This window comes from Siphateles boraxobius, unplaced genomic scaffold (assembly GCF_051911475.1).
Source record: "Siphateles boraxobius isolate OS27281-9 unplaced genomic scaffold, OSU_SipBor_1 130, whole genome shotgun sequence".
NCBI lineage: Eukaryota > Metazoa > Chordata > Actinopteri > Cypriniformes > Leuciscidae > Siphateles > Siphateles boraxobius.
Genome location: NW_027508734.1, coordinates 27,433,236 through 27,505,324, shown reverse-complemented (window position 1 = coordinate 27,505,324; position 72,089 = coordinate 27,433,236). Strand labels below are relative to the sequence as shown.

General features: G+C 41.4%; 1 protein-coding gene across 3 annotated transcripts; it reads left to right on the top strand.

The window, feature by feature from the left end:
* The first annotated feature begins 43,825 nt into the window (after window positions 1-43,825).
* On the top strand, window positions 43,826-69,076 carry nkd1 (NKD inhibitor of WNT signaling pathway 1). Of its 3 annotated transcripts, XM_077228967.1 has the most exons (11): window positions 43,826-43,989; window positions 44,098-44,130; window positions 44,338-44,477; window positions 59,432-59,489; window positions 62,662-62,765; window positions 63,153-63,248; window positions 63,657-63,804; window positions 64,844-64,925; window positions 65,103-65,230; window positions 65,418-65,616; window positions 65,732-69,076. In XM_077228967.1, the coding sequence occupies exons 1-11, from the start codon at window positions 43,965-43,967 to the stop codon at window positions 65,775-65,777; spliced, it is 1,059 nt and encodes a 352-aa protein (XP_077085082.1). In that variant the 5' UTR covers window positions 43,826-43,964; the 3' UTR covers window positions 65,778-69,076. The 3 variants fall into 3 exon arrangements, with proteins under 3 accessions (XP_077085082.1, XP_077085080.1, XP_077085081.1); XM_077228965.1 differs by having other exon boundaries at window positions 65,418-69,076; XM_077228966.1 differs by having other exon boundaries at window positions 43,831-43,989; window positions 65,421-69,076.
* The last annotated feature ends 3,013 nt before the right edge of the window (window positions 69,077-72,089 follow it).

Here is a 72,089-nt window from a genome sequence, read left to right as displayed (position 1 = left end):
CATCTTGAAAAAGACGCAAACGCACCCGTGTTGCTCTTTCAGAAAATAGGACCGTCACCAGTGCCGGAGCACACAGGGGAATGACCGCGGCAACACTGAACAGAGAACTGAAACAGTGAAGCACTCACTTTTCCGCCCTCTAACCAGCCATCAACACACACAAACATTTAGAAATTTGTTGCTGTTAAAACAGCAGTTGAGAGCTCAAAGCTCGCGATCACCGCTGCACTCGCGCTGTAGAACACCAGCACTGGGAGAGTCTTCCTGAAGAACACCGACACACTCGCTCGTTGTAGACAACAGCACTCTCAGAGAGATCAAACGATCGGCTCCGAAGCGAAAGGCAACTAGTGCGTGCATCCACTTCCGTATTTATACCCGCGCCGCGGGGGCGGAGTGTGTGATGCGAATCACGCACGCCAATTACATTGGCTCGTTCAATAGTACTCGAAGAAGACAGGCTCTCTAGCGATATCCCCATTCAGTCGACGTCGACTACGTCTGACGTTATCGACTGAAAGGGAAACAATGTTCTACCTGTCTGTCAACAAATGTTTTTCCATACCTTCGCCATGCACCCTGCTCGCGCAGACATCATACATCATCAGCACGTTCCGTAAGACTATACATAGTTGTAGACAGTCATCGAGCACCACAAACAAACTGCAGCAACATTTTTTTAGTTTCCTGTCAAGAACGGTCACTTCGTGTTTTGAGCTAATACGCAGTGGGGGAAACTCCTTTCCTCAAGAAATATTGAAGCCTATATTTTAAAACACAGTGCAGCTACACAGCGAACACAGCAGAGCGTATAGCTCGCCCATTGGCAGTGCTGCTTCAACTGCACATTCTATGGCGAAGCGCCTCTGACGCACGAATCAATCAGGTTACTTGGCGCCAGAGCACGTCAGAGCCATCCAGAATGGGCGTGGCTTATGGCTATACGAAGCACCTATTTTTCACTATATACAGATTTTTATCTCCTTCAGCGAGCTTTACGTCTTTGCCTACTCTGAAGCCTTCACCGTGAAAACAAGCCATATACAGCTAGGGCGAGCCGTGCATACAGCGGACAGCGCCTTCTCACTCACCCAAGAAGCCGCCTCTCTTCTGTTGCCGTTCTCCTGTGGCCATCCGGCGAACACGCTATATCCTTTTTTTTAATTGCTACTGTGTGATCGCCGCTGCGACACTCAGTTCTAAAAGAGCAATTTTTTGCGATAGTTGTTCCAAATGCCTCGCTCTTCATGCATCTGCATGAGGCGGAAGCCACATGCCTAGGAGCCGCCAACGCTGAAGCTGCACTCTCTTCCGCAGGCTGCTCTCACTGCAAGAGCCTGCCTATCTCGACTCTGTGAACAGGGTCAGCTCTCTTTCATTATGGCGACACTGCTCCTCCTGATCTTCCTTTCCCCACACTACTTCAGCCATGGAAAAAGAAGCAACGCAGTCAACAGCAGCCCGAGCACTGGGAAATAAACAAGCCCACGTCAGCCACATCCCCGCGTGCCTCGTTTTCTCCATCACAGTCTCCTTCGCCAGTCCTGTTCACTCAGACAGACCAGCGCCCCTCCCTTCGAGTGGCAGGGTCTCACCTCCTTCGGCAAATCGGACGAGGAGCATGATGACAGCCTCTCCATTGCTGCGTCTGAAGAAGAATGGTCGGGCTCGGCTGGCCTCGCCCTCTCACAGTGAGGTGCTAGTGCCACTGCTACCAGGACTAACTCAGACGGCGAGATGTTGCGCATCCTCACTCGGGCTCGAGTGAAGAATCTACCTCCTCTTGAAGATATGAGAATCTACCTCCTCTTGAAGAAGCAGTCACCGCTCATCTCTGCCCGCCCACTGCTGCTGGTTGGAGATCTAGAGCGGTACACCCCTCGAAGCCCTGCCGAAACACTTCAGCCCTCGCTGGACACGCTTTCACACCTTCCGGTCAGGCTGCATCAGCTCTACACACCATGGCGGTGTTACAGGTCTTTCAGGCCAAACTTCTCCGAACCATGGACGAGTCTGGCCCGAACCCTGATGCATATCGTGACCTGTGCAGTGCCACAGACTTAGCACTGCGCGCTACGAAGGCTACCGCTCAAGCTATTGGCAGAGGCATGGCTAACCTCATTGTGCTTGAGGACCATCTTTGACTGAACCTCACAGACTTAAAAGAGTCGGACAGGATAGCTTTCCTTGATTCACCTATCTCCAGCACTAGTCTCTTCAGTGCGGCTGTGAAAGGGTTTTTGGAATGATTCACCGAAGCACAGAAGTCTTCTCAAGCTGGGAGACACTTCTTGCCTAAGCTTTCCAGCTCTGCCTCGAGCCGCCCTAAGAGCACGCCGCCTCCTTAGCCAGCGCCTCGGGTCTCTCTCGGATACCCATCGTCACTCATGATCAGCTTAACACTACCCGCTGCCCCGGCGCCAGGGCCCCCGACTCAGCATTGTGTTGGACCCTGTGCCTCCGAAGACCTCCTAGCAACAGGAGGAAAGAGAGGGGGTCTGAGTCTCACTCTGGCCGGACCGCCCTCAAAAAGAGCTCCCTATTTAGCTCAGACGGCTGGAGATTTTCCTATTGAAGTCAATGGGCCCATTGCGCTTCAATGGGCCCAATCTGAACTTCTGCATCAGTTTGCGCCGCGTTAACCAGTCAGGAGCCTGCTTGCTGGTGTCACGTGGTGAAGTAAATATTTTATCACATAAAAACTTGATTTTAATACATGAAACATTCATTTTGTATTGAATGCCAGTTAAGTGTGCCAAGGTCAGACTGGAAATGACTTTAGCAGAGTCACGCGACAAATGTGTAAGGGAGGCAGCCCCTGTGGTAAAAACTGGTAGAAAGTGGTCAGCAAAGAAATCTGTAGTAGAGGCAAAGGCTGACCTTCAAATTGGGGATATCGTGGGACAGGTACAGCATGGAAGTGGGGGTTTTGGGCTCAGTTTAGCTCCTCCTAAATGGCACAAGGCAGTCCCAGCTCAAAGCAGGAGGAGAGGATGAGATGTATAAAGGCCATTTCCCAGGCCAAGCAGGGAGAGTGGACGAGATGGGAGAGTGTGGAACAACGCAAAATGGGCTGGCAAGACCTTTGGTCAATGGAAGAGAGTAGGATCTGTTTCCTTATTAGGTCAATATATGATGTTCTCCCATCACAGCAGAACCTAAACCTCTGGGTAGGAGAGGATCCCTCTTGTCCTTTGTGTTCATCACCTGCCACATTAAGGCACATTTTGACAGGATGTAAGGTGGCTCTTAGCCAAGGTCGGTTTACTTGGCGCCATGACCAAGTATTGCGATGTTTGGCTTTAGCATTGGAAGGCAAGCGTAGTATGACCAATAAGTTGCCGCCTGTTCTAGCAAAACATTACACGCAGAAGACAATATTCCTCCGCCCAGGCGAGCAACCACCAAGAAAAGGTGCTAACACCAATTCTCGCCCAGGACAACTGGAAGCTACTAGGGACTGGAAGATGCTGGCTGATCTTGATCAACGGCTTATTTTTCCACCTGAGATTGCCACCACTAACCTACGACCAGATATTGTTTTGTGGTCTGGATCAGCACGCATTGTTCAACTGATAGAGTTAACAGTGCCATGGGAGGATGCGGTAGATGAGGCATATGAGAGGAACAAATCTGCGGTGTGCTCATCTGGCCACTGAAGCAGAACAGCGAGGATGGAGAGTCCAGGTCTATCCAGTGCCCACTTGAAGACCCTAGAGATGTCCCCTACTCAGCTCAATCCAGACGGTTGTCATGGGGGGACCGCACTGTGGTTGCAGCCGTTGTGTGTGCTGACGTGTGTTAACACTAGACACAAGGAGATTTACATCACCATATGGAAAGAAGCGTAAATGGATGGAGAAGATGAACATTTATGTCTTAGTTGGTGCTTATCTTGGTGAAAGCCGAGTACAAATCAGCATGAAGTTTTTTAACATCTACTCTCGTGTAATGGAAATCATTCCATATCTAATCTAGATAATATGAATCATTATTATTATTCTAATATAAAGACAACCAACATACTTTAGTGCAAGAACATAGTTCGTGTCTGGACACTGTTGTGTGAGAGAAAAAAAGAAATCACAGGACAGTTCAATCACTTTTGTAGTAGGCTGGCTCCATTAATCATCAAAACAAAAATAGATTACAGATTAGGTGGGTGAGGGCGAGGGTGATCCTCGCTTCGATGCGGGACAACAGGTCATAAAATTGGGCGCGGGACAGGCGGAAGTACCCCTGAAAGCGGTCGTCATCAAGGCAATTGGTGAAATTTGCCAAACTGGGTTCGGCTCCGAAGGGTCTGGTGGACCCAAATACGGCGACGATGATCCCTACGCCGCTGTTCTGCTCTCCAGAGCAAATACAGAGCGGTGAGTCTCTCGATGAATGCTCGATCAACATCAGACATCTTGCAAAAAGATGACCGCCAACGGATTTCGCCTCCAAGTTCTAAGGGGCTAAGTTCTGCTTCAGATTCACACCAGACGCGAATAGAGTGCGTCAAATCCGCGCCTGCCGCGTCTAGTTATACGCTTAAACACTTTGAATCCATTTGCACGTCAAGAGCGAAATTGACGCGCGTAAAAAACAAAAGTTTGAAGCAAATTTCCGTCAATTTCGCTGTTGACGCGCGAATGGATACAAAGTGTTTAAGCGTATAACTAGATGTGGCAGGTACATTGATGCTCTATTCGCGTCTGGTGTGAACGCACAGTTAGGGATCCTGCGCCGTGGTAGCGCGTCCAAGTAGCCTGGATGCTAGCTGAACTTAGCCCCGCCCACAACATTTGAGGATGGGAAGTTCGGTCTGGTCTTGATCTGTTGTGAAGGCTGTTCAGACCAATCAAATTGTCAGGGCGGGCTTTATAAGATGATGGATGATCAACTGTAACGTAGCCTAATTATCCATGTCACCAAAAAGTGCTTGGGTTGAATTCGTTTACTACAAAGAATTGCTGCCGCTGGAGAAATTCAGATGTGTAGATTCAGCCATCGCGTCTGTTATAGAAGATGTTGACAGCGCATTAATTTTAAAAGGGGAACAGAGAACCGCGATCAAGGCATTTGACCATCCAATTGAGTGCAGAGGCATTTTCTTCGGTTTTAGACTGCTGACTCTATAGAACAGTGGCACGGAAAACTAACTTTATCGCGCTCCGAGAGCCCTCTAGTGGTCGGGAGCATTTCCGTTGTGTTGCGGCTTTATTTCGTTGTGTTGTACATTGTCCGTTTTGTTGTGGCTCATTTCCGTTGTGTTGTACATTTTCCGTTGTGTTGTGGATTCATTTTGTTGTGTTTTGGCTTAATTTCTTTGTGTTGTGGATTCATTTCATTGTGTTGTGGGTTAATTTTGTGGTGTTGTGCACTACTGGGCAACCGTAATGATGGCATCAGAATGATTATAAAGTGCTTTATGAGGAATGGCAGATACCCCTGTATGGTTCTGGTTCTGTTCCAGTCTGTAGGCCTGGCCAGCACTCTGGGGAAATCTAGATATGATATATTATAGCAAGGCACTTCAGAGAAAGTCACAGACGCCTGCTTGCTGTAGCTAAGCCTTTGAAGCTACTTGAAGTAGAAGAGCGCCATTGTCCTCAAAGCCCTGTAGGCATGTTGCAGGAGAGGGAGAAAGACAGAGAGCTTGAAAGAGAGAATTCAAGAAAGAGAGAGAGAGGAAGACTTTTGGAAGACACTGTAAATGTCATCCCATGTTGACGCAACACAAAATTCAATGGCCACTCATGTCTCACTCTGTCCCTTTTGTCCTCTCTAAAGTGCATACAGATATAGTGTTTAGAGCTGTATGCGTGTGTGAGGGGGAGTTTGTGTGTATATGTCCAGCGGTGCACCTTGTCCGTAGACTGCTCTACCATGGCAGACAGATTAAAGCCCTTTATCAGAGGCTGGGAAGCTGCAGTAAAAGTGCCCTGTAATGACACTGGATTATTCATAACTGTTTTAAGCAGCTTTACAGGAGAACAAAATACAACTGTAGGGAAGGAGAGATTTGAAAGAGAAACTCTTTCAAATCTCTCTCTCTTCAAAGCTTCTCCTAGTTTTTGCACTCCGAGAGAGACCTGATTCTTGAACAATAGTAAAAATTAAACATATAATATTATATTATATTGTTGTCACAGGTGGCTCTGTGCACAGAGCGCACAACGCAGGAGAATTCGATGCAGTCTTTTATCCAAGGGAAAACTCAGATATTACAACCATTAAACATTGATGACACCAAACAATGAACTCCGGAAAGACAGGGAGTGCGTCTAAATACTCAATTTGATGCTTCCTCATTTCCTCGCTTCTCCCTCCTCCAGCCTGTGACCCGGAAAGTGATCAAAGTTAGCCATCTTGAAGGACATCTCAATTCTCTAATTGCACCGAGAGGAATCGAGGAGCGAGGAAGCTTCCAGAGGAGCTATGAGCGAGGATGCACAGGTAAATTCGCACGTGTAAATTCTCCTCCTCCTAAACGTCTGTCACAATTTCTTTGCTTTTCCTTTGCAGTTTAAATAAACCATACATCTCACATATTTCAACATGAGCATCTTGCTTTATTATTATTTATTATGAATTTCTTAAATAACCAAACTTCAACAACATAAAGGCAGATCCTTTGAGCGCAGCTGATGACGCTGTGAAGTGATGCTAGAGTGATCAAGAATATTCCAATGTACAAAAAATATTTCCTTCGATTCCTCTGTCCTAATTTTCTTTCCTTGCATCCTTCCCTCGCATCTTAGAGGGGGTGTAGCAGAGACACTAGGAAAGGAAACGAGGATGCACAAATAAGAGGCCATTTACACAATACAGTTTTCAACTACAAATACGAAAAACTTTTTATGCGTTTTGGCCGTTCATTTACACAACAATGGCGTTTTGGGGGCTAAATGCAAACTAAAATGCAAACTTTTGAAAATGTGGTTCAAAGTGCAAGTTTTTGAAAACGATACCGTAATCGTCTCTGCAAAGTACCAAAACGCTAATCTATGAAAATGGTGACGGCATGCGTATCACGTGTTTAGTCAATAGGCATGAGCGTTTGGCACGAGTGCTATGTAAAAGAATGCATAGGTGTGCAGGCGAGTAATATTTCTTTACAAAGTGACACCACTAACACCGTTTTTAGTTTCCGCAGATCCATGTGAATGGAAACATTTTCATAATGAGAGTTCCCCCCCCCCCCCCCCCACTTTCATTTATTTTACTTCTATGAAAGGTTAGAATTTTGTGAATTGTTTGAATGAAAAATAAAAAGGATAAACAATGCAGATTTATTTTCACAGCCGCATTTGCTCATATTTTCCAAAGGGTGCCAATATTAGTGGAGAGCACTGTATGTTATTAAAATAATTATTCACCATAAAATGCTTAAATGAAATTCAGATAAGAGATATTATGGGGATATATAAGAGATAACACCAAGATGTTTTAATTTTAAGTTTAATTTATTGTAGAAATATACTGTCTATAACATTAAAACATTAAAATGTAGGAATATCAAAAACATTTAAAGAGTGAGTGGACTACTAAAGTATTATGATTAGTAGTGTGAGGTAGTATAAACTAATCTGATTGGATCTCTCTTCAGGATTTTGTATAGTGTTGTCCTATGACTTTGGCAATTTTGCGTGATTTGTTTGTTACTTTTTTTCTAAATCCTGTAAAACCAAGCTGTTTTTTTTACTAGCTGGAAACTGAATCTGAAACGGAAAGTTTCAAATAAACTTTTAATTGTTTTTAAACATACAGTGTTTTTGTGTTTATTTTTGCCATATGCTACTGGGGATACTGATTTAAAATTTTGAATGGCATTTAAAAAAAGGAAATGGCCGTCTTGTCCCTCCAGCTAAAATGCCAATTACACCCGATTTTGCCTAATAATACAGGTTTGGAACAACATGAGGGTGAGTAAACGATGACGACAAACTTTTCATTTTTGGGTGAAGTAATCCTTTAATTCATCCTTATATGTCCCATGTGTGTATGTGTTTGCATAGGTATCAGATGTCTGACCACACGCATTTTGGCACTGTGAGAGACCTGTTCAAACCTCTTTAAGGAATTAAGCTATTAAGCAGAACATTCCATCTGGCTCATAAACATTCACAGTTTGATGGAAAGAGAGAAAGAAAGTTACCTTCTTTATTAATTAGTTATGTGTTGTCTGATTGCTTTGTTCCAAAACAAGAATGCAACTGTGAAACTTGATCTTAGTTGAATCAGCTCATCAGTGTTTAGAGCTTCATGGCATTTTTACTTAATTGTGATAAAATATTGTTATATCACCGTGTTTTAATTATTTTCCTTTTTATATTACTGAATCGTTCATTAATTGGAGGTCTTTATTCTGCAATTTACATAAATCTGCTCTTGGCGAGAATAAACTAGTGTTAAACTTAAAATTTAGTTTATTAATATATCATAATTACAAAAAGATATAAAATTAAAAACCTGGGGTCAGATTAATGTCATATTTGATTCAACTTTTTAAATTTGCTAAAAAAAATTCTGTGGTCACTGGTGCCGTTTTCCAGCTTAGCGCCATTGCTAAACTAAAATCATTTAAGGATTTAGAAACTATCGGATTTAGGTCGGATGGTCATCTAAAGAGACACTATCACTTTATATGATTAACTTATTATTTTAGGCTTATGAACATTAATAGACATCGAAGCTGGTTGATGCTCAAACATCAATGCATCAAACATTTTTACCATATTTGATGTGCACTGTGTATGCTTCTGCTTTTATTTGTTTAAATGTGAATAATTACCTAAAATAAATCTGTTCATCATATAAAGTGATCATGTCTCTTCAGAATTACCACACAATTCATATAGATTACGTTTACAATGTTTTAATGAACTTTTTGAATCGTCAAAGTTTTGGTTACATGGATCAGGATTCATTAAAAATCAGGATTCATAAAAAATATCTTAATTTTAATTCCTTCAGGAGAACTTTTAGCAAGAAAGAGCGCTTGTGGAAATCCACTAACTTGGAAGTGCACAGACTGCATTTAAAGGAGCTGATTATATCACTAAACGAAAGGACGAAGCAGGCCAGATCTGTGTATTTTCTGATCTTGTAAATCAGAATAAGAGAACCCCCAATGTCTTTGATACTATTCAGAATATTTTTTTCACCCTCAACTCCACTGGTGCCTGTTTACACCATTGATGACAGCATCCGATTTTTAAAATACTTTAGAGCAAGTGTAAAACCATCTGATGAGAGCGCTACTGTTGTTGCTCAAATTGCTCTTGGGCTAGTTTTTCTGCTGTCTCATTAGATGATGTCATGGTCTTAAAAAAGATGAAGCCATCCTCATGCCAGTTGGATATATTACCAACTTCTTTGTTTTTTAAAGTAATTGATCTTGTTGCTCTTCTTGTCGTCAAAATGATTAGCATGTCACTTTCCACTGGGACTGTCCCAAACTTTTATAAACAGGCAGTGATAAGTCCCATTTTAAAAAAGCCCAATTTGGACCCAGCGGAGCCTTGTTACTATAGGCCAATATCAATACTGCCCTTTCTCTCAAAAGTCATGGAGAAGGTAGTAGCTGAGCAGCTGAATTTCAATTATAATTCGTAATTTTCATTGCCATTTAAGTGAAATTACTGAACTTAAATATACAAGCTTGATAAAAATGATCATTCTAGAAGAAAATTTCAGATGGCACTTAGAGGCTTTTGCATCTGAACTCTTCATATATAAATGGTATACTGTCAGAAGAAGTATCAATACAAATTTTGTATTGATTTCAAAATATTAGTATTAACTTTTAGAGCTTTAAATGGTCAGGCCCCACAATACATTGCTGATTTGTTATGCACATCCTCCCCAGGCCGTGCCCTTCGATCCTCAGGCCAGAATCTTTTAATGGTCCCAAAGACTCATTATAAAACCCGGGGAGATCTATCCTTTCAGGTTGTAGCCCCCAGACTGTGGAACACCATGCCCCTGTCCCTCCGTGTGGCCGACTCTGTCGATTCTTTTAAAAGGCAACTCAAGACACTGTTATTTAAACAAGCTTTTAGTTGACTGGGTTTTATTGTGTGTTTTTTAAACGTTTAAAATTTGTATTATTTTGGTTGCACTTTGTAGAGCACTTTGTGATTTTATCTGTGAAAAGCGCTCTATAAATAAACTTACTTACTTAATTTGTGTTTTGAAGATTAACCATGTAATCTTATGGTTTTGGAAGGACATGAGGGTGAGTGAACCAAGCGTTTAAATTTAACATGATACTTAAATAATGTCACTTCTCGTTTAAATTTCCGTAAACATAATTTCCTTAGCTATTTAATTTCACATTCTTCAAATGTGAGATTTGACAAACTGGAATTTGATGCAAACCAAATACAATCTTATCAAATCCATCCAAAGCAATATGAAATATTCACCTATAACTGTGCTAAATGTTTTGGCTTAGTGTAAAAGCTTGGCATGGGCTAATTAACTTAGCTGTCATTTGCACAGCTGGGCCTGTAAACGGTATGACTGCTGACTGCTTTAGCCATTAGCCACCTGCAAGCTCCGGCTGAGTCCCTGTACTGCTGCTTTCCTTTCTACATACCCAATGATTTCAACTTGCTGCTTGATGTTTGTTTTTCTCTTATTTTATTTGATTTTGTTTGATGGTTGTTCTGTTGGTGATAAAAGATCAGCAAGAGCTGACCAATTAGCTGTCTCATACTCACCGGGTGCTTGAGAACATCTTAAAGCACTCCAGCTGTTTTTAAAGGGTACTTTGAAGAGGGAAAAAATAAATAAATGTGAAAAGGGGTGTGCTGAACAAAGAGAAGAGACAAGTTTGTTGAATGCTTTTTCATTAAGTTTTTAAAAGAAAGCAGATTCACAGTTCTCTTTGTCCTCCCTTTTGACACCAGTCAAACAACAAGGCATGAGTGCACACAGTGAACTCATCATAAGCCAAAGTAATTAACATTGTACAAATCCCCCCACTCTGACAGTTGAAATGGGCCACTCTCACAGCACATCTATGAACAAACTCTGCCAGGCTTTCTCTCAGCTGGCTGCATGGTCAGACAGAGCAGAATGTAATGTGATGCTCGCTACCGGACAATCTGCTCTTTCATCTCTCAGAGGCTATGAGTCTTACGTCAGTCTAGAAACTCACGCAGCTTAAAAACTGTGAAGGCAGTATTTTTCATTTGAGTTACCCCTTAATTTTTTTTCCTCGCAGTGTTTGATCAAAATCTTCTTAACTTTATATTAACTGCTATGGCCTGTTAGAGGTGTCCGAACCTTTTCAATCACTGCTCATCTGATTCCAGCAAGTCTGGAAATTAAACTCTCTGACTCAGTCGCTCGTAGAGCTCGTATAAGAACACACATTTACAAAATTCCAAAACTTAAATATCATCAGTAGCCTGTATTTGTATATAATTGTGTATGTGTGAGAACGAGGGAATGTGTTTGATAGTGTTGTATGTTTGGACAACTGTTAACTTTCTTTGCAATATTGCTAATGACCCACCAAAATAATGTTTTCTTTCTTCCTCTTATGTAGGTATCTGTTTGTTGTTGTCCTGATGAAATTATCATTGAAGTGCAATGGTGAGGTAACTGCTAACACAGGAGCTTAAAATGCGTGCTATTCCTTTCAGTCCTCTGATAGAGGTCACAGGCTAAGGATGCCATTACTCACATTAGAAGTATTTCAGGCTGATAAAGATTCTGTGTCTTTGTTTTGTATATGGTGTTTGTGGCGAGGGACGGCCGAGGGACGTGACAGATGTGAGACCGGTGTGCTATACAGGTGTTGCTCATTAGCAATCGCACCACCGGCCTCGCGCCGTTCTCTCACGTCCCTCGGCCGTCCCTCGCCACAGTGTTAAAATGAGACAATCTGTCTATGAAGCACAATGCCTCTGTGTGTGTTTCTCTTTCTGTGTGATTAGAGATGTCTAAAATTCTAACTTTTTAACATCCTGTGCAACATGATGCAAAAAGTTGCAGTGAAATGCTTTAAAAATGCTCAATAGTTAAAGGCTAAGAAGATGGTAGCATCTGTGTATGATAGCATTGTACTATTGATGAAACACTTCCTGTTTTCTTTGGCGCTTTAGGCATAATTAGACTGCATATGACCGTTTGGCCAGAAGCTAGAATTTTACTTTGTAACGTGTTAAATATGAATATTTTTCTTACACAAACTGATCGCTTCTCTTCAAAGGCATTTATTAACCCCCCGGAGCCGTGAGGAGCACTTTTATGATGAATCGATGCACTTTTATGAACTTCAAAACAGAAACGGCCATTCACTGCCATTATAAAGCTTAGAAGAGCCAGGACATTTTTTAATATAACTCCGATTGTATTCGCCTGAAAGAAGAATGTCATATAGGCCTACACCTAGGATGAATTGAGGGTGAGTAAATCATGGGCTAATTTGAATTTTTGGGTGAACTATAAAGCCTTTAGCATTGATTGCAGTGTGCATTGTGTGTGTGTGTGTGTGTATGTGTGTGTGTGTGTGTGTGTGTGTGTGTGTGTGTGTGTGTGTGTGTGTGTGTGTGTGTGTGTGTGTGTGTGTGTGTGTGTGTGTGTGTATAAAAATAAGCTTTACATTTAGTAAGGCTTTGGTACATATATCTAGGGGACAGCGATACTCACATGCATATGCCTTGCATCCACTAGAGCTGTGTTCATTGGTCAGATTCAGATCAGGTAACTCTTGGTTGAAGACTCTGTGTGTTCATGTTCTGCAATGCTTGCTGTGACTGCTCTTGACTGAGTGGTGTTAAATGGTTTTTTGTGTCTGATAGCGTGTGTGTGTTTGTGATACTCTGTCATTGAGCTGTGGGCTCAGATGATTCTGCCTCTCTGGGATCGCTCACCACTCTGCTGCCTTTTCATCTCTTAAGCCACTTGGCCTGCGGACAGACAAGGAGAGAGAAAGAGCGTTGGACAACGGGAGGAAGAATGAATGAGCTGAGAGGGATTCCAGGAAATGGAGGGATCGCTGGCTGCACTTCCCCTGTGATCGGGCCCTTTCTTATTTGTCCTCCCACCCTTGGTATTATTCGGCATGAATTCTTTGGAACGCTTTGGTACTGCTTAATTTACATGTATGCCAACAGGCTTTTAATGTATTTAAATCTTGGAAGATGTTCAAAGGAAACCCATAATTCCTCTGAAATAGGCCTTTTGAAGGTTTTATCTCGCTCTTTCTCTCTAGCTAATCTCACAGCCCCTCAGCATGCCACAGCAATTTTGCTAATGCCAATTAAGCTTTGCATTAGCATAAAAACAGCCTTTAAAGTTTCACCCTTTTCATATAAAATAAAGAATAATATTGAATGCTTGACCATTTACAACTTAAAACAAATGTCTTTGGAGCTTTTCACTTAAAGGCTACTTCAGGGAAATAAAGCGCTCTTTTTCTGCTGTTTCTGTTGGGGTTCTGGTGAACGGGAAAGAGGGAAAAGGTGGGAAGAAATCCCTTAATGACGACTCAACAGATTTCCTTCTAATGAGCAGAAGCTGTTTTGAGACATCTCAAATACTTCTTTCTCTTCAAATGAAGGTTATGCTATAAATGTTGAACATGCCGGCGCACTGAATCTCGGCTCTGCAGAAATGTTGTAATTGCCATGCAGTTTTGTTAGGAATCAATTAATTAGCATTAGGGCTGCACTCCAAAGCACCAAGCTGCACACGGCAGAGTTTCATTAGCCAGTGCAAATGCCACCCAGAGGAGACACGCAAATTCTTTTCAGATTTATTGCATGTTTGTGTGGATGTTTAATGCGTTTCTTTTCTCTTTGCCCCATTCTCTGCATGGGAGATTGGGAACATTCCTGTCTCTCCCTGTCTCCTTTGCTCTCCACTTCTTTCTTTTTCTCTCTGTAGTACAGAAAACTGTGGGAACCACAGGACCACTCCCAAGAATACTCAACCCGAGTAAATCCTGCCCACAACTGCTTAAGTGTCAGTATGCTTGCACATATAAGGGCAGAAAACGCAAGTTATCACTTTATGAAAGCACATACATTGATTATTCTGCAAAAAACATTTGAGCTCTATTTGAGCTGTAAAGTTGTTGTTCTCGTTGTTTTTATGATTATTTTACGATTTTAGATGCTGGATGTCCAGTACCGTTCAAAAGTTTGGTGTCCTTCACACATTTGAAAATGTTTTTGTAAGAAAGAAACGTCCCTTTTGTTTTGCATTTATTTATTTAAAATTACATTAATAACAGTAATATTGTGAAATATTATTGCAATTAAAACTGTTTTCTATTAAAAAAACAGCATTTATTTTGACAAAATTTTGTTAAAAAAAATGAAACTAATTCTGACACTTTTGATTAATGCACCATGCTTACTAACCCCAAAAATTTGCCCAGTAGCATTTGCTATTGACTGAGCTCAACTTGAATTGAACACGAAATATTTCTGTAATCTCCAGGACTGATTCAAAGTGGATGTCGCAATTTACTCCCCACAACATGGAGAACAACCTGTCTGGTCTTGACCAAAATAGGAATGAATAAAAGTGATACATTTGAGCATAAACACAGAAATATATACTTTAGTCTGTAGTTTCGAAAACCGATATGCGCTTCGCAAATAAATAATTCCGACAAGAACAATGGGTTTTTGATATGTTTAAAAACTGGGTTTCCAGAAAGCTGCCAACCAGTAATTGCCTTATAAATAATCTTATCAACTTGTTCCACTTTTTTCGCTTAGCTGTTGTCGTGTAAGCACTTGTCATTATTTACTTGCGTTTACTGCAGCTCAGTGATGTGAAAAGAACCTCAAAAGCGCCAAAGTAGAGAAAACAGAGAGCACAGAGGAGAGAATGAAATATTCAACCTATTAGCAGCTTGTCACCGTGAGTGTCAGCATAAGGAAGTGCTTTCAACAGCGTTGGCTGTCAGCTGGCATGGCAGCTCATTGCAGATGAGCACGCTCTCTGATTTCTAGCTCCGCGCTTCGGACGGTATTGATGAAATCAGTCAGACCTTAGATTCTTAGGATCTGTGATGGAGGCATGGAGGATCAAAGCAGGCCAAGTGGCTCAAAATTACATTGACCATCCAGAGCAGAGCGACTCTAAAGAAGGCAATTCTAAGCTGCTGTCTAGCGGTCGCTGAGCAGACCTCAGTTAAAGAATTCACATCAAAGAGGATTGGAAATCTTGTCCCTCTCCCTCCCTCCTCTGTGGGCTCAATTGAACATTTAGCCTTTGGGTTTTGCCTTTTCTCCTCTCATCCTGTTCTAATTCTCATTCTAATGTTTTAAATTACCCGTCCTTTTAAGTAAAGAGCTGTGCTGAAGGAGGCCATTTAGATGAGAAACCTGCTCTTCTCTCCCTGCAATGCCACTTCCTGCTTCATAACATGCTGTTTCTTATTTTAGCGTTTTGATGTGCTATAAAATGCCTTCTTTCGTGATTAATCTGTTGCTTCTTATGGAATATAATGCACCACTCATGGTACTATGCTACTTTGTCATTTACGCAATTACTCCTTACTGTAATCTTCTGTGTTTAATCTCAGAGACTTGTTTCGTATATAGCTATAATAGCAACAAAAAAAAAAAAATTCCGATTGGACTTACAGTACCCTTACAGTACATTCTTTCAAATAGGCTACAATCTAGTTGACATGTGACGTGTTGTTGTCAGACATAGAGTTGACATGGGAGCTCATCTCTTGGCAATTCGTAACTCACATTTTGGCAAATTGGTGGCTAAGTCTAGAGAATTTGCATGATCTCATTTGTACGTTTTCGTACGATCGGCTTATGCCCCATTGTAGTTATGTTTAGGGGTGGACCTTCATGCTTACTTTAATCCTAATAATCGTGAGTTTTTGAATGATTCACATTGTAGACATTGATATGAAATCACCACCTCGCAGGGGCGTAATTTGTGGGGGGGATGGGGGGGATATAACCCCCCCAATATTTAAATCTATGCATTACAACCCCCCCATTATTTATACCATGATCACAATATCAGGAGGCATACCCAAACTTCAACCCCCCCAATGTTCAAACCAAATCTACGCCCTTGCCACCTCGTAACATAGTTAAATTTTCTGTGAGATCAGGTTGGTGTTTTTTTGTAGGTGTAGTGGTTCAGAAGAAAGATTGCTAATGAATTTGTGGACTAAACCATTGTTAAACCTTCTATATGTGGGTCTGCTGACCACCGGCAGTCTGAATTATTATAACATGAGGTTTATGCATAATTATACTATTTTTCAAAAATGCAGCAAAGCAACAGTAGTTGCTGATTTCTTGGTATGTATAGGGAGACACTGGAGTTTTGTCTAGTCTCACGTAGCAGGACCTTTGACTTTAAACAAGCAAACAAAAAGTGTAACAGCTTATTCTGTGCAAGGACTGATTGACATGTAAAGCGATCAATCACAGTTCGTTTTGTTTGGCTGGTGAGGTTTCTTTCTGGATATATCTGAGATAATTTATCCCACAATATTAGGGCATTGGAAAAAAAACAACATGTATTTGAATAATGCTGTGGCAGTCTTTGTGAAGGATTTTACAGAAAGCATGCTGAAAAATATTGGAAAATGTATAGAGACTGTGAAGTTGCCCGTAGTTGTTTTCGGTACAAAATAAGTACAGTCCACTTCATAACTAAAAACCCAGCTGCTCATAGTGATGTTCGTGGATATCTAGCAGTTTATTTCCTATCAAACAAATCAAACAAAAATAATATTTTCCGAAGGATTGATGACACTAACCTGGGAAACTTGATCTGTGATTAGTCAAACATAACCTGGATACCACAACTTTCAGTTTCCTGACAGAATAATACAAAAACCTGTCTGCTCTAACAGACAATGGTTGTGTAAATTCAGACAAAAAGGTCTTACTAAATCAAGAAAGTTTTTTGTTCAAAATAAACCTTTATCTACATCTCCTTTTTAAAAAGTGAGATCAGTCTTTCATGTAAACAAATAGACAAACACCACTGTTTTTTTATCACTAACAAAGTGTCACTCCACATTTTAATAACCATGTATTAGTTCATGTAATCTTCCACAGAGGTCATCATACTGGTTATATTTGTGGTAGAAGGATATGTGTGGTCTATAAACAGCCTGGCCTTTAGTCTGTATAGAGCTGTGCTTTAAAGGGACGCGTGTTTGAAGCCTCTGCAGTGCCGTTCAAAGCTGCAGCTGTTTTGGCTGCTAGATGATGACAGCTATAACTGATGTTGATTTTGGCATTCATCTCCTGCATCCGCACATGCAAATGATCCAAAGCATGCTGAAATGGGTCAGGGCAGAAACAGAAGATGATATGTGCAGCACGCTGGGAGGGTGTGCATATCTGGATGCATGTGTTCATCTGTATGTTGTGTGTGTTAAATCCCTGTTACAGTTTGAGCTCTGCAGTCTACAGAGAGCCTAATGAGATATTTAAATTTAAAAATCACAGAGTGAAAACAAGAGAGAGAGTAATTAAGGCAGTATTTATTGGTTCCCCTTAAGGTCTCCGCTCTGCTTAGTTGAGGGGGTTTGTCACATTAAGGGAATACCAAAAGCTTGGCTGTATGTATTAATTTTTCTTCACTAATCCCACTTGTGCATGGTGGAATAATATCTCATATTACAGTGAAGTATGTGGTACACAAATATCCTAACAGGAGAAGATTTACAGCCTCAGCAGTCAGACATAATTGCCCTTAATTTGACAAGATGCTCTTTACAAACAACTGTCAATTGTTATGTAATAGTCTACTCTTTCTTTCTTTCTTTCTTTTTTAAAGTAAGGTAGCGATAAAACGAGAGAATGCGTCAGAGATTAACTTAGTGCATGGGTTTCACTGAGACAATTGCAGATATAGGAAACGAGAGAGAGAGAGAGAGAGAGAGAGAGAGAGAGAGAGAGAGAGAGAGAGAGAGAGAGAGAGAGAGAGAGAGAGAGAGAGCGTCCTCCCAGACATTCAGCTCTGCCGCACATTTCCCCATCGCCCACAGACCGCCAGAGCTGACATCACTGTGGAAACACGCAGAGGCCACAGGCCCCTCAGCGTCTGCTCTCAATTACACACACACACATCCAGTGAAAAATCCGCAGAAGACTCACGGTTGGGAAAGGGCTTCAGAAGGTTATTAAACCTGCTAGAAAGACCTCCACTAAATAAACTTGCCGTGGGGCAGCAACAGCAGCCAGAGAACTGGGGGAACCCGGGAAACAGACTGAACACACTTTGCAGAACAGAGCATTGCTTGGTGTGGAGTGAGAATTAGTATGGGCATTGCATATTGTATAGTACATTGCGGTATGGGCCTGTTATACTAAATGAATTGCGCTATTGAAATTATATTTTAAAATGTACTAGAGTGGTCAAATGCTGAGAATTATGACAGGATTCATGTTTGGTATATAATTCACTACCGTTTAAAATACCCCAAATTATGTTTATTCCGCAGGGAAGCACTAAACTGATCAAAAGTAAAATAAATACTGTTCTTCTGAAAATTGTATTCATCAAATAATCCAGAAATAAAATGTATCATGGAAATCACAGGAATAATTAAGCTTTAAAATATATGAAAATATAAAACAGTAATTTAAAATTGTAATAATATTTCACAATATCACTAGTTTTATTGTATTTTTGTTCTAATAAATGCTGCACTGGTGAGCATAAGAGCAAACATTCTTTCAAAAACAAAACAAACAAAATTTAACAACCTCAAACTTTTGAACTGTATGTTTTTGCATTTCTTCATTTCACTTCTGCTGTAGCTACTTACTTGAAACTTGAAACTTCAGTGCAGCATACAGTATATTGTTGTGTCGTATAATAATTGCATTTTTCCTCATTTGTAAGTCACTTTAGATAAAAGCATCTGCTAAATTAATAAACATAATAAGAAAAAGTGACAAAGAGACATAGAATGTAAAACTATACAATAAATTACAGTAGTTGCCAGTAAGTTCTTTCCCAGTAGTGTAATTATCAAACTCGCAGGATCCTTGGAATTCTGAGTGTAAAAAAAAAAAGGGAAAAAAAAAACACATCTTCATAATTCTTCTTGTGTTTTTCTTCCATTGCATCTCTTGGTGACGTTCTCGCTCATTTTCCTGCATTCTTTATTTTTCATGGCTGACTGGCTTCCATTTTCAGTTTGGCAGGGAGTGATGTTTTGAAAAGCATTCCTCTGATTTAACATAAAGTGAGAGGGTTTGAACTCATATCGGTATATTAGAATATTCATCTGGGATTATGGCAGAGTTAATGGGGAAGGATCAAAGTTCAGAAGCCTTTGAAAAGAGAGAACATAAGATATTGCGGATAACTTGATGGATTGTTAAAAACACTGTAAAGGTCAACTTCGACTGCAAAGCCAGTAATTACTTTTTTTTATTAGTTCATATTATATACTGTTTCAGTAAAAGACCAAAAAGGAAACAGGCTGGCTCTGATGGAGTTTAAATAACTGTAATTTCTGTTTATTTGGCATACATAAAAGTATTTAATTTTTTTTGTGTGATTTAAAAAAAAAAATGTTTAGGACCATGAAGCACATAATAGGTTGACTTAATCATAACCACTATTGCTAAATAATTTAGGCCTATATAGATTGATGTAGCCTATGGAATAAATCTCTTTGGTGACTGATTACTTTTTAATTTTAGCACATTTTATTTTGATCCTGCATGGAAGTCCTGCAAGTTTTTCATTAGTGTTACGTCATAGATGATGTGTATAATGTATTTTCAATACCTATTCCAGCTTAATATACAGAGGCAACTACTGTAGTAAGCCATTTGTTGACTGATTCCCGAAATGCTCTATAGTGTCAGCCATTATTTTTCATTATTTTGGAATTCCTTTTAGTAACCCTAATAACGCAGGAATTATTAACTTCACCTTTAAAAACAGATGATAAAAGGTTGATAAAAATGTTCTAAGCTCTAAGACTATTCCAATCTAAACCTAAAATCGAACTGGTTTGGAATTAGGTTCCAGGACCATCAAGGTTGTTGTTCCGGGAATATTTTAAATCATTATATAAAGGTCTGTCACAACAGACCTTATTCAATGTACATTTAATGTTTGACTGGAATGAAAACAAGGCTATGAGGGACAGAGTGCATTCACTGGATTGTACTGTTGTTTATCAAGATATTGATTTTTCAACAGATAAAACTTCTTTCTGAAAAAAAAAAGTTCAGTATGCAAAAAAGTTGATAAAGCCTAGCATCGTTTTCATCTCAAATTCAATATTTATCTAACCTAACTAATGTCTATTACAAATTGCAGAGTACACAATTAAACAGCTTTTTGCCATTTTTCATTTCTTAGAGTGTATGTGTGTGTGTGTGTGTGTGTGTGTGTGTGTGTGTGTGTGTGTGTGTGTGTGTGTGTGTGTGTGTGTGTGTGTGTGTGTGTGTGTGTGTGTGTGTGTGTGTGTGTTTGTGTATTTTTAAATTAGATGTTCATTGTTTTCATAGGTGTTGCTATTCTTTTTGGTGAATAAGAAAAAGATGGTGAGAAACATCTAGGAGTATGAGTAAGATTGAGGTGGGGTGATCATGGGAAAGAGAAAAAGAGTGGACGTAAAGGGGGGAAAATCAGGCCTAATAGACGAGGCCCATACGTTCTCCAGATGTTCTCCTCCACGCAGCTGAGACATGAAGAAGAAAACCTCTGACTGACACACACACACACACACACACACACACACACACACACACACACACACACACACACACACACACACACACACACACACACACACACACACACACACACACACACACACACACACACACACACACACACTCAGCCTCTCTTGGTAGATCAGGGCTGGTTAGCATCACGTCCGCGTCCGGGGAGCTCAGACCTCACCCCTTCCTCTTTTACATGTGAAACCCTGAGAAGGACAGACCTGTTCATTATTTTACATTTCATGAATTTATCATGTTTTTTTTTTTTGGTCTGCTATCAGTTTTTGGAACATTTAATAGTAAACCAACATCTGTGTGAAAGAACCACCAGCCCTCAACATCTCAACAAACACCCATCCATGTCTCATTTTCCCTTTCCATCTTTCCCACATTCCTTTCTCTTACCCTCTCTCTCCCTCCCTCATCTTCAGGGAATACTTTGAATGCCATTGTTTCTTTGTTCAGGCTTTGTTTTCCCTTAGTACAGGCACACACTCTCAGAAACACATGACCTAACACACACACACACTGTCGCACTCCGAGGAAAATTTTCCCAGGCCTTGAAGGGGCAACACAACACTAGCCTAATGCTCGGGTTCAGATGACATCACCAGGCCCTTAAGAAGAATCCTCCCACACCTCCTCCCCTCCATTCACACGCACTCTCTCACGCATCCCTCCTGCCCTCTCACTCGCTATAAACCCCACGCCAATTTACTGTTACTGGATCATCACATAGGAAAACCAAATCAATCAATAAATCACTGCATCATCCTCCTGGATGAGGAAAGCTCTTCTCTTCTCTTCTCTTCTCTTCTCTTCTCTTCTCTTCTCTTCTCTTCTCTTCTCTTCTCTTCTCTTCTCTTCTCTTCTCTTCTCTTCTGTGCTTAAGGGAATGTGTGTGTGAGTGTATGTCCTGAAGGATCGATCAGTTAGGTTGGCCCATGCTGGACATCAGGGCATCGCATAGTGACCTTTCCTTCAAGGGTCAGTGAACCCTGTGTGTATTAGTTAGCTCATGGAGTCTTTCCTTGCTTAAATGCACCATCTCACCAGCGGAGAGAGCGAGAGAGTATAGTGTATCTTCCCTGTTCTGTCTGAAACTGAACAAATGCAAATTATACTACATTCTTAAATAAAGGTTTCAAAGAGGAGTTTTCACAGATATGCCAGAAGAGACATTTTTGGGTTCCCCAACTAACCTTTCAAAAAACAGTTCTTAAAATATATTTTTTTTCTCTACGTTGAAGTACATTTTAATAATCTAGAAACTTTTGGTAACACCTTTGTTCAGGGTCCAATTCTCACTATTAACTATAGTTGCTTATAAGTATGCATAGGATATTTGCTGTTATTTAGTACTTAAAGCATATATTAAAGCCTTATTCTGTATGACCATTTTCTACATCCCTTAATCCTAAATTTACCAACTACCTTACTAACTATTAATAAACAGCAATTGGGAGTTTATTGAGGCAAAACGTGTCTGGTTACATTTGTAACCCTAGTTCCCTGAAGGGAACGAGACGCTGCGTGACAACGCTTTGGGAACGCCCCTGCGTGAGTGCGTCATGAAGCACGTATGAAATCAGTCCAATGGCGAGACGGAACGTCATAGGCGGGTGACGTCATCGACCAGGAAACTATATAAGCACGCCAAAACACAAGCGCGTCAGCTTCTGATAAACTGAAGCAAGTGCTCACGGGCATGCCGGGAGTATGGCAAAGACACGCAGCGTCTCGTTCCCTTCAGGGAACTAGGGTTACATAGAAGGCTGACCGGAGGACTCGTAGGCAAGAGAGATGGCCTCAACCACCCACTTGCTCAACCTCTGCTTAGATACTGGACATCCCTTCTTAGGGGGTTCGAAGCAAACGAACAGTTGTTCGCTCTTTCTCCAAAGGGCAGCTCTGTGGACATACGCATCTAAAGCCCTAACAGGGCAGAGCAGATTTAGTTTCTCTTGGTCCGACGTCAAAAATGGAGGAGGACAGAAAGCCTGCAGTACAATAGGCCTGACCACATTAGTTGGAACCTTGGGAACATACCCCGGCCTAGGAAGGAGGAAAGCCTTTACCATGCCGGGTGAAAATTCCAAGCACGAGGGAGAAACCGACAGAGCTTGAATATCTCCTATTCTTTTTAATGAAGATATAGCAAGAAGAAATACAGTCTTTAGAGTGAGGAATTTCTCAGAAACTTCTTCAATGGGTTCGAACGGTGCTAGAGAGAGACCTTCTAGAACAACCGCCAGGTCCCAGGTCGGCACCCTCGTGCGAACTGCTGGCCTCAGCCTCAGAGTGCCACGAAGGAAACGGGTTACCAGTGGGTGTCTCCCGAGAGAAGCTCCACTCAAAGGGACGTGGTAAGCAGATAAGGCCGCCACATACACCTTCAGTGTGGAGTGGGATAACCCTGTGGAGAAACGCTCCTGAAGGAATTCCAGCACTGCACCCACTGGGCAGTTAACTGGGTCCAACTGGTGTTCTCCACACCAAGAGGTGAACATTTTCCACCTCAGGGCATATAATTTCCTAGTGGCCGGAGCTCTGGAGTGGAGGATGGTCTCCACGACCTCGGTCGAGAGACCAGATTCTATGAGATGGGCCCCCTCAGAGGCCAAGCCCACAACCTCCATAGATCTGGGCGGGGGTGAAGTATCGACCCGCTCGCCTGAGAGAGAAGGTCCCTCCTGATCGGAATCTCCAGAGGAGAGCCGTCGAGGAGAGATATTAGGTCCGCAAACCAAACTCGGGCCGGCCAGTACGGGGCTACCAACAGTAGACTGACCCTGTCCCGGCGAACCCTCTCCAGAACTCCTGGGAGCAGAGCAATCGGGGGAAATGCGTACAGGCGTGACCTCGACCACTCCTGTACCATAGCGTCCAACCCCAGAGGGGCTGGAGGACTTAGGGAAAACCACAGTTGGCAGTGTGAAGTTTCTCTGGATGAAAATAGGTCTACCTCGGCATGACCGAAATGTTTCCATAGGAGCTCCACCGCCTCGGGGTGGAGTCTCCATTCTCCGGGCCTCGGCCCCTGCCTCGACAGGATGTCTGCCCCCTGATTTAAATACCCCGGGATGTAGATCGCCCTCAATGCAATGAAAGAAGCTTCCCTTGGGACCATAGAAGGATCTGGCGAGCCAGCTTGTATAACGGGCGCGAACGCAGACCCCCTTGATGGTTTATAGAGACCATCGATGTGTTGTCTGACCGGACAAGAACATGATGACCTCTCAGGTCTGGGAGGAAGTGTTTCAGAGCCTGAAACACCGCCAGCATTTCTAGACAATTTATATGCCATTGAAGATGATGGTCCTGCCACAGACCCTGAGCTGAGCGACCACTCATGATCGCCCCCCAACCTGTGAGAGAGGCATCCGTCGTTAGTGTTACACGATGACACAGAGCCCCCAACACAGGACCTAGGGACAGGAACCAAGGTTCTTTCCACATAGCCAGGGCACGGAGACACCGTCGCGTGACCTTGATCTTGCGGAGCGGGTTTCCCCTCGGGGAGAACCCCTTGGACCTGAGCCACCACTGCAGTGGTCTCATGTACAGCAGGCCGCAAGGTATAACGTTGGACGCAGCTGCCATCAGACCCAGAATTCTCTGATACTCTTTTACAGTGAGTGACTGGCCTAGCTTTGCCTGTTTGACGGTTAAGAGAATCGAACCTATACGATCAGGAGACAGACGTGCCTGCATCGTTGTCGAATTCCAAACCACGCCCGGAAAGGTGGTCCTCTGTACTGGAGAAAGCACACTCTTCTTGGCGTTGAGCCTCAGCCCTAACTTCTTTATATGGGCGAGAACGACATCTCGATGCCGAATCGCCTGATGCTCCGATTGAGCCAGAATCAACCAATCATCGATATAGTTTAAAATGCGGATGCCCTGGAGTCGCAGCGGAGCCAGGGCTGCATCCATACATTTCGTGATAGTTCGGGGAGACAGTGCTAGGCCGAAAGGAAGAACCCGATATTGGTACGCTTCGCCCCCGAAAGCGAACCTTAGGAACTTCCTGTGTTGTGGAAGGATGGAAATGTGGAAGTATGCGTCCTTTAGATCTATCGTGACAAACCAGTCCTCGGACCTGATCTGTGACACGATCCGCTTGAGAGTCAGCATCTTGAACTTGAGCTTCCCTACTGAGCGATTTAATAGGCGCAGATCTAAAATTGGACGCAACCCCCCATCCTTCTTCGGAACGATGAAATATCGGCTGTAATAACCCAACTCTCTGCTGGGAGGAAGAACTCGTTCTATAGCCCCCTTCAGCAGCAGAGTTTTCACCTCCTGTTCCATAACCAGAGCCTGCTCGGGGTCCACCACTGTGGGAAGAACCCCTCTGAAGCGTGGCGGGCGTGATCTGAACTGAATCCCGTACCCGTGCTCGATAGTCTGCAGGACCCACTGAGAAATATTTGGAAGGCTGTTCCAATCCGCCAAAAATTCTACTAAGGGTACCAGTCTCTCGAGACTGGCCTCTGGAATATTTTGAGTGGCAGACACAGTGCCCTGTAACGGCGCACCGGCAGGGAACAACTGGTCTAACCGCATCACACCGCTCCTCGGAGCGAGCGAGCGTCCCTCGGGAAAGCGCTCGCTGGGACCGTCTACGCCCCGGCACGCAGGCGGGGTTGGCAGAACGGGCCCCTGAGGGCACCGAGAGAGAACGGGCGCCGTGTACTGCGGCGAACACCTTTCTCTCTTGATGGGGACCACCCTCAGTACCCTGACGTTTGTAGCGTCAGGGCTTCTTCGACGAAGCCTTCCTGGCGACAATAACCGTCCTCAAATCGGTTTTGCCCCTGGAAGGCCTCGACTGAGAGTGCCGCGCCTCGGCCCAGTCTTGCTGGGGAGGAGCACGAGACGCAACGCTCCTTTTCTGTTGCGCCCTGTGCGAGGAGCTACTCGACGGCCGGGGCTGCTCTTTCCGCCCAGCAGCCCCGGGGACATGCACCCTAAGGGGGAGGAACTTCTGGAGCGCCGCCGCCTGCTTCTTCTCTTCTTGAAACCTCTCGATGACCGTATTTACCAAGTCACCAAAGAGGCCAGCAGTCGACAGCGGGGCGTCCAGAAGGAAGGATTTCTCTTTCTCCTTCATATTGGAAAGATTTAGCCATAAGTGCCTCTCCGTTGCCACCAGGGCTGCCATAGAACGGCCTACTGATCTGGCCGTCTCCTTGGTGGCACGGAGAGAGAGATCGGCTGCCTGACGTAACTCTCTCAATACATCAGCACTCAATTCCTGCCCCTCACTAATATCTTTCAACAGATCAGCTAGATAGGCTTGAAGAATCGACATAGTGTGTAAACAGGATGCTGCCTGTCCAGCCGCCGAGTAAGCTTTGCCCACCAGAGCCCAAGTGTTTCTTAATGGTCTGGTGGGCAACGCCGGTGTCTTGAAGGACAATGCCGTATCATGAGAAAGGTTGCTCGCCAACACTTCCTCAGCTTTAGGCATCGCCCCATAGCCATAAGATTTCGCCTCAGAAATATTAGAATATAACGATGTTTGTTGTGTGAATATTCTGGACGAAACCGGTCTTTTCCATGATCTCGAAACCTCGGTGTGGAGATCAGGAAAGAATGGCAGACACCGGCGCAGAGGTGCAGTGCGAGATGGCAAAAATCTCTCATCCAGCTTGCTCTTAGATCTAGACTCCTGTCTATCAGCTGGCCACTCAATGCTTAATCTTTCAACTGCACGAGTTAACACCTCTATAAACTCCTCACTAGCAGGAGACTGAAGTGACGAGTCCCCAGTCTCTGCAGTATCCACACTTTCAATGTCGAGTTCCTCAGAACTGGATAGCTGAAGTGATGGTGCCTCAGCCCGGGCGGAAGAAACCGCAGCGCGTGCTTCCAAACCCGGATCTGAGGCGCTGGATCTACCAGGTAAGGGCAGAGATAGGGCAGAGCCCGTCTCCATCCCCGCTGATAGATCCATCTGCGATCCCCACGATTGAAGCCTCTGCTGTGCCTCGGCAGCAGCGGGACCCGAACCGCGGGGAGAGCGCACCGAACCACTCTTCTTGAAGAGAGCTCGGCGGGAGCGGAGCGTTTTCATGGACAAACGCTCGCAATGCACACAATCAGCTCCCTCGAGAGCTGACTAGGCATGCTGCACTCCCATACAAACAACACACAGATCGTGAGTGCCCCCACCCGTGATATAACGTGGGCAGGGATGAACACACTTTCTGAACTGCTGTTCGCTCCCCATATTATATATATATATATATCGTCTCCTTATAGTTTTTTTTTTTTATATGTGAAAAACTCCTGCCTAAAAAATACTAAGGACAGACAAAAACACTTGAGAGACAGACTGATATGATTTCACACACAGAGCGCTTGCTGAAGACTCAGAAGCTGACGCGCTTGTGTTTTGGAGTGCTTATTTAGTTTCCTGGTCGATGACGTCACCCGCCTATGACGTTCCGTCTCGCCATTGGACTGATTTCATACGTGCTTCATGACGCACTCACGCAGGGGCGTTCCCAAAGCGTTGTCACGCAGCTCGAGTTCCCTGATAGGGAATAGTTATTTAACAGTGAGAATTGGACCCATAATCTAAAGTGAGAACAAACTTTTTAGACTATAAAAAATCTTTATAGGGGAGGAAGGTCATGCAACCAGTACATTTTTGGAATGTCACAAAAAAACAAGGACCCTTTGAATTGTATTGTCATTGATGCTTTGGCAATATTGCAACCGATGGTGAAATTGAAAATTGAGAGAAAGAAATTGCTTTTGATCAAAGATCTGGGTGCTTCTTTTTATATATTTAATAAATAATCAGGTTTTTTTTTTAGCAGAACAGGTTTATGGATGACATTAAGAATTATACTATCAGTTATATACTATCTTCTCCACCTCTTTCCACATTTTTACATTTATTTTAAACTGGTTTGTTCAAATAGTGATTTTTGTAAAATTGTAAAATGATTTTGTTCACACAGATATACTCTTACAAATTTGCCAAACTGAGATATTTAATGATAGATAGATAGATAGATAGATAGATAGATAGATAGATAGATAGATAGATAGATAGATAGATAGATTTTACGGTGAGCAGTAAATCTCTCAATCACACTCTGAAGCATGCATTGAGACACTCAGTATCCTTTGGTTGGTTATTCATTATGAAGTAGGCATATCTGTTGTCCATTTAAGAACAAAATATGTCCTGAATTAATAATTCTCTTGACCATGAAACAGTTGGCTCACTAGACCTTTGCTTCCTCTTATGCTCAAACATCTGTCATTCCCACCATTTTCATTGCTGTCTCTTCTGTTTCTTAGACAAATGCTCTCCTGTTCTCTTCTCCCATCGTCATCAATGTTAAGAAACGATTTACAACAATCAGTCAAACTTTATCTAAGTCCTGTTTTCTATAATATATAATAAACTATAAATAATTTTTTTTTTTTTTATCATTAGTCCAACTGAGTCTGTGCAATGGTTGTCACAGGGTCTGATGTGTGTTTCCCTGGGTGTCCACTAGAGGTCTCTTCCCCATATCGTCACCCACTCATCACAAACTGCAATTCCCATAATTCCTTGTCTGCACTCATCACTGTTCATTGTACTAAGCTGTTTCCCATCATGATTGTTAGTTTCTGTGTGTATAAATACCCTGCCTGTTTAGTGTTTGTTACGGAGTCCTTGTTCGTCACACCACTTCGGAGTTCTTGTTTCTTGCCTGTTCTTGTTTTGTTTCAAGAACAGCGGAGGAGGGGTAAGACCTCCAGTCTCCCCAAGGAACCAGAGGCGAAGCCTCAGATGACTTAGGTGGAATGTTTCTAGTGATGGCGAGATGAAGCTTCATAAAGCATTGAAGCGTTCCATCCAATTGGTTCACTCATGTGCCGAAGCTTCATGGTGCTTCATTTGCTCTATTGTGCCATCAAGTGGACAATAAATGTAAAACGTGCAGTGTGATTATGATGAAATCGCATGGTTCCCCCGCAAAAAAAGAAGCTTGAATAGATCGCTAACAAACTCGCAAAGTCCCAAGTCCACAAAATGTGATGGGGAATCCATTGCATTTTGCTGGCTCTTATATTTCAAATAGACGGCCAAACCGCAAACCACTTCCTGAAGCAGTCACGTGGCACAGGCGGCTCGCGAGGCTTCAAACGTCACCACATACGTCACCGACACTAGCCTCGATACACGCTTCACAGAAATCATCCCCGATTACTCGACACACGCTTCGAAGCCTCGATACGGGAGGACACATCACTAAATGTTTCACTTGGTGGGATCGTCTCACTGAACAGAGTGCTGCGTTCCCGGTAGATTCCGGGGAGACCGCAGCATCCAGTCGCTCTCGAACACTGAGGAGGAGAAAGAAGAAGCCGTCCGTACCTGTTCCGGTGGTCCCTATTCCGGTGGTCCCTGTTCAGGTGGTCCCTGTTCCGGTGGTCCCTGTTCCGGTGGTCCCTGTTCCGCTGGTCCCAGATCCGGTGGTCCCAGTTCCGGTGGTCCCGAGTCCGGTGGTCCCAGTTCCGGTGGTCCTGAGTGCGGTGGTCCCAGTTCCAGAGTTCCCAGTTCCGGTGATCCCGAGTCCGGTGATCCCGAGTCCGGTGGTCCGGAGACAGAGGAGGAGGAGAAAGGCCTCCTCAACGGCTTATCTGGTGTCTTCTAACCCAGAGACCATCCCAGAGGTGACTGCCATCCCTGGCGCTCCCTTGCTCTGCCGGCGCCGCCCAGGCGCCTTGCTCTGCCTGCGCCACCCCGCGACACGTCACGTCTGCTGTTCCTGAGCCAGAGCCAGTGTTTGCTGTTCCTGAGCCGGAGCCAGTGTCTGCTGTTCCTGAGCCGAAGCCAGTGTCTGCTGTTCCTGAGCCGGAGCCAGTGTCTGCTGTTCCTGAGCCGGAGCCAGTGTCTGCTGTTCCTGAGCCGGAGCCAGTGTCTGCTGTTCCTGAGCCGGAGCCAGTGTCTGCTGTTCCTGAGCCGGAGCCAGTGTCTGCTGTTCCTGAGCTGGAGCCAGTGTCTGCTGTTCCTGAGCCGGAGCCAGTGTCTGCTGTTCCTGAGCCGGAGCCAGTGTCTGCTGTTCCTGAGCCGGAGCCAGTGTCTGCTGTTGCTGAGCCGGAGCCAGTGTCTACTGTTCCTGAGCCGGAGCCAGTGTCTGCTGTTACAAGGTTGTATCTAATGCTGCTTTAATAATAGGAATAGAAACATTTAAAGGGGTCTTAATACAGGAGATTTAGTCGGAATCTGTACTTGCAACTACACATTAAGTTTGTAGTAGTAAGAATTTAGTGACTTGAGGGGTCAGAGAGAGAGAGAGAAAGTGGATAGTCATGTAAAACTAAACTGGTTGTTTTACATATACACAATTTTGACTAACATTTCACAAAAATGATTTAAAAAATATTTCCTCTTTAACATTACAAAACCATTAACAAATCTTACCTACCCTAAACTTTTGAACTGTAGTGTAATTTTAACTTGAGAAATTCTTTCTTAATAATTTAAGATATATCTTTGATGGATAAAGAGCTTTAAATAATAACTAATTCAGAATAAACGTAAAGTACAAACAATGTTTGCTGTTTCAATGTGTTGGGTTAAGGTTTGGCCGATTAGCTTTGAGCAAAATGATTTCTATATACGTAGTGGTGAACAGGTTAGGCAATTTGAAACATGCACACAGATTGTTCTACAAACATTCTTTTGCACTGTATGCTATTTAAAGTAGAAGAGCTGAATGTGCCCATGCATTCAGTACAGTAGAGCTGACCCAGGCTGCCTGTGCGTGAGACTAAAGCATGTTTTTCTTCCTCAAGGTACTCATAAGCCAATGGCAGGCCATGACAGTAGAGCATGTGCACGTACGTGCTCACATAGACAGTCACACTAAAGTCAAGTGGTTTATTAAAAGGGAAGGTGAGTCCACACGCAAGCAAAGGAACACACACATCTGCTGAATGTGTCAGGGTGAGCTGGGATTCTGGATAGAGGTGAGAGATCCTGCCAGGCATTTTGATTAAATCCTAGAGGAAATTGTAACTTCCTCTTGCAAAGGACAAGGTCCCAGATCAACACTCACACAAAACTAAGCATACACGATTGCTTTGTCCTCTTCACCTTAAACCTTCAAATTGGTTCTGACTAGAGAAGAGAGTATAGACAGAAAAGGTGAACAATTCAAACCTTATAGAAAGAGATGACAATTTGATATGGGAATATATAGAAAAAATACAGCTGTTGTATCTGAATACAACATTCAACAGTCTGTGGTCAAAAAGTTTTGTTTTCACAAAATTTTCCCAGACTGTTTCCACATGAAACTTATTTCCTGCATAGCTGTGCTAGTTTGACGTTTCTCCTGTCACTCCATGATCTCTTTTGTCTAACCTAATAATATACTCTCTCAAAAAAAGTGAGAAAGTGGGGTGTTTTGGGGGGCGATTATAGGGGGTGCTGGATGGGAGAGGCAGGCTAATATTATATTATTCCCTATTAAGTCTATGTGACACACTTATTCATGTATCTTTTTTATTTATTTTTATCGATTGCAAAAATTAACTAGATTAATCACACATTTTTTTCTGTGATTAATCGTAACTCACCCTCTGCATGACCCGGACGGGCATCATCTGTGTTACATGTAGGTCCCGTGCCCACTACTCGTACAAACACTGTTCCAGTTCTGCTCGACCACCGAGCACGCGGCTAGCTCTCTTTACGTTACAAGAGATCTCCCCGCCCTCGCGTCCCCGTTCGCGTCATGCAGAGCCCTCTCGAGCTCTCTGCATGACCCGGACGGGCTTGCGCGACGCCGTCCAAATGTCTCACCCTGTCAGTCCCCAACCCGCTCGCCTGCACACATCCGCCGTTCTCGCGGCGACCCAGAGAAATCTCAAGTGAGTATAATGTCAGGTTAAGAATGTAAGTTACGTGCCCGCTCACGAGCGCTCACGCTTACTAACAGACACATCACCTCCCGAAAAGACGCGCGTGTCCCGCTGCGGCCGGACCGCCCTCAAAGTTTATTCCCAGTCAGTCAATCCCCTTCAAACAGGCTACTGCAGTGGTTCAATTAGCAGCCAACGAGCCGGTTTGTTTGCCCTCTCGCCTGCACACAAACGCCGTTTTCACGGCGACCCAGAAAAATCTCAAAAGAGTATAATGTCTGGTCCGGCTCATGCCGTCGGTGTTGTAAGTGTAGTGAAGTGTAGTGTAGTACACATAAGCACACATCTCGCAGAGAACACTCTCATAAAACGCAGAAAAGCCCCTTGAGTATTGAATGTAAGAAATGTGTCCACAAGTCTGTGCCCACTATCTGCCCGCTCTGTTACACGATCAAGAAAGCAGGTTATGACTGTAAGTCTCGTGCCTGCCAGAGTGCGTTCACGCTTGCTAACACAACCCTCCCCCAGGGCTCCGCCCGCGCGTTTAAGTGTTATCACAAAACGCAGGGCATTAATAAAACGCTCCCCATCTATTGTGATCGGGACGTCAGATACACTTGTAAGTCTAGTGCCCGCGCACACGCGCTCACGCTTACAGGAAGCTTTTCCGCCCAGAGCGCTGCTCGCGCGTCAAAAGTAAAAAAAAAAAAAAAAGAATGTTCCCCATCCCCTATGATTGGGACATCTCACATAAATCAGCCGGTCTCGGCTTTCAGCGAGCAGCCATTGCCCAGAACCGAGAGCACGCGTGCCACGCTTTCGGCTCCGGGTCAGTTTCACAGAAGAAAGCAGGTTATGAATGTAAGTCTCGTGCCCGCCAGAGTACGTTCACGCTTACTAACACTAACCTCCCCCCAGACTCCGCCTGCGCGTTTAAGTGTTATCACAAAACGCAGGGCATTAATAAAACGCTCCCCATCCATTATGATCGGGGCATCAAATACACTTGTAAGTCTCGTGCCCGCGCACACACGCTCACGCTTACAGGAAGCTTTTCCGCCCGGAGCGCTGCTCGCGCGTCAAAAGTGACAAAAGAATGTTCCCCATCCCTTATGATTGGACATCTCACATAAATCAGCCGGTTTCGGCTTTTCAGCGAGCAGCCATTGCCCAGAACCGAGAGCGCACGCGCCACGCTTTCGACTCCGGTTCAGTTTCACAAGCCCGCAAATGGCGGCGATCTGAACCCGGAGGCCATTCGCCTCCTAGCGGCTCACATAGCTGCGTGGGAAACTATCCCAGGGTTTTCAGAATGGGTGCTGAGCACAATAAAGCAGGGCTATACACTTCAATTCATTCGCCGTCTCCCGCGCTTTCAAGCCCGGACCGCGGCAATAGTGAATGCGGAAGTAGCACACCTACTTCACGCAGAAATAGCAAAGCTGCTGTGCAAAGGGGCGATAGAAAAGGTGCCGCCTTCTCTGAGCGAGTCAGGCTTTTACAGCCGATATTTTTCTCGTACCCAAGAAGGACGGAGCCTTCAGACCTATCCTAGATCTGAGACATCTGAACAAAGTGCTTGCGAAAAGGCCGTTCAAAACGTGCAACCAGGAAAATCCTCGCGCACGTTCGCCCGAGGGACTGGTTTATTTCTCTAGATCTGAAGGATGCCTATTTTCAGATTCAGATAATACCCCGTCACAGGCAATTGTTGAGATTCGCCTTCGATGGTCAGGTACATCAATACACCATCCTGCCGTTCGGCCTGTCCCTAGCACCCCGTACATTTACGAAGTGCATGGACGCGGCGCTCGCCCCCTGAGAAGTCAGGGGCTGCGAATAATGAACTATCTGGACGATTGGCTGATATTGGCACAGTCAGAGACCAAACTGCTGTCTCACAGAACAGTGCTTCTCAGTCACCTGGAAAGCTTGGGTCTCACGGTCAACTGGAGCAAGAGCTCATTACTGCCCAGCCAGTCAATTTCCTTTTTAGGAATAGAACTGGACTCGGTGACCATGACGGCTCGTTTATCGACACAGCGTGTGCGCCGTGTTCGCCACCTAGCCACATCTTTCCAGAAGGGCAGCTTTCTCCCTTTGAAAACATTTCAAAGGATGTTGGGCTGTATGGCATCAGCTGCAGCGGTGCTTCAGCTGGGCCTACTGCGCATGCCCCTGCTCCAACGCTGGTCGGCCAGAAAATCAGAGTGACTCAGACCTGCATAGCAGCTCTGCAGCCCTGGTTAGTAGCCGACTGGTACCAGCAGGGAGTGATGATGGGAACCATCTCTTATCGGAAAGTCATTTCGACAGACGCGTCCAACTCGGGTTGGGGCACGCTGTTCGAGGGCAGACCGGTCTTCGGCCAGTGGTCAAACCAAGAGAAGTGTTTACACATAAACTCTCTGGAGATGATAGCGGTCGAGAACGCACTGAAACGCTTCCTCCCATTCATACAGGACCAACATGTTCTTGTCCGTTCAGACAACATGTCTGTAGTATCCTATGTAAACCGTCAGGGCGGTGTCAGATCCAGAAATCTCTGCAATCTGACGGAACGCCTCCTTATTTGGTCTCAGATGCACCTGCGCTCGCTGAGGGCGCATGTGCCTGGCCATTTGAACGAGGGCCCAGACAAACTGTCCAGGGACAATGTTGCTCCAGGGGAATGGTCCCTGCACCCCCAAACGGTCCAGAAGCTGTGGCGCCTATTCGGCAGAGCGGAAGTCGACCTATTTGCATCAAAAGACAACGCTCAATGCCCAACGTTCTTCTCGAAGGACGGGGACGCGCTGGCCCAGGTTGGCCCAGCCTCCCGCTATATGCTTTCCCTCCGGTCTCTCTGTTACCACAGGTGATCAAGAGAATCAGGGAAAAGCGCCACTCGGTGCTCCTCATAGCCACGCGTTGGGAGAATCAGATTGTTTCCCGGAACTAGCACGGCTGTCACATACAGCTCCGTGGCCGATTCTGGTGAGGGCAGATCTCCTCTCTCAGGCTCGCGGCACGATCTGGCATCCCCATCTAGAGCGCTGGTCTCTGCACGCATGGTTGATCAACGGGTACTCGTTGCCCTGCCAGAAGGAGTGATGAACACGATCACGCAGTCTAGAGCTCCTTCCACGAGAAGGCTCTACACGTCTGAATGGTCGGTGTTCTCCGGATGGTGCACCGACAGAGGTCTGGACCCACGGACTTGTGGGGTGGCGCATCTGCTCACCTTCCTACAAGAGCTGTTGGATAAGGGGAGGTCCCCATCCACTCTCAAAGTATACGTGCGGCCGTGGCAACGTTCGCAGAATCGACGCACGGCCAGTCACTGGGAAGACATGAGTTGGTCATCCGCTTCCTTAGAGGAGCTAGAAGGATGAACCCGCCGCATCCCCCGTCGGTTCCTATGTGGGATCTTTCATTGGTCCTCGAGGCCCTGAAAGCCTTTCCATTTGAACCACTAGACTCCGTGGGGTGGAAATATCTATCACTGAAAAACGTCTTTCTGACTGCACGCGCTGTCTGTTAGCGCGTCGTGTCTTGAGTTCGGGCCGAATGACTCTAAAGTCATCCTCAGACCTAGACATGGCTATGTTCCTAAAGTGATGGGCACTCCATTCAGAGCGCAAGTTATTTCGCTGTCAGCTCTGCCAGCATCTGACAGTGAAAGTGATGTGAATCTCCTCTGCCCTGTCAGGGCGCTGAGATTTTACATTACGCGTTCCGCCTCCTTCAGGCGTTCAGAACAGCTTTTTTGTTTCGTTTGGTGGGCGCACCAAGGGTCTCGCCTCCTCGAAACAGAGCCTGTCCAGATGGATAGTGGACGCTATAGCGGCTGCTTACGCGTCAAAAAGTCTGCAATGCCCTCTGGGCATCAGGGCTTATTCCACGAGAGGAATGGTCCAGTGGGATTTCTATCCATGACATATGTGTAGCGGCGGGCTGGAGCTCCCCGTCTACCTTTGTCAGGTTTTATAACCTAGAAGTTCCTGCCTTGCAGGCTAAACTGTTGTCAGTCTGAAGGAGAGGTGTATTCTGCCCAGATCATCCTGCTCAGATCACTCTCACGTGACTCAGCTCTCCTGGTTGAGCTGCACTAGTAGGGTATGTGCCATGTGCCTATACAGACTGGCGCGCCACTCTGTATTCCCTATGTGTGCTTATGTACAAGTGATGGCCCGCGTGGCTGGCCACCTTATTTTTCCACTTATGGGGTTCCCCTGAAAGTTCGGGGTCTCATGGTGGATGCTTGGCGCGCACGGCGTTGACAAAGTGTTCCCGTAGCGTAAGCTAAAATTACGCAATACGAGAGAACCTCTCGTAAGAAAACGATACTCGGTTACTAACGTAACCTCGGTTCTCTCTAGAGAGGGAACGAGTATTGCGTAACCGGCCGTGCTTGCGCCACGAGCGACTTCGCTTCAGTCGACGAAAAACCAGGGAAGTCAGCCTACAGCCCCTATGTTTATACGCTAAGCCACGCCCATTCTGGCGGGCTGTGACGCTATGAAGGCGCGGGCGCCCTTCATTGGGCGTGACGTCACGCCGGGCTCACTGGTAGGCTGCAGCAGTTGCCCGCAGGGCAGCCAATGAGCAAGCGAGATGGCCTGCTCTAGGTCTGCTAGCTGCTGCACTGCGTTGACAATGAATACAAAATTAAGGATAATTTTTTTGGCTTCAATATCTCGAGAAGATGAATCTTTCCCGTAGCGTAAGCTAAACTTACGCAATACTCGTTCGCTCTCTAGAGAGAACCGAGGTTACTTTAGTAACCGAGTATCGTTTTTAATATATTTTATAAATGTAATAATTTCACAGTTAATCTCCAAATTAATATAGAAATAAAGACAGTATATTCTTAATATTTGTATAACATTAGGAAATCTTCACAAGAAATATTCAATACAGTTAGCAAACAGTTTCAAATATATATAGATTAATCCTTATTATAGTTACAAAAGTTTTTTATTCAAGAGCAGTGAGTAATTTTCTCTGTTCCCTTTGTTCTTTGATTAACTTTACTGACTTAATTGGCTGTTGTCCCTTTAAGTTCTGCCGCTGCTGACCGAGACACGATCTCACACATGCCTCATTCTCTCACAACTCTTTACGTTAATTTAAGACTTTATTTAACTCATTTAAGACTGCTCAGTCTGCTCTTATGAAGATACTCAACAAAACTGACATTTTGGCATAATTGCGTATGTTAGTGTTTGTTCAACTTCAAGCAGAAAGAGAACTCTGGCACGCGTCTTGCTGTGCGTCGTGTGTTGCTCCCAGACAGTGCGCTAAATTTGTCTTTGCTTGAATGGTTTAAAAGCATTTGCATGAATAAGAGCACATTATTTAATGTAATGCCAGCCAAAGGATTACAGAAAAAAACGGATGCTGCGCTGATTGTGTAAAATATTTACCACAGTCTTCTCCTCCCATTTTTATCAGTGACACATTCAACTTTCCATCAAGGTTGTGCTCACAAATGGGTTGAAATTTGTATAATGTGATGATTGTGTGAGTAGGATGCGTTTATACAAGATCTGGCAACTGGACAACATTGGAATAATATATTTATGCGATTATTCATATAAGATGTTTGGGACATAAAATTACTGTCATTAATTTGGGCATTTTTGACATTTTCACAATAAATACATTATTGTGATTACACTTGTCCGTCTGTTTGTTTTTATTATTTTTATTGATTTATCCTAATTGTTTTATTTATTTACAACAACATGTTGTCATATATGCTAAACTTTCTGGCTTAAAGACTTGCAATAATGAAGCTTTAATGTTTTAGAGTCATAAATTACCAAGGCCCTGTTTAGGCCTGATATTAAGAAGCATTTTTGCCAATCTGATCACAAGTGGATGACACTGTAAACAGAGTTTAAAACATTTCGTCCACTTTCAATCAACTTCCAGAGCTAGTCAAAAATGCATTCGACCAGATTGCTTAAAGGGGTGGTATAATGCCCTTTCCACAAGATGTAAAATAAGTCTTTGATGTCCCCAGAGTGTGTATGTAAAGTTTTAACTCAAAATACCCAACAGATATTTTTATATAGCATGTTAAAATTGTTCATTTTTGAGAGTGAGCAAAAACGTACCTTTTTGTGTGTTTCCCTTTAAATACAAATGAGCTGCTGCTCCCGGCACAGAGGGCGGAGCTACAACATCTCCTGTGTTAACACCTTAGATTACCTCAAACAGACATGCACTGAACATTTCTAAAACTTTTAGCCTTTTAAGTTCAAACCGAAGTCGGACAACGATGGAGAGACTCAAGAAAAAGTGACAAAATGTAGACAACATTTCTGAATGGTTAGTTGATGAATTTATGTAGCTTATGTGTAGTTCTATTCTAGTCATGGATTAGCATATTATGTAAAGATAATCTATAAATCGCATTTTAAATTTATATTTTAGGGTTCCTGATGTCACTAAACCGGGAGGAAGCTCGTGTTGTCCCTACTAGTTGTTTGTTGTAGTCCTTAAAAAGCAAATTGTTTAGAAGAAAATATATCCATTTGGTTTTAACTTTAAGCATTGTAACTTTGGAGATGTTGTTTATGCTCAAACAGCAACATTACACACTAACTGAAGTAAGAAAAGTGAAATCATAATCACCCCTTTAATTCATAGTGTGAATGTTAATGTCGTTGAGACTGTTTGAACAAGCACATGAGACCGCCTATTCTCCGCCTGCTGAACTAACACATACACATTATTTGAAGCACGTTAGGCAGACGGGATTTAAACTTCCTCGGCTGATTAGTTAAATTTGGTTTGATCATGATGACGAAAAACGTACTAAGCACAATGTTATCTCACCATTCCTGATTTCTAATAAGCACTCACCACGTTCGGCGTGGTCTTGCGGCAATCAGAGCAGAAACGAAAGTTGTTGCTTGCTCTCCGAATGTTTTTCAATCGCAGATCTACAGATCCACACGCACCACCAACAGAAAAAAAACATTTAATAGAATTTTGTTTAAGCATATGTTTAACAATGTTGCTAGCAGTAGTCTTCCGCCTGCAGAAATAGCGTCTCAAGATATTACCTTAGAATTAAGTTATTTATTTCATCCTTTCTTTCATCCTGAGTGCTTAAACCTTTCAAAGTAAACTCTTTTGACCGTGAGCTCATATAGATGCTTTTGTGGACCATTCTTTTCAAACGCTCAAATCACTCTCACATGCGCTGCACAAGTCTTCACACGGCGCTGACATCAGCGGACTGTGCTGACGATGAAAAAGGACTTTTAGTTTAATATTAAAGAGTTAGTTCACCCAAAAATTAAAATTCTGTCAATATTTACTCACCCTCATGTTGTTCCAACCCCGTAAGACCTTCGTTCATCTTCGGAACACGAATTAAGATATTTTTGATGAAATCTGAGAGCTGGATCACTCCTCCATACTAGTCCATAGGCTTCTTCAGGGATTGAACTATTCATTTCCTTCTCTCTGGGCCTCGAGTCAGTTCACTAGTATAATAGTGTAAGCTTCTGTTGTTGTACGTCACACGCATCACCCACATGACCAGCGTCAGCCAATAGTGAGCCCACGTGTGACGTAGCTCTATGCAATCATACTAAGTTAACTGACTAGAGGCCAACAGAGAAGGAAATGAATAGTTGAAATAAAGTCATTATTTTTGTTTGTTTTTTTACGCACAAAAAGTATTCTCGTCGCATGATAAACTTAAGATTGAGCCATAGTAGTCACTTGGACTATTTTAACGATGTCTTTAATGACCTTTCTGGGCTGGCAAGTTTCAATCCCTGAAGAAGCCTATGGACTAGTATGGAGGAGTGATCCAGCTCTCAGATTTCATCAAAAATATCTTAATTCGTGTTCCGAAGATGAACGAAGGTCTTACGGGGTTGGAACAACATGAGGGTGAGTAAATACTGACAGAATTTTCATTTTGGGGTGAACTAACCCTTTAATGTAGCTGAACATTAAGCAGAACATTTTTTTTTTTTTTTAATTTTGTGCTACTTTTTGCAATTTATTTCAGCAACTGTGCTGTGTGATATGTCACTTCAGAGAGAAACAAGCCAAGAGAGAGCGAGTAACAGAGAGAGAGAGAGAGAGAGAGAGAGAGAGAGAGAGAGAGAGAGAGAGAGAGAGACAGAGAGACAGAGAGAGAGAGAGGATAGGATGTTTTTGGATGGCCAGTGTTTGGATCAAGAGCATTTTTTTCTCTGAAGCTGTGGTTAAAGGTTCACCGTGCTGCGGCCCCCGGGGAGCATCTCACTTTCAAGCATGGATTTGTCTTGGTGGCACCTCTTATCTCAGGAAACTGTTTATCTCCAGCTTCCCTTTCTCTTTGCTTTGTTTCTTCTCTCCACTTTTGCTTCCTGTTTAGTTCTTCCTGTTGACATTATTTCTGGTTTACCATCTTTGTCCACCTCTCTGACCATCTGCTTCATTCAAATAATCAACAAACTTAGTTTAAACTCTTACTAAGCAACGTTTATTTCCTCATCATGTCTGTCTTTCTCCTGTTCACCACATGCAGTTTCCCTCCAGCCGTCTCAGTGTTCCCCGCATGCAGTCCACTCACCTACATCCACCCACAATGCCATTACAGTAGCTTTCTTTCATACTCTGTTCTTCTCTTCCTTCCTTTCTCCTTTCTCTCCTCCTCTCTATGGCCTGTGACAGAATGGATAAATAACGAGCATCATAAAGCGCTCTCTCCATTAGCCGTGCTGTGGTGAGTTTGCCAGCTCTGTCATTCTGAACAAAACATGCGGCTCTTCTATTTGATCCGCACTTCAAAGAGGGATCCCCACTGTTCTCCGCTCAGCGCTCTAATTGTGTCCTCATTTTGGATGGGGCAAAACCCCCCAACTGCTTCAAAACCAGCCAGTGCAGGGCACAGATAGCTCAGAGAGGGGACACACACTCAGATAACCGCTTTGGGAAAGGTTTTACTTTTACGCATCCGTATGATCGGTTTCGTGATTTTCCTAGTAATGCTTAGGAAATTAGGCTGAAAAAGTGGTCTTAGATCAGTTAGAGAGAGCTATATTTACTTTGTGCACACAAAGGTCAGAAAAAAGTGTTGATTAAAGCTAATGAAGCTAATCTGTCTCTGCGACCTATGAACAAAAAGGGCGTCAATAACCATGAAGGACAGATTATCCATTCTCAAATGCCACTTGTTGTCCGATTAATGTGTTATACATGATGGATGAAGCCAAATTAAAATCACATTATCTGTTAGTCTGAATTGACAAAAACCAGACTGGTATGATTTCAATCAGACTAAAGTATTTATTATTCCTTCAGTTCAACTGAAATTTTACTTTTAAAGTGCATGTAAATGCATCTGCATTAACCAGAGTTAACGTCTGGTGTTATTCACTCTTGGTTGTGATGCCTGATTATGAGGAGCCCTACATGTGTCTGGATGTTGGTGTGTGCCTCATCAGATAAAACGGCATTCTTAAGTGGGACACCACAGTTTCCCCTTTTTACACCAGGAGCCCACAAGATAAAACACCACATCAGCATCCTTTTAATTACAAGACGAACCTTTAAAAAAAAAAAAGCTTATCCAGTAAGATGCTTTACTCCTAGAGCACAGCATACATTATTGGGCTTCAATGAGTCTTTAATGATTTGTCCTTTAAGCGATTTTAAGCAAGTTTGATATTTAAATTAGACTGTTTTCAGACCTTCTTAAAGCTATAAGTCACCCCAAAATAAACATTCTGTCATAAATTACTCACCCCATGTCGTTCCAAACTGGTATGACTATTTCTTGTTGACTATTTCTTGTATATGTTGTGGAAATTTAGTGAATCCCACAGACTTTCATTATATGGACAAAAACATTCTTCAAAATATCTTGAACAGAAGAAAGTCATACAGGCTTGGAATGACATGAAGGTGAGTAAATGATAACCAAATTTGATTTGTTTTGTTTCAACTATCCCTTTAAGATTTAGGAATTATGCAGTAAATAATATAGTGCTGTAGACATGGTGGTTCGTATTACCCATCACGTGAGAAGTGAAGAGAGTCATGGTGCTAATCTAGTGGGCATACACACTACACACATGCCAGCCTGCTGTCTCTCACCACCCTCCCCCAACACACACAACTGTCTCAGTCCCCCTTCTTCTGACACACAGCATGCTGGGTCTTTACAAAGCCCCATTCTGCAGCCGTCCCAGGACTCTGCACTGTACTGCAGGACTGTTGCCCTCTGCCCTCTCACACACCCAGCACTCTTTTGTCCCACAAGAAAAAAGCAACGGTCACGTGTCCACTGAACACTCCACAGCTGCTGGCCTTGTCCTCCTCTTGCTGTCTATCTGCTGAAATGTTTATAGGTGATTTAAAGCCATAGAATATGAATTTTGTTTATTATGTTTCTAAGACCATTTTGGAATGTAAACGCAGAATTACTGAAGGAACATCATGATTAGAGCGACAGGAAGATTGGATCATTTATAGATCAGATATTGAAAATGACAAGAACTTTCTGAAGAAAACCGCTACTCAATGCTTTAATCGTTTCTTAGCAAAAAAACAACTGATAAGCCATTACAATGAATTAATGTCAGTACCTCCCTTCCCCCATGTCATGTACACACACAACCTCCTCCTCACGCATGCTTCAAAGGCGATGATGGGAAAAGCCATCTCTCCGCTGGCCGCTTCAAAGCACAGGAAGTGTGTCAAAGGGACTAGCCGGCTGGTTCCCAGCCCTTGCGTGTGTATTTGTGTGTGAGCAAGAGAGAGAGTAAAAATATGTGTATGCAGGGTGTAATAACATGCTCATCTCTGTAACTCTATACGTGTGTGTCGGTTCAAAGCCAACCAGAATCCTGTGCTTTGAGAGACAGGATGTAAAATCTGCTGTGGTGTTGATGCCCCACTCTGGCATATGCACATGTTTGTATCAGGATGAGTTTTTCCAAGACCACGGACATGCACGACTTGTCCTGGAAAAGTATCTCCTTGTACAGTAGAGAGTGATCCAATGGAATGTCTTTCTTCAGACCCTCTCAAACCTCATTCAGATTTCATCAGAACGTTTTGTTCAGTTGGCATGTCTGTTTATGTCTGGCACCTAATGTTAGTACTTTATTTATGTCACACGTTGCTTGCTTATGGCCAGTTGTTTGCACCTTGACTGAATGTGAAGTGAAGTTCTTTATAGATATTGCAGGAGGTTTTTCAAGACTGCATCCATTTTAAACAATGAAATGATGCCATTGCCAGTAGACAAGTTGGAATCAAAGAAATAAGTTTCCCAAAAGCATGGTGAGCTTCACCACAAATACATACTGTGCGTTTGTCATGGGTATAACTGATTTAGATGCTGATTTGAATGAGAGATGACTTCTGTTCCTTTCTTCCCTCTCTTGGTGTCAGTGGTGTAACCAAATGTTCCGGTGTCAAGCTGTGGTGCCTTAATGCGGTGTGGAGAGAGAAAGTCATAGTATTAGGAATTGGAGGAACTAAAGTTGTCCCAAATAGTCCTTGAATGTCATATATCATCGCAATTTCCATATTTACTTTTTTATTTGAATTTTAATACATTTGAAGTTTTTATTTTAACCAAAAGACCTATTTTCTATCAGTGTTGATCATTTTAGTGCTATAGGCCTACGTGCCTTATATGCTTTGGCAATATTATAATTGTTAATACTGTAAATAAAGATTTGTTAGATAGATAGATAGATAGATAGATAGATAGATAGATAGATAGATAGATAGATAGATAGATAGATAGATAGATAGATAGATAGATAGATAGATAGATAGATAGATAGATAGATAGATAGATAGATTATCCGCATGCATTTTTCTGCTGGCAGTCATTTCAGTCATATAATTTCTATCTCTGAGTTTTCTGCATCTAGCCTAAACATTACATTGTAGTAAAGTTTCAAGCTAATTGTGCCCAGAGTCCAATTTACAGTTCATCCAGTAAATCGTGTTTCACTCTTTAATGTTATTCAGCTCTTGTGCGAAGCAGCGCTTGGTGTCCGCTCGGCTGGACGTGTTTAGCTGACGTCCTTCCTGCCCATGGCGCCCACGGGGGGCTTTGCGCTGCTCTTTTTATATTTGGAGACTCCAAAAGAATCCCGCTTCCCTTTCATGTGCCGCATCGGTCCAATCAGACGGAAGGAGAGGCGGCCTGCGCGAGGCGTCAATCACGCTCGCTGAGTGGCTGGTGCGCCTCTCGTCTCGTCTGCTGGAGCTGCAGACCACTCGATCGTCCGCCGCTGCTGGATGTGTCCACGGAGCCCGCGCGCTCTTCTTTACGGACGCTCACAAATATCGCATTCCTTCTGGATTGTTTTTCATTTCTGATGTTTCTCAATTGCTCTCCGATGCAGAGAAATGGGTAAACTTCATTCCAAACATGGTAAGACGGCATCTATTTGGTGTTGTAGAGCAAGTCTTGATTTTAAAGCACTTGTGATAGTTCTTTCGAGTAGCTTACATTTATACGACATATTTTTCCTTTTCAAAGCTGCTATTTGTAAAGCGAGGGAGAGTCCTGAAGGTGAGTACACTTATTCATTATACAAATAATGACGCTTTTATTTTATTGATTTTATTGATAAAACAAAGCAGCACCGTTAAACATTTGGCGAAAACAAAAAGAAAAGCGTTAGAAACTATATTCGAAAACTGTTTAACTGGTTGCCTACATAGGCTACAGTGTAATAGTTGTAAACATATGTATACATTGTGTTTTCTTGCTGTTTAGGCGATAGTTTTGTAGTTAACGCATGTTTGGCGAGGAAAGGACTGGATGACTGGATGGTTAGGCAGAAGTATTACTGCTCGAACTCTCGTGTACAACAGCAGGACTGCCAGCAGAAAAATACCTGCGGACTGTCTCAACGGGTACGTCAACGGCTTTAATAACTTCTTTATCACACGTGTGAAGATTTTTGAGTTTCAGAAAGTTGGACTAAGTGTCCTTTGCGCTTCGCCTTCGCCCTTCATTGCATTTAAAGACACGATCGAGAATCAACTGTTTGGGTATTAAGTTTTATGGAGAAATGTTGCGCACTTTGAAGCAAGGAACGGAGCTGTTTGCAGTTGAAAGTTCGTAGGCTATTTTATGATCAAAAACTTTGTTTTGAGTGTGATAAAGACAACATCGCGTAGCTACAACTGTCGCAATACGTAAACTATTTTTCTTTCTGTGTATATACATTAATTTATTATGGGTGGCCTAGTTGACTTGATATGTCGAACAGTTTTAGCGGTGTCCTTTGATGTGCCGGGCTATAGGCTAATTTATCTAAAATTATGTTAAACAAAGAATTCCAATGCTGTATCCTAATGGGCTACACATGCAATTTTATAACCACAAATTAATTGAGAACCTAAATGGAATATTTTTCATTTTAAAATGTAGGCCTATTTATTAGGCTATATCACAAGGCCACTTAAAATGATTGTAATTAATTATTATTTGCGCGTGTACATTTTGAATGTCGATGTTGCATAGAAGTTAAAAGTTAATGGAAATCTTACAAGACATTTATCCGTATTCGACTGTAGGTGATTTTCGCGTTGCAAGTGTGATCGTTGTTTCGAGGCCACACGCACTAGCTACTAGACCACCCAATTCACGCGCTTTGAAAACGATCTTGCCATTGTTTTGTGACGTCATCAAGAACAATAGTTTACTCTCTGGAAACACTCTGTAGTTTGAGCCCAACTATGAAAGCCAACGGCGTTATTACCAGCCGTGATTAAAGGAGAAACACTCTCTGAATACACGTTTCCCTTTAATGATGTCTGTTAAAACGTTCTCCACGGCTTCAGCTGCTGCCTTTGAAGCCAGAGGAGGAGATTTTGTGTTGTTATTCCTTTGAATGATAGGAAGAGGAAATTAAAGTCAGGTTCCCAGACAGGTTCAGGCTGTCATTTTGAGGGGAAATATCAATGGCTAAATAAATAGCCTAAATACGTTTGGTATCTTAAAGGCAGAACATGTCTTTGAAAGTATATATTTGAATATTAACGTCTTTTTATTGCAAGCAAAAAAGTTGTGTGTTTGAACCTTGAATTTGCCCAACAAGGAAAAAGTTATAGCAGTCCTGTTTAGACAAAAGGCGCGTCAACTTTTCACTGGCGGCTCACATGGGTAAATGGTTTATTTGAACGTGGTGGGAAGAACTGTGTGAGGGCTAGGAACAGATGCAAGTTCTCTCTGTAGGTAGCTAATAGATCACGGCGGGTTGAAAGCATTGCAGGCTGACAGGCTGGTGACAGCGCTGCATTGTGAAGTAGAGAGAGGGGTGGAGGGAGGGCCAGTCTCTCTCAGATTTGGCATCCTAGTAAACACATAAGAGCACTGTCGTTTAGGAGAGGAGAAATCCTCTGGAAATACCTCAGAGTAAGCCTCTTTTGGTCAAGTGCTGTTGTGGAGTCTCGAAAGACAATTTTTAAGGGTTGGAGAGATAGCGAAAATGCTGAGAGTGACAGAAAGAGAGAGAGAAGAAATATTAAACAGCAGGAGAGTACAGCCACAGCTTCTTAAAACCCAATCCTCATATGTGGACTTCCAAACACAACACAAACTTTCAGAATCAGGAATGTTGCTGGACAAATGCTGCATTCGATTTCTTTTCTAAATCACTAAGAAAGTAATGGCAATAAACAGTGATTTGGCATGTAAGATGGCATGCATAATACTGCACTGCAAACAAAGACTTTGCAACAAAATTGGGGAGTGTGGATTTTAGATCTTGGGGTTTAAAGGGGAGAAAATAAGTTTAAGGTGCACGGAACGCACAAAGTTCACACAGTTTGATGTTTATTACTGTGAGAAGGAGGTTTTATTGTAGCTGGAGAGATCATAATGCACTGAACAACAGTTACAAAGTCTGAAATAACTTCATCGGTTTACCTGTTGTTTATTTAGGTATTCGGACTTCACCACACTTAACTTTAAAGCCAAACAGTCGTTCAGTTTTCTATTTTAACATTTGCCTTGCATTTCATTGCATCAATATGATAGCCTGCAAATGAACCATGCAGGGATTGTCCTTCTTCCGATGTACTAATGAGGAGTTTAAGAAACAATTGCAATACTGAGGAGTGTGTGTTTTCCCAGTTGGTGTGAAGTGATTTGTCCAGGCTGGGAAAGGATCCCTACTGAAAGAATTCAAATGTTTGAACAATCTTTTTAATCGCATAAGCTTAATAGAGTGTTGGAATGAAAGAATGAGAGAAGGCGAGAAGGTGTTTCAAATTATAAATATTTATTTTGAAATACTTATTTTGGTTTTGACATACCTGTAACAAGAATCTCCAGAACAGTTTAATATTTTATGGCGTGATGAAAGTTGAGGCTGGTTTAGCTGGGAGGATTTGCATCCCTTTGTTGGTTCCCCCTTTTTAGATTGCAAGTTAAAATATTTGAGAATGGTTCAACCATTATTTTTATTATTCTAGTGAGAAATGTTGATTGGATCAGTGTGTGGAGTTTTTACTGAAAATCTGTTTTTCCTATTTTTTTTATTCATTTGTTTTCTTAATCTTTCTTGACCTTTAATGTAGCCACCACTTACTTCCCTGATTTTCTGAGTCTGAGATATTTTAGCATGATGTTGATACTATACTACATATATTATAAAATGAGCTTGTCAAAAGTAATTTATTAAGTTAAACAATCTAGTGATATAAGATTTCTCTTTCTTACTTAGAAAAGCCATGGACTGGTTGAAGAAAAATTACCTCACTCCCTGAGCATGAAGAAAGCATAAACTTCACTCATAAAAGCAGGCTGATATTGGGACTAATAGAGGCTACCTGGAGAGTTAGTTATTTATAGCAGCTGTGTGGACAGTTGTGTGTGTCTGTGTTTTTAATGTGGTTCAGATGGTATGGATAGTGGGGAGTCGGAGTCAGGAATCTGTTTGATGAGTGTGTTTGTGTTGTGCTGTGTTAACTAGCCTTCACACACACGACTTTCTTAGGTAGAACTGCCCATTTTCCAGTCTACTGTGCATTGGTCCTGTGCCTTTTTGTAAATTACACTATAAGGTCTTGTTCAAAAAGAGGTGAGGGTCAGATTTGTTGCCTAGCTGTTAGCAAGTTGAGCTCTGGTTCTCATTTGGGAATGTAAATTTAAGTCTAGCTGCATAATTTCCTGTCCTCTTTATGCAGCTTTTCAGACCTACTGTTTCACTTTTTTTATTCTGGTCTAAAGTCATTGGAGTAATGCTCTTGTTCCTTTAAAACTGATTGATTGGTGTTCTGTCATTTGGTGCAGCTTTTATCATTGTTGGGCTTACTGTCGTGTTTATGTGTGTTAGTCCCATTACCAAGCTGTAGTAAATCTCAGCTATATTCATCATTTAAACAGAGACCAGACCTTCTTAAAAAAGTTAGCACCACAGCGCTAAAACCTGTCCAAATTACACTATCAAAGAAGAAACTCAACATCATAGCTCTAAAATCAGTCAGAATCAAAGTGCCAAGACCAGACGATGTTACTGCTTTGAAATGTGGCTTTTGAAAACCACTCTGAAACCAGTTGGCACAGCAGTTCTAAACTAGGGCAAACCAGACATCACAGCTTTAAACATAATCTCTGCCACAGTCAAAAGCGGCCAATAGGTCAACTATAAACCAGGCTTGATCATGACTTTGAAAGCATTCTGTATCAATCTGTGTAGAATCGCTCAGGGACCAAACACTTTGAAGCCCAGATCAAACAAAGAACTGTAATTCTAAAAATAATTTCGTCAGGAATTTCAGAACTTTTGGGGAAAATGTTTGGATTTCAAAGATAAATATTTAAACCCTTCCAGACAACATGAACACTTTTTTCTTTTCTTGATTTACTTCAAAATTTTCTTTATTGTAGCACAAAGACTGACAGTGTATGCACTATATTCCTTTGTCTCTTTTATTCCCTTCACAATATCCAAAGTATTTCTTTCACTTTAAGCTTCAAGTGTAGTTGTCACACACTTACCATTAGACTTTTTTCTCTTTCTGTTCTAGATGTCAGCTTTACCATGTCTCTCCAGGGCTGGTTAAGAAGGGATGACAGAAAGAGATTGAAAGACAGAGGGTGGGGGCGGAAGAGAAAAGCCATGTTTTTCTTCTGTCTAAAAGAGAAAGAAAAGGAAAGAGGGTGCCTCCGGGGAGTGAGACAGCACCTGGCTCCAGTGTAGGGCTGTTGAGGGGCTCCTATGAGAAAGGAAAATAGGATAGGAGACAAGAAAGGAGGAGGGGAAAAGAGTTCTTCCAGGACCAGAATAGTAAAGGGACCTGCTGGTGGCTGCTCTGTCATCTACTCTATCAAGTATTTGACATTGTTTGATGTTAACATTACTGCTACAGACTTAACTCACTCCATTTTTCTTACATCCTGAAACATATCTGTCTGTTCAGAACCGAGGAAATAAAACATTTAGCACATTTCCTTTACATACTTTGTGTGTGTGTGTGTGTGTGTATGTGTACCTGGTAAACCCTACGGTATGAGGACCCACAAGGATAATAATACCAGTAATTTTTGACCTCGCAGGGACATCTTTTTTGGTCCCCATGGGGAAAACATCCTTTTTCCCCCTAATTTTTTGAAAATGTTAAAATGCAGAAAGTTTTCTGTGATGTGTAGGTTTACCCATTTTTTCAGGATTTTATTTTTTTGATGAATAGAAGGTTCAAAAGTACATCATTTATTTAAAATAGGATTTTTTTTTAGCAACATTGTAAAAGTCTTTACTGATCGAATTGCTGAATAAAATAATTAATTATTAAAAAATTCTTAGTGGCCCCAAACTTCATAACGTCAAGGCCAACTGTAGTCTCATTAAAATGTATAAATGCAGGGCGAAGCGGAACTACAATCACATTATCTAGGTCTGTTAGTAAGAAACTTTATAAGAAACTTAATAAGAAGCGTACTGGCGCTATTTTAGTTTAGCGTAAGTGCTGGCATTACGTTTTAAAAATACAGATTATTGTTTAAACTGAAATTAAACTATTTAAATGCATTGACTTTCATTGATTGATTCATTGAGGTTTATTAATGAGTCTGTATCAGGAATATCAGCTTCTGCACGGCATCTATGTTGTAAAGAGATGTGGAACTTGAAAGGCAGCTTTGAGGTGACTAGACTTTCCTCTCGAGTTACTCTTGGTTAGTAGACATGCAATGCTGGCTTGTAAGTACACATGGTTTGCCACATGTTTTGTATGTGTTTTTCCATTTAACTATGAGTAATGCATGTATGCAAGTATGTGTGTAAAAATAGTGTTCAGGTATGTGTGTCATGGGGGTGGGCTGGAGGCTAGGATGGCGCTAGGGTAGGTGCATCAGAGAGAGAGAAAGTGTGTGTGTGTTGTGCATTAAAGCACGTCTGTCCGGATGTGCTCTAGAGATCAAAGTGCATGGTGGGAATGTATGGACTGAGTTGCCAGGATTAACAGCTGAGAATTGGGTTGTGTTTTCCAAATTTCCTTAAACACACATACACACACACTCAACCACAGGCACAAGCAGCAGAGCTCTGGACAGTGTTATTCCAACCTCGTCAACACCCCTATTTATTTAGCTGCCCTGACACATTTATGTTTCTTCCGTACTTCAAAGGGGAAGAATAAGATACTTGATTTGCTATCTATAAATAAACATTTACTAATATGTATATATTTACAAACATATTTAAAATCATCAAATTGTATCACAGTTAAAAAAAAAACTATTTATCACCACTTCTGTTTTCAACATTGATTATAATTAGAAATGTTTCTTGAGCCCCAAATCAGCATATTTCTGAAGGATCATGTGATTCTAAAGTAATGATGCTGAAAATTTAGCTTTGCCATTACAGGAATACATTATATTTTAAAATATAAATTATTTCAAAAACATTAAGATCCCAAATTTCTTTGATTATTTTTCTTGTATTTGTTAGCTTGTCACTTTTTAAGAGACAGTAATAAAAAATAGCAGGATTTTTGTTTTGTTTTGTTACCATGTTTAATTCATAATTTTATTGCTATCTATCTGTGTTTAGAGTACTTATGAGATGGCCATATTTAGGGATTTGATAAATTTCTGACTTGCTTTTTTTCCACAAATCTCCAGCTTTATGTTACTCAGGTGTTTAAAGTCCTTCAGAGAGGAACAGGCTGGAGTTTCAAACAATATTTGAAAAACCTTTCTCTCTCTGTATTTTAGAGGCAGCTTAGTTATAACTTTTCTCTGCCTTTAAAAAAAAAATTTTAAAGAGGGGAAATGGGGAGAGGGTAAAGGAGGGATCACCTAAGGGGAAGAGAGAGTAGAACAAACGGGGAGCGCTGCTTCATTTTCAGTGCTTCAAAGCGCGCACTCTCTCTGCAGCTTTCATGCTTTTAAGGTGTCTCTAGTAAATGAGAGCATAGCCTCACCAGTACTATATGTTTGGATCATTTTAGCTCAATAAGTGTCCTGTTGTTGCCTGCAAAGTGATCAGATTGATGCTTTTATCTCTCACTAACTATCTGCCAACAACCTCTTTCTCTTGAGTCTTTCAGTGATACTGACTGTTGTTTTAGTCATATAGGTTAGTCTGTGTTGGGATGTAAAAGTGTCCTTCTAGCTGCTGTATTTGTAATGTCTGACCGTATTCTTCATTAAGAAAGAGGAACTGCCCACATCCTGCCTCAACCTTTTTTGTTTTAATATGAACTACTGCATTTGTTAATTAAGCCATTTCATGGTCTTTAATGCTCAAAATACACGATCAAACATACTTGATAAACACAATCATGCTTACATCCAGTTTTATAAATCTGCATTTGTTAAGCTCTCTGTAACTAGTAGATATGATATCCATATCTCTATAGAGGCAGAAAGTGTGTATATGAGTAAGAAAAGCTAGAGAGAGAGTGTGTGTGTGTGTGTGTGTGTGTGTGTGTGTGTGTGTGTGTGTGTGTTTCTGTGGACAGAAAGTGTGTGTTGTCATAAGCGTAGAGCACTTTGATGTGGATGAGTAATGTGTGAGGAAATGTTTGCAATGTTAATCTCATCTGAGAAATTACTAAGGAGCCTCTACAGACACGGACACAATCCCCCCCCCCCCCCCCCCCCCCCCACACACACACACACCGTAATGATTTATTTGTGTCCACCTTGCAAAGGCAATATAAAAGAGAAAATGAACTGTACAGATGCATATGTAAGGTTACAGTCTAATAACCAATTTCGAGGATACAAGACACAACACTTACTCCAAACACAGCAACTGCCAAATGTTGCTGGTATTGAGGAGTGTTTTTCCAATCACTTTCTTAGCCAGACTCAACATCTATAAACCCCACACAACTGACCTGTTTACATGGCCTTATAACCATGCTGTAATACATGCATACACATACTTCACACAATTAACACGTGGATGTACATACACATGCACTTTATTTGTCTTTATAAATATTATGTTTTCTGATGCATAGTCTTGCAATGTGTACTCAATTTAAGAGCATTCACATACACAGGCATTCAATGCATGCATACTAGAACGTTTCATCATTGTCCAGAGTGTGCTATTTGTCTCCAGAAGGTATAAGTAATACACATGTATTTGTACTCTTTTATTAAGCTGAGTTTTGAGAATCTCTTAACCCCCTCACACAAACGCTTGTCAACATGGGCATCTATTGTTGCATCTCCAGATATTTGTTGTTGTTTAGTTTTCCTTTTTTTTTTACTGTTAAACAACGGCCCGGGCCAGTGTCGGCAGCTGGTGGGTCAACTTATACTTAGTGCAAAAAAAGTCAAGGCATATGTGCGAGTTGTGCATACTGTAAACACAATTTTTTTTTGATATTTATTCATTTTATATCTAAATATGTTCTGTTCATTGCATCAAAAGCAGTTTGTTGATGACAGAAAGATGCTTATTTTCATTACTAGGAATGTTATATATGTTTTGAAAGGTTATATGACTGATGACAAGTTTATTTGTGGGCTTATGTAGTAATGTTTACGACGCTAATTTTTCGCCACTGTTTTGGTGGAAGTAGTCACTGTCTTTCTCACTCATTCTCTCTTTCTTCCTCTTTGCTGAATAAGTATTCTCTAATCTGTCCTTTGTTTCGACTATGGCTGTTTGATGAGAGGTGTGTATTGTGACGAAAGTGATGTTTTTCATCCTGTGGTGGAGGTAAGCCAACCATCTGAACAGACACAACCATCCACTACATTTCTGTTCAGTTTCAGTAAATTAGCAGGATGTGTTTGGATTCTGGATGCGTGGAATGGGCATTTTGTGCCAGGGCGGTTATACGATTAACAGGATTTATAACTATAAAATGCTTGAAACATTGAATCAACTGCTGTTGTACACACAGTTGTATTTTACTGTATGCTAAAATCTTTAACAGTCCATCTGCTGCAAATCACTCTGCTCTGTTCTCTACACCAGATCAGTTGTGGTGTTTAGTCCAAATCTGAGGGTTTATGTTTAATTTTGATATTGGTGTGGACATAAAAGCAGACTCCCCTCCCCCCTTTTTTGTCAAAGCATTCATAATTGAAAAAAACCATTATTAAGGGATTTACTTTGTTCTATATTGTATAATAAATATATAATATATAATAAATTCTGTAGTGTTAGAGGTAAGTAATGACAAGGTGGCGGTTTAACAGAGACCATAGTGCAATCGTCAACATCTCTCATCAGCAACTGAGTACATATACATGATGTATGTAGAAAATTTACAGGCAGGGTGCAAATAATTTTTTCATGTCTCAGTTTTGCAGATAAACAAAATTGCATAATTTCAGTTTTTTCAAATATCGTGCAGCCCTACTGCTGAGTTAATGGCCCAATTGACATTCTTATGGATGTGGTGGGATATCATGGCATTGGCAGTGAACAATGCTCTTTCTATCATCCAGATCACACTGAAGAACTGATGAGCTATAATGTTTGCAATCTAACAAACACAAGTCTGTCATAAGCGCTGTGTAACTGAGCGCTTTCCTGGCATTCGCTTAAACTTGAATGAAGAGTTAAATAAGGAAACTTGTGTCAACAATCTGTTTATAGAATGTAAATCTTTTTTTCTCTGAAGCTGACAAGCGCTCCCGGCGCACATGAACACATACTTTCTACGGCAAACCCTGAAGGGACAAATAGGCTACATATCACACACATTCACAGGGTGAAGTCACTCCATGATTTGAATCCTGATACAATTGTCTCCATTTGCACGGCGCTTATTTCTTCACATTGATTAGCTGCCAAAATGGGGCATTGCAATGCATGACACTGAATCCGAGAGGAGTGTCAGAGGGAGTCGTTACATTTGTTACCTCTTTTCCAGCCTTAATCGGTGAGTGTGACACACACAAAATTTCAAGAACAGCAGCAAGACATCGCCTTATTTATTGGTCAGTGTGGGATATCAGCCAAAAACTAAACGTCTGTCATCATTTACTCATGATGACATATGACTTTCTTTCTTCTGTGGAAGGATGTTTTTGTGGATACAATGAAACTGAATGGGGTTCAAAACATTTACTTTCCTTGCATGTTCCAAAAAAAAAAAAAAATCGAAAAGACAGAAGAAAGAAATTCATACAGGTTTGGAAAGACGAGTCAATGATGACAGAATATATTTTGTTTAGGGTGACCTGTCCCTTTAAGAGTGCAGTACTGACACTCCAGTCAGTAGTTCAGGTTGTCTGGGTTGTCTGTTCTGCTCATTATAAAGTATGAAGTGCTTATGTAGGTCACTGCACTCCAGATGCTTTCATCCTCACATTTAGGAAAGTATGTAGGGTACTGGGGGGAGTACAGGGAGTCATTTTTGGATTGGCCACTAGCTAGCAAGGGGCAGTTTTGCCATGCCCTCGGTGTCGGGGGCTGTGCTAGCATACACATCCCCTCTCCAGAGATCCTGCGCATGTAACCGTATACACTTAAGTAAGATAACAGACACAGAAGATTAATCAGGAATTCAGTTGCAAGTCTTTTTCCGTCAGCTCGTGACTTAATGTTCATGGTTGATTGTCTCGCTGGTGAAATATGGCACCTGTAGGTGCATGTGTATTTGTGATGGCTTAAATTGTCTTAAAAATGGAGTGGTTCTGGTCGGCTACCATTCACAGTGCTGAAACCTTCCATCTTTTATTCCTGGTTTTAACATGATTAGGACTGGTCTGTGAGTTTGAAAACCGAAGGTGACAGAGAAGGAGTGAGAAGGCGACAGAGAGAGAGGCGATGGTCTTAATTAAGTTTTCCTGGGTTTGATGACGTTCCAAGGCTATGGCGTAGTGAAGGCTTGGCGACTGATCTTGTCTGTGTGTTTTATGTGTGCGTGTGTGTCTGGCCCATGATCATGCAGAACTGTCATCAGCTCTGTAAATTGTCCATCAGCCCTTGTGGCGTGGCAAGCATGCAGAAAATACAGACAGAGTTGTGTGGGACTTTCCACAACACACACACTCACTCCCTTACCCACATGCATTCACACACATACCATAATGACAAAATGAACAAGGCCACATTCATATGAGTAATCTAATTAAGACACATATCCCCATACTTAACCTGGGTGAGAAATCTCTTGGCTTTCTCTTTGCAGTTTTCCCTGTGTATTTCTTTCATAGTCCTTACATATTAATGTGCCAGCCCAGACACTTGGGGGTGACCATTACACTTAGAGACACTTGGCAAAGTGTTTGAATGTGTTTCTAGGTTAAACCTGGCAAGACCCAACATCTACTTTGTGCTTCTGTGTGCTACCCACACATAATTACCCTCAAGAAGATGCAGTTATTCGTTAAAAACAGCTAGGAGTCTCCTACTCCTTGGGGGCACTAGCCAAGTGGTATTTTCTGTTGTGGACCAGTTAAACAGTTTAAACAGATACAAGTTTTTCAAACTTACATTTATTAATGTATTTATTTATTTGGGATTAAGTCATTCAGAACTGCTTTTTATATTTACATTTTTGTTTAGAGGAGCATTAAGTCTATAGTAATAAGCATATACACACTCATTGGTATCTCAACGCCCTCAAGTTAATGATCTGGCCCCATTGGTCCATTGTTTTTCACTGTCAGAAAATGATCGCAGGAAATCTTTGGTCACAAAACCGTGACCGTCTTTGAACCTCTCTCACTGTATGACGTAGCACCACCGTTTAGGAGCCACGACCACAGAAATTGGTCATCTTTCAGCTGAGAAAGATTGTACAAATCACACAATGTGTACCGGGCATTACTCTGTATCTCAGTTTTAGTTTTACTTTATTTCATTCTTGTATTTGTAATGTCATTTTGAAACATTTGTTTAGGCTTATTCCACTGATAACAGGGCAAAAACAGCAATGAAGTGCTTGATGTATGTGTTTGTGTTATGACAAATCAGTAATGTTACAGTGGGTTGTGTGGCCATCCATTTTTAGTAAAGTACTCCAATTTCTCTTCTTTCCTGTTCTGGCTCGCGTTAAAACAAAAAGATCTAGTTGGTTTTCCACAGAGTGTGAAACATGGTGTCTGGGAAAGAGTTTCTGGTTGCTGGCACAGATTGAGTGAAGCCCTTGTTGATGTTTCACAGGCCTTTTCATGATGCTGCTGAGTCAAAATACCCACAGCAGAAATGCCATTGTTCCATATGTTATAAACATTTATAAACACAAGACAGTAACAAATATGGATATGAATCTATTCACACCAGGAGTTTGTCACAGGACACAAGTTCTCTCAGAATTTTTTTTTTCATTCTGTTTAAAATGTCTCTCACAAGTAGGGGTGGACAATATACTGGAAGACACTATTAATCATAGTGATTTATTACTTATTAAAACATAGAAATCTGTCAACCGGTAGAGACTATTGTCTCTATCATGGTTACACACTCACCTGACATTGCTGTGCTGCACGGTCATGAAAGCTTATAATTTGAATGAGGACTCATTTTGCTATAGCCAATGTGCACGCTGTCGGAGAGATGGTTTCTGAGCGCTGTCTGAGAGGCCGCTCACATTAAGCCGCTGCTCATAGAACATGTTGGTACTGACACTGAACAGTTCTTTTTGCCACCTAATTAGGCTTGAACAGTTAAAACCACATGCTAATGTGTCAAAACGCCCGCCTTTGCAAGTATCCTCATAAACACAGTCATTTATTTCTTCAGTGAACGTAAACAGTTGAGAAAGAAAACGCACAAGTATTTTGGATCCTTGCATTCGGTCTTGTGACAGTAGCATAATAAACCTTCTGCTGTCTCTTTATTAAAGGTAGGGTAGGAGAAGCCAGCAATAGCAAGCTAGCATTGAAAGCATTAGATCCCATTCTCCCTTCAGAGCATCTCCAAAGCCACGCCTCCTCCAAAACACATGAAAACGCAGGTCAAGCACAGCCAGAGCAGATTCAGCAAAGCATCATAAGAGACGATAAAATACATCATGTCTCAAAGCACATAACATTACAAAAATAATGAACATAAACGACTTACAGAGCTCTTACTTTCCTGACAGCTGCAGATTCATTTCAGCGCTGATAGTGTTGACATAGAAACGCATAAACCTAAGTCTGAATTCAACTTCAACCAGAATAACAGGTTTATTAAAAAAAAAAATCCCCTATCCTACCTTTAATGTTAATCAAACAACTAAAGACAGAACATCTCTCACTGCTCTTGACTGAATCACTTTTGTACCTTTACCTTTAATAAGAACCTTTAATAAGAATAAATGTATTTTTAATTTACACACTGAAGACTATGTAGTGTTAAGGAAGTTAAATAAAATTACTCGTATTATGATATTGATTTTGGTCAGATCGCCCACCCCTGCTCACAAGACTTCATCCGTGAAATTACAAGATAATTATTTTAATCAAATCCTCTTTCTGTTACTGTTCGCACACAAACTCTGTCCCTTTTTTTTTTCTCAGTGAGTTTTCAATTGCGCTATAAATGGCACTTAGTCTCCATACATTAGCGAGTGACCTGAAGCACATGGTCACCCTCACACGCACTGAGTGTGTACAGATCCCACTTCAGCCTCTCATTACACTGCTGAACAGAGATCAGCCTCTATTGATTACACTCTCCACAGCCAGTTAACCTCTGATGTTATCTGGTAAGTGTACAAAAACATGAAATTTAAAAAGGACTGTTTGAGTGGTCAAGGTCACTGTAGTACAGTGTCTCCGTGTGCCATGTAGTGACAAACTCCACTATTTGCCTGAAAGGTGACTGGATCTAAAAAGTTACATGGACATGTACCAGGGTAGTTCAATGGTGTGTAGTACTATAATTTTTTTTCAACATTTTAATAAGTGTAACATTTGTATGTAATATTTTATATACAATAATGATAATTATTCATAAGTTATTTAATGATAATTAATTAAAAATATATTATTATTATGCATTTTAATTGTATTTATTATTTGTATTATTTTTCATATATCCCTAGTACTCACACTGTCAGGTCTTAGCAATATCTATGTGAAATTAATCTCTCTGTATTTCTAATACTCTAATGAAATATTTTCATTAATTTGTTCATTGTTATGTTTCTAATATTTTTTTATTGTTTTTGTAATGCATTGTGAAACATCCTTGGGCTTTTGAAATCCAAAATGTTATTATTGTTAAATATAATTTAATTGTAATATTTGTATTATTGTAAGGGCTATGCAAGATGGTTTCACCTATAGTAGGGTGGGGGTGAGAAAACAGAAGCAGAGAAACAAGAAAAGAGGTTTTAATATATGATGGAGACTGGTGGACTCTATAGAGCTTTTTAAGAGTGACTGAGAGGGGCGGACAGACGCCACAGTGATTGTGCGAAACGCCACTTAGATGTGAAGTTCAGGGATTAGTGAGTTTCTCACAGCCCTCAATGTCCTGCGTAACAACACATATCCACAATCTCAAACACAGCACACTCATTTGAGAGGGCCAAGTAGTGCTTTAGCCAAACTTGACCTTTAATGATTGAGAGAAAGAAAAATGTTAAAGAGAAATAGTAGGAAATTCTGCTGACTGGTTCTCATTTCAACCAACTGAAAAGAAGTCATATTTATAATACATCCCATCCATCATGCAGACAACGCATAATTAGCGCATTCCCCTTGCATACTGTTGGCTAACCTCTCGAGCATTATGGTGAACGTGTATGTTTGTGTGCGCGGCTTTGTGTTCTATAGCGGCCAGTGTATGGCTGGAGGCACTACAGCAAGACATTTAGTGTGCTTGTCTAGTGTGGATGAAGACAAAGCATCCCCTCATTGGCAGAAAAAACAGCATGTACACACATGCAGCTGCAGAGCTTCAGCGGATGCTGTCGGGTCAGTCTTTGGGCCAGATAAATAAATTGTTAGTATCCAGACAGCTGGAGTGTTAAAATGAGACAAAGGTAGCAGGTGTGTTGAGACAATAGTCTTCTTCTAGACGGATTGCTGGTTTGGAAGATGACAGAAATGTTGTAGACTGCTGCTTGTGTGTGTGTTGTATGGGCAGAATGGTTTAATATGTTAGATGAGACACTTCCAATATTACTCTAGGTTTTTCACTCCATCTGTGATGTCATCCATCTAGTCTTTGGAGGTGTTGTTTAGCGGTTCGCACCCATGCTGAGGTGCTCGTGTGGGGGATGCAAATTAAAATCCAGCCTGCATCATGTCCTGTCATTAATTTCCTGTCTTTATAATACAAATTGCACAAAAACACCAAAATATGTATATGTTCATTTGTTGTTTCAAATACTATAATTGAATTAGTTTGGCATTCTTTCTAATCTGAGAACTGTGTCATATTATAATTTTATTCTTTTGAAGAGGCCTAACGCTCTCTTCCTTTCTGTCTCTGTAGGACCCACCGGATGAAGGTTATGCTGAGGGCATCAGCGATGAACATTATCGTTTAGAAGGTAAACTATCTCACTATACCCTTTTAACAACTGATGTTCTCTTGCATATAAAGAGCAGTTTCATTATTTCTCCCCCTGGATTAAATACTACATTATCACTATGGTGGTGAGAAGAAAAGGTTTGGTTGAAGTCACAGTGTTGGCACAGAGTGATTCTTTTCTTGCGATGTTTACTGAATCATTTGATTGATCAAAAGGCTACAGCAAGGTCAGATTCCTGTGCAGCATTTACAGCTTATGTGTGCTTGTAACTGGTCCCCTCATATCTATGTGGATCAAAGGTGAGTCGAGGAGAGATGTGATTGGCTAAGGTGTTTGTGGTGTTATGGTTGCCTCATAGTCAGATATTAAATTGTACAGGATCTGTTACCTCTGGAATTGGATCTGGCACCTTTTTATTGGATCTGTAAAAATGTAAAACAAAAGCGATGCAATTTTTTGTTAATCATATGTTTATGTGTCTATGACATCTCGACATGACATACACAGATATAGTAGTGAGATATTAGTTTAGTTTGTATACTAGTGTATTTAAATTTGTGGAAAAGAAAGTTTTCAATCTTCCTTGATTCAAAACAAAACAAAATAAACAGCTTCTTTGATTTTAATGGGAGTGATGTAGTTTTGTAGTTTCCCCCCAAACCTTCTGGACCAATCCTTGGTCATGATGTCATCATTTGCAAATTAAGCTCATAGTAACATTTAAAAAAAATTGATCAACAAAAAAAGGTATTCCAACTGCATTTGTTGTAATGATAACATCTGATTGGAATCAAGGTTCTTATCCAATGTTAGGCAAGTTTTTTTTTTTTTTTTTTACCTAGCATTTTTGACCAAGCAACATGAAACGAGAACTTGTTGTTAAAGTTTCACTGCACTTTTGCATGTACCAAGCATGCATGCTGAGGAAACACACCCGGCTTCAGTCACCTCACAGTTTATTGTGAACTCCATGTGAACCTTTAGATTCAAAGCCACATTTGGGTCACTGCCAAGCTGTCCTCTGTGTTGTATAGCGCTGTATTTAAGCTCCGTCACCAGTGCTCTGTTGCGGGTTTGGCTGTCTCATCACTCTGTGGGGCAGGACTTTGACCACTGCTGTGAGAGTTAGCACTTCCTTTGTGTGTATGGTGTGTGTGTAGTTTTTGGTGACCATTTGTTAGTCCTCTAGATAAACAGCTCCTGTATATTGTGAGCTGGCTGGCAAGCAGGCTTTGGCCCTGGAGCTCAGCGTTGCCTTTGAGTTTCTGGCCCTGATCAAAAGCCCTGATCGGATGCTGTTTCCCTCCAAAAAACCTGTAAAAGCTCCCCGGGTACGACTGCTCTCATCCTCTGGTGCTTTTCTTTTCTTTTTTCATCCTCCCTTGCCTCTTGCTGCAGAGGGACAAGACAGGTCCTCTTTGATCTGAGCGGATCAGCGGAGGAGAAGTGAATGAGAGAGAGAGAAGACAGAGAGAGATACTGTTGTGTCTGCCTATCCTTTTGGCTCGTACAACAAACACTGTTTCAGATTTGACTTTGCTTAATTAATTAGAGATTCTGTTTTACAGACGGACTGATCCTGGGCCAAAAGTTTTGAGAATGGAACTTCAAAGCACAGGGATTTGGGGCAGGGGGGAGGATTTAGCCTGCAGGACCCAGCCTGGTGCTGAGCTGTGTCCTCACTGAGCTGCGTTAGATCTGCTCTCGTTTAAAACATCTCCGTCTTATTACCCACAGTACACGAAGAGACAAACTGCCTCTGAAATTTGGGTATTGAGTTCAGGATTAATCCTGACAGACATTCTCTACTTCAGAACGGGCCACTGTTAGACTCTGTCACTCACACTTTAAATTTGCTTGTGTTTTCAGACATATTACTAATACAGAAACCAAAAATTCTCGGGACAGCAGCATTTGTCCAAATTTAAATCGTAACCGTTCTATTTCATCAGAAACGATCTTAAAACAGGGCTTTAAGTGTAAAATACCGAACTTGTCCTGTAAAGGGATAGTTCACCCAAAAATTCTGACTTCTTTTGGTTAAATCTGTATGACGTTTTCCCCCCTGTAAAACTGCACCATAAACCTAACCTCATATGACTACATTCAAAATTTTACAATAGTTACAAACCAAAATCCAAAGTGGTTATTGACTGAAAATCTTGCCTTTAGCCAAAGAACCCAGTTGTACTTAAAATTGGCATGTCAAAGTTACATGCAAGAAACCAGTGCCGTTTAATGTAATTGATGTCAAAACTACCACATTGTGTTTTGATTTAAACTGCTTACATTTGCTTACATTTCCATCTGCTGTCTTGGTTCCTCTCAATTCTTCATCATCTTACCTAAACATCTTAGAGAGTTTTTTCCTCACCATTGTTGTTGTTGTTGGCTCGCTTGTAAAGATGCTTTCAGGTGATCCATTGTGAAGGCACTGACTTTGCACAAAAAAATGGTACTGAATTGAGATTTGGGCATGAGCAACGTGTGTGCCACATGTCAATCAATGTCTTCCCAAACTCTATCAAAGTGTGTAGAGGAACATGTACTTCTGAGTTTAACATTGAGGATAAGATAGCAAATTTTGTATGAAGTGTGATTTATTTTATGTCCCATACTATACAACTGTGTGACTGTCTTTTCTGTTTGTGACTGGACTGCAGTAGATGACATGGTTGGATTCAAAAATAACTAGGTGCTTGCAATCTCACTTAACTCCTTCTCTTTTCTGTCTATTTTCTGTCATACATGCACAATTACTTTTTTTTTTAAATGTGCATTTCAGTTTTTCCCCCATTAAAAAAAGAAAAGAAATGAAGAGCACTTTTGAACAATGTTTAAAATTATGTACAGTCACATTAGATGAAGACATATCAGTGGTCTTTGAAAACCCATTGGATCACTTGACCAGCCAAATATTACTGGCTTTATCTTAACCCCATTATTGGAATTGTTCACTTTTTGAATAATTTATTCAAATAGCTAATTATGAATTGCACATTTCTACAATAGTATCTGTAACTGAACACATTTGTGCTTTTGTGTAATGCTACATACAGAATATGTCATTCTGATGTCACAGAAGAGGTCCAAGAGGACTGCATTATTGACTAAATAATAAAAAACATATGAAATATCTTACTTGAGTTCAGATTTCCTCAACATTATGTGAATGTGTGTCCCTCTGCAGTGGCTCTGCCCCCTGAGAAGACTGACAGCTGCAGTGTGGAAGAGAGAATGCAGGACACTGAAGGCTCTGCTACCGTCGGCCCACACAAACAATTACAGTTTGAGGTCAGTATACACCACACGTACATACTGGGTAGGGTATACACTACCTTTTAAAAATGTGGGGTCAGTCAAATTCTAATGCATTAATCAAAAGTGGCAGTAAAGTGTTGACATTTTATTATGTTACAAAAGATTTCTGTTTCAAATAAATGCTGTACTTTTAAACTTTCTATTCAATAAAGAATTTTTTTTGTTATTACAGTTTCCATAAAAATATTAAGGAGGCCAACCTTTTATAATAACAAGTAATGTTTTTGAGCAGCAAATCAGCATATTAGAATGATTTCTGAAGGGACATGTGACACTGAAGACTGGAGTAATGATGCTGAAATTTTTATTTAAATGTGTGTGTTACTAAAACAGTGATTATCATTGTTGTTTATTAATCAGGAGTTGGAGTGCGCTGTATCAGTTGAAGAAGATAACAGGCAGGAGTGGACTTTCACCCTCTACGACTTCGATAACAATGGCAAGGTCACCAGAGAGGTAAGACGTCTGATACCTCTGCGCTCTTTCTTTTTTCTTCCACCGTGTCCCTGTCTCTGCATCTCTCACTTTTCACTTTCTTTTACTCTCACTTTCCCTCAGCCTCATAGTTGCTCTGCATTTACTTTTCATTTTCACATGCTAAATAGCCTCAGATGTATAGCATGTTTCACATTTGCGTGTACATGTGCTCTCCACTGCCTTCAGCATCTGTTTACCCTCCCTGAGGCTATGGCGATTCTGATTAACATGTTATTATGGACATGCCTGTGTATGAATTATGAATAATGCATGTATCAAATATATCACGTACAGGCTTGCACAGCATATAAAAGACTAATCGGCTGTCTCGTGTCAGTGAAGATCTCTTAATTAAATATGTTTTCCTCTCTATCTCTCTATGTCCAGGACATCACCAGTCTACTGCACACTATATATGAGGTGGTGGACTCATCAGTGAATCACTCCCCCAGCAGCAGTAAGACCCTCAGGGTGAAACTCTCCGTCGCCCCAGACTCCAGCCAGAGATGGAGGAACGTTACCCAGACCAACACAGGTACACAGAGAGATATTTTCCTGAACAATATCAGGGAGACCCAAAAATGAAATTGTCATCATTTACTCACCCTCACGTTTTTATAAACCTGCATGACATGGAGTACAAAAGAAGAGGTTTAGCAGAATGTTGATTCTGTCAATAGGACTGTATTCTGAGTCTTCTGAAGCCGTGCAAGAGGTTTATGTAAGGGACAGACTGAAATGTATAGGTGCAGTGTGTAATGTGCCATGATACTTTTATGTTTTACTTTTTCTTTTTTGAGCTTGACTCACAGTCTCATTTTCTTTGGACCAGTGCAGCCTAGACATGTTGCTAAATACCAAATTCTGTGCTCCATTTAAAAAGAAAAACCATAAAACGACATGAGGGTGAGTAGATAATGACAGAATCTTTGGCTGTCTACCACCTACACTATTGCCTTCCTCCTTTCCCTGTCTTCTATGTCATTGTATATCTTGTAAGATGAGTTCATAGTAAAAGGCAGATGTCGAGAGGGAGAAACAACACAAACCTCTGCAGCCCTGAGCTTTTGGATTTCTTTTGGAAAGTGCTACCTTATCCCTCTCTGAAAGTCTTTTGCTGTTTGAAAAATAAATATATACACATTTATCCACTTTCTTACTGTGTAACTTTGTAAAAAAAAAAAACAATGTGATGGTGAACAGAAAGTACTCTGAAGAAACAGAAGTTTTTCTGTTTGTTTAGTGCTGTCATTTGGGCAATTTATACACGTCATGTATTTGAAAGAGAAGAGTCTTTGAACAGCAGCTGTCTTCATGCAAATTCACAAGTGTGTGTTTTTTAGATTTATATGAGGCCTGAGGTTCAAAATAGAATAAATGAAGCATTGTTTTTTTTTCTTCTTTTATGAACCTTCAAAGTAAATGGAAAACAGGGAACAAAGGTTTCTTTCTTATTTTGGTTGGTCTTTAAAGCTGCTGCAGTATATGTGCGTGTGTGTGATGCTGTGCAACTCAACGGCGTTCACTTTGATAAAGAACCCCCCTCTCTCTTTCTCTCTCTCTCTCTCAATCAGACACTCCCCATCCCAAGCACAAGGGAGAAAAGTGCATTGAGGACTCCAAGCCTTCAGAGAAAAAGTCAAGAACTTTTCTTAGGTAATTATGAAATTAACTTATTACGCTACACATTAGTTTCTGGAATTACATAAAACATAAAGAATATAAACTTTAAAGAAATTGACAAATGGACAATGATTGGTTCAAGCCTGCTTTGTGTACAAAATCTCAGAGCAATGTACTTGCAATCATTTCAACAAAATGTTGTTGTTTTAGGCGTTACCATGCTGACCACCACAACCAGCAGGGTTGTCAGCGGCACTGTGTGGATGAGAACTTAGAGAGAAGAAACCATTACCTTGACCTGGCCGGCATTGAAAACTACACATCCCGCTTTGGAACAGGTAAGATCTAGAGTAAATGGAGCCAATACATCTTCATCATTTAGGCCCTACTTACACCTGGAGTTTGGATCTGTCTTGTGTGATCCAGCATTTGTAGTGTACTGTATATATATATATTGTGTGGTGATGAATACCTAACATAGTTATAATAATAACAACTAAAGTAATTATTTTGTGCTTTCTTTAGCAGCTCCTGCCACAGAACCAGCAAAACCCAACCACATCACACGTTCATCCAATCAGACACGCTCACGATCTCAAGAACCCGAGAATGGCCACGTTTATCCCGCTCACCATCGGCGCTCACAGACCATCTCTACGGATCCTCCTGCCGTCCTCACCCGGCACACACACGCACTCCGTTCCCCCAAAACGCACCGCACACCGCCCACTCAGGCCTCTGCTGGTCGGGTGATGAGGAGAGGAGCGCCACCTCCCCCAGCGGTCCCCAAGCAGACCCCTCCGCACCAAAGCTCAGGCCCGTACCGACGGCACAAGCAGAGGCCTAAAGAAGGGCTACACTATCGGGCTCTGGGGCCGACCGTGACGTCCGGCCCAGTAGTGGAGAAAGAGCATGTGAGGGATCTGCCCAGTCTGGTGCTGTATGAAGGAGGACTAGCTCAGGTGGTCCAGCGACACGAGCATCATCATCATCATGAACATCATCATCACTATCATCACTTTTATCAGTCCTGAAGAGTGGAACCTCTTATAATTAAAAAGAAACAAAAGGAACAAATGATCTTAAATATTCTTGGTTATGGTCACGTTGAGGCTGAGAAGGACACAAGGCATCATGTTCATGCCAGAATAGCAGACAGTGTGTTCACATTTGTATATATAAGTGTGTGTGAGAGGTCATGTGTGTTGGTTTGAATGTGTGTTGATGTAGGCCTAGTCAGTTTAGGACAGGTTTACGTTCTACATAGTGCTCTATCTCTCTCTCTCTCTCTCTCTCTCTCTCTCTCTCTCTCTCTCTCTCTCTCTCTCTCTCTCTCTCTCTCTCTCTCTCTCTCTCACTCTGTCTGCTTCCCTTATTTTCTCTCCCTCCCTCCTTATTTTCTACTTATCTGATTGGTCTGTTTGGTTGAAAAGGTGGTCAGTCCTGTTAAATGAAGAATTGTCAAATAGTTAAACACCCTTTTGAAGGAATACAATTCCTTGGTTTTGTAATTTACAGTGTGTGTGTATGTGTGTGTGTGTGTGTGTGTGTGTGTGTGAGTGTGTGTGAGTGTGTGTGTGTGAGTGTTGGGGGGGGGGGGGGGGGGGGTCTGCTCTTTGTGTGCCTAAGGTGTCTTTTTTTTACACTTTTCCTGTTTTTTTGTTTGTTTGTTTTTTCACTGAAGACCACTTGAAAAGCACTTCTTGTGCCATTGCATTCAAGACACTTTATTTATGAAGAGCTTCTCTCCGAAACAACAGATCTGAATCAACACCTTCAAAAATGCAATACAGGACACATGTACAGACAGAGCCTGTAAAGACGCTCAAACCGTCAGAGAGGACTTCGTTGAAGGACAGAATGAGAACTACACTCTACCAATCTACATGAAGAAAACAGAGCATCATAATCAGCTGCTACCTCTAGTATTATTATGATTATCGGTATTATTGATATAATTTTTTATTATTCAGATTTTATTTTTATTTGTCTGTATGTTCTAATATGCCACCAATCTGCAGTTATGTTGAGATGTATTGGATTTAAATCCATTGTAAGCTCTATTACAGAAACATTTATATTAATTTTTTTTATTATTCTTTTTTTGTGTTTTCCTGTCCCCATAACTTTAAGCTAATTGCATTGTATGACCACTAGGTATCAGAGTTTATAGTGTTATTATGTGTTTCATACAATGCGAGATCTTAAAATAATCTTCTGATGATTGTATAATAATGTTCTGAAATTTGTTAAAAAAATAATTTATTTGAAAACATATTCCTGTCATGTTTATGGCAAGTCAAATCAAAAGATTGGGAAATTTTGAATAGAGTTTATATTGTTTGACCCAATTTATACATAATATTTTATCTTCTGCTTGTTTAGTTGTGGTATCAACTTTTCCTTCCTTATTATCAGTTCAGTAATAAGATAATTCAAGTTGTCATATTTTGACCTTGTATAGTGTAAAGGAATCTGCTCTGCCAAGGAACAATTTTATTTTCATTTCTCAGGTTAATTTGTTCGTGTTTGAGTCATTGATTTGACAAGATGATATAATCTGTTTTGAAGGGAGCAGTAAACCACAGAACTGTAAGGATATTTTGGTAGAGAATTACCTTTGAGACTGTTTAATTTCTTTCAGAATCCAATAATATATCCTCAGACTGAATTAGGATCTTGTAGACAGTATGGTAGTGCCTTTAGCTCAGAATTGCTCACTTATTGGCTGAAGTGAGAAAACAAGTCTGGTTGATTTGGAGTTCATCTGCTCCCTGCGGCAGTTTTAAACAACATTTAAATAGTACATTATGAATCTATTTTAGGTTCGATGTATCCCAAGTCACCCAGAGGGTGTGTGTGTGTGGCAGCTGTCTCATTCCTCAGGGGCAGGATGACAGTATCGCCGCCTAGGAGTCTCCAGTCCTCCCATAACTCACCAATACCCCACTGACAGAGTTAATGAGTGTGTGTGCATCTGAAACCAGCCCTACGGAAGATTACGAAACAGAAGCCTTCGCTCAAACTCAAGCAGGTGTGTGTGTGTGTGTTCAAACTCACAGCAGGTGTTTTAATAATCCAAGTTAGTCTGATATTATTGATTTAATCTATCTTCTTTGATTTTTAAACACAGAAACACATTAAATGCTAAAAAACAACAACTTCAGTTCCATATGGTACCAGTTTGGCACATTCGATTTTTGGCCTCAACATGGACAGCAGTCAAACAAAATTCTTAATTTTGTCAGTGATGAGATGTGTTCATTATGTTTGGTTGGAACCTGTTCAACTTCCTAATATGTTTAGAGTTAGATCAGTTGACTCTTCTGCTCAGTAGGATGGTGGAAATGTGAGAGCATCACACTACAGGAGACTCTGGAAAACCCACCTGCAACTTCAGGGTGGTCTCATTACAGCTAGTAACCTTCACTCAGTCTCGCTGTTGCAGGGGAATTAATATGTGCTGTGGAGCTTATTTCCCCCTCTCATTTTCTCATTCTCTCTTTACAGCGAGATATTATGAGATGTTGCCATTTTAAATGATTCTGACCATTACTTAAACATTTATTGCTGCTAAAACCAACCCATGGCTTCATGAGTAAATGAAAAATTTTAAAACAGCACATGTGCGAAACATCTAAATGCACAGTAGGCAGTCGGTTCATTTATAATAATATTTCATGAATGTCCTGCAGTGTTCTTGTTTATCTTTTAACAGTGGTATTGTATAGATGTCTGATAGGATCAGTTGTGGCCTGATGGTTGTAAATACAACATGAGTTGGCCGCTGTGGTGATACCAGTGTTTTAGACTGATTCTGCGCTGTTTATCCGGATGATCAGCTATTTTCTATAGTGCCATTTGTACCTATAACATTTCTCAATTTCTGTTGTGCTTTTGTTTGGTGTGATTGAGTGTGTAGGATGACACACACTCCCTCAGACTCAAAGAAAGTGATTCATGCAGAGGCTTGTATATAAATAACACAATGTGGTAGCATTTCATACCTCACCTGAACACTAGTACAGATAATTTGTGACTTTCCTAACAATTTTTCATGTTTTTTTCATGTTTTTATTTTATTTTTATTTTTTTTATAGATGGGTGGAAATAATTGCTTTATTTATTTAATAGCAGACCTGTGCCAAGAGAAAATGTTTCATTAAAAGCTGAACTCTTGCTTACTGAGTGGGTGGCCCTGATTTCTTTGCCTGTTGTTTTTGAGAATGCTTCTGATGATTTCTTTGCATGCATGCACACTCCCATCTTTTTCTACTTTTAAGTGCAAATACTTTTGCATGCTCTCTGATATCTATGTTGTTTGCATGTCCCGCTTCAAATATTTCCCACAGCTGCAGTCTTACACAAGGCCAAAGAAAGTACTGAGTTGTAAGTTTTAAGTTACAACTGGCTACTAACACATCTCCATTTGTTTAAAAGTCCCCCGTATTTATTTGATCAATTAAAAACAGTAATATTGTGAAATATTGTTACAATTCCAAATAATTGTTTTCTCTTTTAATAATGTTTTAAATGTAATTTATCCCTATGATTGCAAGGCTGTAGTTTCAGCATAATTATGTGCTGCTGAAATGTGCTACTCAATAAACATTTTCATCAATGTTAAAAAAATATTTTTGTATAAACCATAATATAATCCTTCAAGAATTATTTGTTGTATAGAAGTTCAAAAGAACTGCATTTTTAAACAAAACGAAAACTTTTGTAATGTTGTTTTGATCATTTAATACATCCTTGCTAAATAAAAATATTAATTTCTTTCAAATATAAAATCTTACCGGACCCACACTTTGGAATGGTAGATTATGAAATTTTATTTGTGATAAATAAATACAATATGCAGTAGCAGAGCAATGGAATATACAGTATACGTCCAGAAGTTAAATAATGAAGCATAAAGTTTGAGTGGATCAAAATAGTGGATCAAAACAGCTTAAATATTTTTGAAGGCATAATGTGAGAAAGAATATCTCTAACCAAAGACCAGAAAATTTTTATTTAGGCTAATGTTATACATAACAGCTTTTTCAGTGTTGTCTACACCAGAAATATGCATTTAACCTAGGCGACAGTGCATTCAAGGTATACCTTTTTTATCAGCATGTGTGCTTCCTGTGAATCAAAGCCATGACCCTTTAGCGTTGCTAGTGCCATGCTCAGCATGGACGCTCTCGCACTTCTTCTATTCCATTCTCTCTGTCTCTGAAAGCCATTTGAGCTAGGCCTACTAGAACGCTACTAGAACCTAATTTCCTCTCTCTCTCTTTTTCTCCTAAACTCAAATATTTTCACAAGTACATGAAAATGACACAAGGTTCAAATTGGGTGCTGGATTTGTGTGGTGAGGGCTGTAGGTGTGAAAGAGCCATATCTCTGTGTCACAAAAACAAACAGACAGTGAGCGAGCGAGCAAGCGAATGATGCTATTGACTCGAGTGTGAGTGAGGAGGCTGCTTCCATATGTGTGGAGTGTGCTTTGTCTCCTGTAGATAGACACAGTGCTTTGAAGTGCTGATTGGCCCAGTGGGGTGCTAGCTTCTGTTGAGAGGAGATGCTAAACACAGAGGATGTGAGGGACACGCGACTGCGCGCTACACTATTACCCATACAGGAGCAAAGAGGCGAAAACGCAAATCCAATGATAATGTACATCTGTTCCAGAGTATTTAGAGGCTTTGCATGTTTTTTTTCTGCAGGATAAGTGGAGCCCTTTTTCTTACAGTATCTCAGAACTTCAAAGCAGATTCTCTGGATAATGCAAATGATTGGAATATGGCGCTTTCTGCAGGCTCGAGAGCATGAAAAGAAAAGGGAGAGGAGAAAAAAAAGTGAATTTAAGCTAATTGGTGTGGTAGGCTTTTATGTATGAGAAGAAGGGCGAATATAAAGCACTTTATGAACTATCAAGTTCATTGAATTAGGCGAGATGCTGACAGAGTGCTAAAGTTCAAATTCCCTCTATCTGTCTTTGAGGTTTGTTTGTAGCACTCAAGGTCTCAGTGCCCTGTTGACATTTGCTCCATATCGACTGCTGTTAAGGGCTTGATGAGATAACAGTCATTGAGATTAAAAGCGTCCCGTTGTAATCACAAGGGCATGTGTGACAGCTGAGAAGGAGATGGTAAATGGAGGTGTGAATGTCGCAGGCTGCACATTTCTGTAAGAGTGCACACAGTGTAAGTCTTGCTACGTCTGTGTCTTACAAAATATTATAATTAAGTAGTAATATAAATCAAAATATAAATCAAAAAAAAAAAAAAGAAAAATATCTGAGGGTCAGTGTTATTGATTTTATAATGTTATTGTTATAAATATTATTGTTAATTGGGTCACTTTTAAAGAATGACTTTTCTTTATTCCTAGCTGTGATCATTGTTGTTAACTGAAACTTAAACTATTAAAAATCACTGCTGAAATAAAAAAAGGAATCAGAGCTTAAATAAAATGTAAATATTAGATAAAAAAAACTACTTAAAAATGAGAACCCAAATTCTTCACACTAGAAAAAAAGATTAATTTAAGAACTGATCACTGAAATGTTCTTTGGGGAACCAAAAATGGTAAATATAAATAAATAAATAAATAAAGTCAGGAACCCAAGTGCCAATGCACTGTGGTGAATTATTCTGAAGGAGAGAGAGAAAAGAAAGAGACAATGCCAGAGGGCCACTGTTTTTCAACCAAGACCACTGTAATTATAGCATTTTAGATGGTAAATTTACACTGATAAAGAGAACCAAAATGTGATGTGTATCATCATGAAGAGATTAGTTACTTTGCTGATACCACGGCTCATGTCTCTCCAATTAGCTGTAAATCCCACTTTCACAGCATAATCAAGCCTTTATGAACATTAAAGCTCTTCTTCATTTGGCTCCAAGTAATCGCTCCGATAAATCTGGACTATTGTACAAATCTTAACTCTCAGATCAGTTTATTGGATTCAAATGAACCATCTGTCCCTGATTATGTTTCACCTGCTCTTTTTCCCTGTTGCTTTAAAGCTATGCTTACTTTCTCAAAGTCTGCTTGGATCATTTATGAGTCACCTGCATATCCTATAGTCTTGAATGAGTGTTTCCTCTTGTGATTCCTCTAGAGCTGCATGCTTCACTTGTGACTTCAGAGTTCCCTCTTGAATCACCTGCTCTTCTGGAATCTCTTCATGGTGAATCA

Coding starts and splice junctions, on each gene's coding strand:
- nkd1 (XM_077228965.1), top strand. CDS start 43,965: ATGGGTAAACTTCATTCCAAACATG. Junction 43,990..44,097: donor TAAACTTCATTCCAAACATG/GTAAGACGGCAT, acceptor TCCTTTTCAAAG/CTGCTATTTGTAAAGCGAGG. Junction 65,231..65,417: donor CACATCCCGCTTTGGAACAG/GTAAGATCTAGA, acceptor TGCTTTCTTTAG/CAGCTCCTGCCACAGAACCA.